This window comes from Sarcophilus harrisii, chromosome 4 (genome assembly GCF_902635505.1).
Source record: "Sarcophilus harrisii chromosome 4, mSarHar1.11, whole genome shotgun sequence".
Taxonomy (NCBI): Eukaryota; Metazoa; Chordata; class Mammalia; order Dasyuromorphia; family Dasyuridae; genus Sarcophilus; species Sarcophilus harrisii.
The window spans coordinates 20,847,636-20,919,724 of NC_045429.1; positions in this window are offsets into that span (position 1 = coordinate 20,847,636).

Genomic DNA, 72,089 nt, shown 5'->3' on the forward strand with positions numbered 1-72,089 from the left:
GGGCAAAAGATCACACAACTAATAAGTGTCTGAGGCCAGATTTGAACTCAGGAAGATGAGCTTTCCTGAATCAGAGGGCTCTAATCTCACTGCCCTAATGATATTAATGCATCCACAGATCACTTGGGAAGAGTGGATTCTGATCCCTGCGGGGATCCAGAATGACCTTTATAGAAAGTTAAGCCTTGGAGAAGGGTAGGGATCCATAACTCGGTCCATTCCCGTGCCTGTTTTGGGGTCCCGTGCCCCCCAGTAGGGGGGAAGCTTTTTGAGTGCAGGGATGGTGTTGTTTTAAAGGGCTTCCTGCAGCTCATTGAACTAAAAGGGGTGTGAGGAGGAGGTGATGGAAGATGCTCCATTGAGACAAACCCAGTGTATACCAGTCGGGAGCATTTCCACATGACCTGCGAAAGGGCGAGGGACTGAGCTGGACCCGGGAGGAGGCTCCTGACTCGGGGCAGAACATTCCATGCAAAGTGGTTGGAATGGAACAAGGTCCAGAGGCCAGAAAGCACGAGGCCTTTTTGGGGGGAGTGTGCATGCTCCACTTGGCTGGCTTTAAGGCTGAGGTCAGATGAACCATCATTCAGCAGAGGGCCTGCTTCTAAAACCCCAGTGGCTTACATCTCATTGCACACACTTTAAAACCCACAAGTGCATCCCCAGTCCAAAATCATCAGATTCTTTACCTCGGAGTCAGGAAACATTTTTAAAAATAAATTTTTGGTAAAAGGAATTCTAAATCCTTCCTCTCTTTCACTGACTACATTTTCAAAGCAAATTAGGGCCACTCTTCCTCCATCTAAGAGGGTATTTCAATAAATATAATAAGTAGAAGGCAAATTAGGGCCACTCTACCTCCATCTAAGAGGTTATTTCAATAAATATATAACAAGTAGAAACAAAGGTTCATGTTCTTGGTGAGTGGAAGATCCCTTCTTGGAAAAGGTTCTTAAAAGTCCAGGGGCTAGAGGAGCGACATTACACAAAAGGGAAAAAAAGAGGTTCTAGGGATTGCTTGGGGAATAAGGACGGAATTCTGGTTCCAGAAGCTTTGGGTTCATCTGTGCATCTGAGACGTTCCATTATCCTTAGCTGGGGTCAAATGTCATTCTTAACCGCTTTTCCAAACCTCCCGAGCTGAACCACAGAGCCTTGGCAGGCCCGGCCTCTTATCTAAATTGGATCTTTTCGGAAGATCCAGGGTGGCTTCTGCATCGCAGCCAGTGTCTAGACCAAACACGGATGGCGGGCAGTTTTACTCACTTTGGCAGCAATTTGCTTCAAGAGCTCATTGCCATGTGAGTAGACGGGAACTGTGTTTGTCTAGCTCCCATCTCAGCGTCTCAATATTTGGATGGGTTCATGGCATATCTGGGTGGGCAGACTCCATGACAGTGGAAAGAACGGTGAATCTGGGGTGACTTTAGACCAGGGGTCTGAATTCTGATTCTCTTACCTCGGTATCTGTGTACCCTGACAACTATTCAGATTTTCTAGGCTTCACTGAAATAGAATGAAGCAGGGGAAAAATAGAATAAATCATATTAGATATTATATACTTATGTATTATAGGCCATACATTATCACATATTTGAAAGGCTTAAGAACTAACCACACAATGACCAGCCACAATTCTAGAGGACCAGCGATAAAGTAGACTGCCCTCCTCCTGACAGAGATGGATTCAGGGAAGAGATGTATATTTTTTGTCATGTAATATGAGGATTTATTCCGCTAGACTTTATACATTTCTATAAGGCATTTTCCCTGTCATTTTACTTTCAATACCATGAGCAACTGAGGATAAATGCTTGTGAATTGGATTTTTTAAAATAATTTGAAAAAAAACCCTTTTCTAGGTCTCATCCCCCATTAATAAAATGATAGAAAGAACGAGATGACTAAGATTCTACCCAATTCTAAAGAACTATAAAGGATGAGCAGAATTTGATTATCCTGGATTTTCATAGATTTAAGAGGAGAATGGAGGTTACAGGTCATTTGTAAGATCTTTTCTCCACCCTACTTTATAGGGGAGCATAGCAAGATCCAGAGAAGCTCAGCAATTGGTAAGGTCAGAACAGAAGTATTTGAATTCAGGTGCTCTTATTCCAAATACAGTTTGTTTATTTGTCTTTCGCCTTGTGCCACTTGGATTATACTTAGATGAAAAATCCTTCTTCCCCTTCTCCAGAGACACTTCAAGTTTGAAGAAAGTTTATTAGAGATCTAGATTAGAAAAGAAATGTGCAATCTCACGTTCCCCAAATGTGAAGTGGTTGGATTTAAGATAGAGAATTCTTCCTTTAACCCCCTCTTGCCCTGTCCAAGGTATTCCCTGAGAGATATTCTTGAAGACATTCTGTGGGTGATGGTATATTGGAAGGATAATGATTCTGACACTCTAGGCATTGTACAGAAAATTTCTTTTTTTTATTGAAGTTCTTTATTTTCAAAACATACGTAGGGTAATTTTTCAACATAGAAAGCTTCTTAAGGTATTCTCTAACAAAATATGAAATATTACATAATAAAATTATAAAGTTGTGCTTTGAAGGGAGCCTCTCGATGTTTTAAGTGGTTAGAGACTACTTTAAATAAAAAGAATTACTAGGAGCACATTGTTTTCATGATTAAAATAAAAGTTTCCCAGGGTCAGAGAATTAGATAAATAATGTGTTCATATACATACACACACATATGTATCCCTAAGCACCATGTTTTGCACATAAGTTATATAATAAATGCTGCTTAGATTGATTTGACTTGTAAAGCTGATCCTGGATTCTTGAGGTCTAGGCTAAAGGAAAGCCATCTCGGGAAAGTCCAAAGAAGCTGCTGAAGACTTAAATAGGAGCTGATGAGGGAGTTTGTTGGACATCTGCAAACCAGCCTGGCTAAGTCCAAAGAGAACAACATCAGTCAGATGATCAAGAATTTCAAGAACAAAACATCTAATCAGATAGGGAGGTAACGCACTTGGGAGGAGGAACAAAGCAGCAACTCAAAACTTAATGAGGAAGAATTGCAGGATTACAAAAGCACCCCATATCCAGCAACTCGCTGGATTCTCACAATGACCTTGACCCTGCATCTGTTGGTACAATCACCAACACACCCCTTTTTACCAATGAAGGAATGATGGCTAAGGAGGGGTTTACCCAAGGATATAGAACTTTTAGTGCTCAGTTGAAAGAAGATCTGAATCAAATTTCTGAGTTCAAGGGCTCTTTTCTCCTAAGTTTCTGGAGAGGGAGAAGAGGCTGAATTAAATGAATTCTTATTTCACCAGAGAGACTCAGACTCCTTGTTTTTAATAAGAGAAATTAGGGGAAATGAGAAAATGGATTCTGACATGGACTGAGGACTCATTACAGCCCTAGAAATGGAATTTAGGACCATGTACTCTAACACTTCTTCCAAACTATTTGGTGGTGGTCGTATCTTTCAGAAAAAAAAAATCAGTAAGTTTTGAGACACTGGTGATGTAACTTTCTAGTCATATTCTAGTGGGGGGGGTCGTTCCGAGACCCCACCAATATACTTCTGCCCAACCAAGTGATATGGCACAGGAATTCTAAAGTAAAGTGTTTAATTAAAATAGTTAAAAAGAAATAAACATTGACATAGTGCCTACTATGTGCCAGGTACATACTAAACCCTTTTCCCCCTTGCAAATATATTATTTGTTATATCACAAAGAGATCTTAAAGGAGAGAAAGGTGCAGAAAAGTTTGTGGCAGCCCTTTTTGTAGTGGCAAGGAACTGGAAACTGAGTGGATGCCCATCAGTGGAGAATGGAATCAATGAGTTATAGTATATGAATGTTATGAGATATATTTACAGTTACTATCTGTATTCCCTCCTCTACCTTATCCAAGTAAACCCCCTTCTGGTAGCTATTATGAAATCTGGGGGGGTATTTTAGGAAAATGGTAGAGGTCAGAAATTTCTGGGCCCTAATGTCATTCTCAATTTGGACCTAAATTACTGTGAAACTGGCCCAAGTCAGGCTTGATCTACATCATCTTAAAAGACTTTCTAATTCTAATGAAAATTCTACAGAACTCAAACACAGGCTTCTGTGAGATACAGTGCTGAAAAAAGTCTCTCCAATGGATGAGGTTGTCTTTGGCCCCACGGTCCCACAAAGTTTGGGACCGTTCTTCACTCCTTTGTCAAGAAAACGGATGAAATTTTACTGTAAAGGAAAGCTGTTCTCCATAGTAGAACAAGTCATGGACCGCGAGTCCATGACAGCCTCATGATTGGGGGTCTCCTAACCATGTTGGGCATGTCTGTTTCCCTCTCTGGATCTTTCCTTCTCTGCTTTGTCATTTTTAAGATTAAAGAGTCAGACTAAATGATCTCCAAAGTTCATTTAAGTGCTAATATTCTGTGAGTCTATACCTCCAAGCACATTCTCATTATTCACAAATATCGCTGCCAACACTCAACCACATGTGCTGGCCCTGTAGTGGTGTTTATTATTGATGGAACACCATTAATATGAAGTCAAGCCAGAGCATATTTGATTTTTGGCTAAAAGTCCTTAAAATGTGGCCAATACGTTGCATGCAGTGATTAGGATTTGAGAAAATGGTGGATTTAATTAATCCATTGACCCCTATGGGCTCATTTATCATTATTACAGGGCACCTTGCATCTGGAGAAGACACAGCAAGGTTAAGCAATTTGAAATAAGACACATGGCAATCCTTAGTTCTCTAGAGCTTATCATGAGAGCGTTTTGCTCTAACCACAGCAAAGTGCAACAGCACCATCTTGAAAATCCCAGGGAAAAAAATAGCTTTTACTGCTGTATTTAATAACCCCAGCATCAGATTCTACAAATTGGAAAGGACCTTAGAGAACTTATAGTCAAATCTATACCTTAACAATTCTCTCAAAAAAAAAAAAACTTACTTGATAAGAACTCTACAAGTCTTTGTTCAAATACATCCATTCAGGGGGAATTCACTTGAGGCAATCCATTTCATTTCATTAGGACATTTAAAAAAAAAAAAAACACCTCTTTGCTTCATTTATCCATTGTTCCCTCTGGGACCAAACAAAATAAAATTTATTCTTCTTTTGCATAACTGTCTTCCAGATGTTTGAAGATAACTATCATGTCTCCCTACCCCACTGCAAGTTTCACTTCTCTAGGCTAATCATGTCCATTTCCTTCAATTGATCTACATGTGACAGACTCAAGGTCTGTCATTCTGGTTGCCCTTCTCTCGACACTCTCCAGCTTATCAACATCCTTCCTGAAATAAGGTACCCAAAGTGAATACTTTATTCTGACCAGGACTGAATATAGAGGCTCTGTTACCTCCCTTTTCCTGAAAAGGATGGCTCTCAATGCAGTTTAACTTTTTGTTTGCCAAATCCTAACATTGACTAAACCCCACCCATTTTATCGTAGGTCAACACTCAACAAGCATTTGTTAAATATCTACTATGTGCCAGGTACTGTGCTAAGTACTTGGCATACCAATATAAGGAAGAGAAACAGCTCCTGCCTTTATGGAGCTCACATTTTAATAAGGAAAGATAATAAAGAAATAACAAAATCAAAGGCAGAAGGGGGATAAGGGCCAGTGGCAAAGTTCAGAGTCAAAAGTAGAGCCAGAAGAGAAAGGAAGGATGGGTAGGCTGGGGCCTTTTTTCAAAATGAAGGATATGAGAAGAACTTGCTAATGGAAGACAGGGGCACAAGGCTATTCCCTTTCCCTCTTGTGAATTCAAAAAATTGAACTTACATCAGATACATGTGATTTTTACCTTTGAGGTTGATATAAAACCAATCATGGAAACTCTTCTGATCTGCTATTTAAACATTTTAAAATCCTCCAAATTTTATTGACTTAGCTCACCTCCATCTTTTCCATAAGAAAAGCATAAGACTTTGTAATGTACTTTGTTAAAGTCTATTTATTTCATAATTCTATCCAAAAAAGTGCAATTATTGAATCATTAACCACTTCCCCCCTTTTAATAGTCTTTTTAATTATACATAAAGAAACTAACTTTCATTTCCTTAAAATTTTTGAATTCTTGAGCCCACAGGGCTGTAAACCTGTGTAAACCCTTCAATCCAGCAATATCACTTCTGGGTCTGTATCCCAAAGAGATGATAAAAAAGGCGAAAGGACCCACATATGCAAAAATGTTTGTAGCAGCTCTTTTTGTAGTGGTAGAGAACTGGAAATTGAATGGATGCCCATCAGTTGGGGAATGGCTGAATAAGTTATGGTATCTGAAAGTAATGAAATGCTCTTGTTCTATAAGAAATAAGAAGCTGATTTCAGAAAATCCTGAAGACTTATATGAACTGATGCTGAGTGAAGTGAGCAGAACCAAGAGAACATTGTACAGAGCAACAGAAAAATTGTGTGATGATCAGTTATGATAGATCTAGCTCTTCTCAATAATACGCTGACAACTGTAAAATGGGAACACCACTATCCATCTCACAGGATCATTGTGAGGATCAAATGAGATGTGTCAAGTGTTGAGCACTGGAAGTCTTCGCATAGACAAATTCAATTTAAAATTATCTAGGAATTACTCTTTTCCCTATCTCCCCCACCTCCCCCCCACTGTCTTTCCCATGCATTTTATTACAAAGAATGACATGACTTTTCTGGAAGTTTTTTTTTTTTTTTTTGACTCGTGATTGTTGAAATTAAAGATTTAATGAAATATTAATTTTATTATTTTATTTATTTTCATCAAGTATATTTTTTCCTGTAAATTATATTTTCTGCAAAAAAGATTTTTCCCACTAGTCATTTTTTCCTCCTTTCTCCTTTCTTACTAGAAAACATGATTGCTACACAGCACTTGCCCAATCAAGTTCACTTTTGATTATACTGGCCTTCCTTTCTGGTCATCTGTGATATTATCCTACTATGAGACAGGTTGCTTGGGACTTTTCTAGATTAGGGTATCAAAGTCTGGGAGAGGAAGCACCCAGAGATCTAGGAGTCATGAGCTTTACAGAATCTGGCATAGTCTCCAACTTTGCCTCTTGGAGTGATCTCTTCTGTTCTTAAGTGGAGTTTCCAACTAGGCTGCAAAGGAGAAATTCCTATGGGGGAAGGTGGGGGACCCAGGGCCTCTTCCAATCCCAAAGTTTACAGCATGTCTTGCGCATCAGAATCAGTCAGATGGAAAAAAGCCATGAGTTGCTCTTGTGGAAATTTGGCAACTGAGTAATAACTAAAGGAGAACCAATCAGAAAGGCAACTTTTCATCAGAGAACAGTTAATAAGAGGCGGTCAGCAATCTTGTTCATGCTCTGCTTTGGGGAGCAGGTTCCCTCTATCACAGTTCATGACTTTCTGCAAGTTTACTCTCCAACTTCTTCCATATGGGCTGACAACAGGCAAAGTATATACTGGAAACGGGTGTCTTCAATTTTTTCCTTTACATTAAAGAAAAATCCATTTATTCCTCTATTTTTAGTAATTTATATTGTCTGCATTTCTTGATAAAATAACATGATTATTAATAATCAATATGATATGTGTTTATACTATTATATAAACTATGCAGCATAGTATAACATCAGGAAAGTGGGCCTTGGAGGAAGGAAGTCCCAGTAAGTTTTGCCTCCAATATACATTGGCCATTTGTCTCAAGTCACATAATTTCTTAGGGCCCTAGGAAAGTCTAAGATTATTGCGAAGGTGCTCATCTGTTTTGATTGAAGTTTCATACATTGTGATGACATCACAAGTTCCTCTAAAAAAAAAAAAACAGTACATATAGAAAAAAAAGTCATTGTGTCTAGGTTGGATTTAATAAGGGCAGGTAGCTAAGCACAGCACAAGGTTTGGATTTAGGAAGACTCGGGTTCAAATCTCACCAAATTTCCAAGATACTGCGGCAGTTTGCCATTTCCTTCTCCAACTTAGTTTCATCATCTGTAAAATAAGACAAACAGGGTTAAATGATTTGCAGAGGGTCATACATCACCTGTGATAACCAAGTTAGATTAACTTCCATCAGACCCATTTTACACATCTGTAAAATGGGCTTAATGGTAGTGGTATAATCAAATTCGGTGACATATAGAAAGCACTTTGTAAATATTTAAATGAAGTACCACCACCTACCACTACCACCAATGTTGATCAGATGACCTTTGGAATATTAATGGAAACACAAAATATTAGCAATCGGCTTGTTTCTCTCTTATTTGCCCAAAAAATAATTAGGAAGATTTTTATGGACTTTCCTATATAACATAGAAATTGTGATTTGTTAGGCATAATTTTATACTAGGTTCATTGCTTGAGATCTTTCTTAAATTTTTCCCCATTTTCATGTTACTTCATAAAAGTAATCAGTCAACCCTATGGGTCCCACAAGGAAAACTGATCTTCTAACAGCTCTAGGTCATCAAAGCCTTGGCAGCTATCATTCATAATCTCCTTGACTCTCCCCCCTTTTTGCTCATTCCATTATAGATATCTGCAGCCATTCTTGGATGATCTACCTTCATTGTAACCCATCTTACACAAAGCTTTAAGCAGTGAAGTTAAAACTTGAATAGAGATGTCATTGTTTAATCACTGCAGTTGGAATTCTTCATGAGACCATTTGGGGTTTTCCTGGAAAGATATTGGTTTGCCATTTTCTTCAACACATTTTACAGATGGAGAAACTGAGGGTCACATAGCTATAGTGTGAGGCTCAGGTCTTCCTCATTCTAGGTCTGGTGGTATATCTACTGTATTTCCTAACTACCCTGAAGAGAAAAGGAGCCCATTGAATTATACATAAGGATCCCTGAAGGCTGTATTTTTACTTAAAACCTATATAGTATTAATATGTAGTTTCCTATTTTATTTGTTATGTTGTTTAACATTTCCCATTTACTCCCAAGTATGCCATAATACAGATTAAAATGTATTGTGGGCCATAGATTTTGACCCCTCTAGGGTATGCAATAATGACAGTTTTAAATATATTGATATTTAATTATTATACTACCCCACCTCTAGCTTCATGAAATATCGGTCATCACCAATAGACCCAAACAAGAAACAAAATAGCTCTTTTCTCGCTTTTTGGTTACATAGACCCAACCGTAGTTTAGCATTCTTGAAAAGATGGTGTGCAGTCTGCTTCTAAAATGGCAAATTCAGCACAGGTTTTTCATCTGGAAAGACAGATCACCAGCAGGGTATGGAGGCAAATTATGTGGCTATCATCAGCGGTATTAACTTCCCAATGTCTGTGTGGTTCTGAAAACTGATAGGTTGGTATATCTCAAAGAGAGGTTGAAATTAAGCTAAAATGTTGATGTTTGCCATTTTGGTCTAACAAGTTCCAATTTCTCCCCACAGTAACCCCCTTCAGTAAGCATTCTTTCAATTCCAACTCTGGATCTTATTTCTTAGTGTAAAATTGAATATTGAGCCATTCAGGGTTGAAAATGAAGTGCAGAGAGCCAAGTTTGACTCCTCTCTCCCAGATACTGATTAGCTGGGCTATCACCTAATCTTTCAGTTTCAATAGATTACATAGAAATACAATAAATAAATAAATACTTATAGAAATAAACAAACTACAATAAAAACAAAATTTATCTATCATACTCTTTACATTCACAGAAGGCTTTGGGTGTAGAAACCTACTGGGGCTGTGATTTTTTTTTCTTTTCAGCATACTTATGCACATAAAACAAAATTTAAAGCCATTGAAATTCTTATAAAGTGGAGGATTTTTTTTTAAAGTGGTACCAAAGTTAACTATGTGCTTCTAACCGCCACCCCCATTCTCAGTCTCTGCTACATCCTTTGGTTTGAGGATTTCTATTCTAAAATAGATTTTATCGGAGTCCGCCAGTATCATGACCACCATTCACTTTAATCCCTTTTCATCCAAGGAGATATCTTCCTGATCACAGAATAGGACCAAAATACCACATAACTAGACATTGTGAATGGGTCACTCGTGTCTTGGTTCTAGAAACTGAAAGCTTCCAACCCTTATCAACTTAACTGTGCCTCTGGTTATGTCAGTTTCAGAAAACCTACTTCTGGTATTAATTTGCCTTGATTCATTAACTTTTATTTAAGTTTCTCATATTGAAAAATAATGACTCAATTCTATTTCAATTTCTAATACTTATTAAGCACTCAAAAAATAAATATATTGATTCTGGCTCATGTGTAATTGAAAAAATTTAATACAAGAGGGACTATAATATGATAATAACAACACCCATTGAAAAGTCATTAACAAATGTACTCCATTTTAAGCCAATAGTCTCCAAGACGTTATCAGCTGGAGTTCCTGCACAGCTGTTCCTCGTACTGCAGCCTGGCTCTCTCTAGAGGTACAATCAGTTTTGAATTGGTTGCTATTCAGGGTCAATCACCACATAAATCAGTGAACACAAACTAAACCGCTTTACATTCTGACTAGAGGAATATCCTGTTTCAAATTCCATTTTAGACATTAGCTCTAGAAAGGAAAGAGGGGAGAAAGGGATTTTTAAGAAATAGGCACAATGGTAAGTGCTTTACAGATATCATTTGATCCTGGAGATAAGTACTTTTATTGTCCCCATTTCATAGTTGAGGAAACTGAGGCACACAGTTAGTAGCCATGAGAGCCTAAATAAGTTACTCTGAAGACAAAGTTTGAATTTAAGTGTCCCTTACTTACTCTATTTCTTAGGCAGTACACCAAGTGGTTTTGATAACTTGCTTTATAATATAGTTTTAGGTCTGCTACAGGTAGGTCATCTTCATTTGCATTTTTCATTAATTCCCTTAAAATTCTTGATCTTTTCTTCCAGATGAACTTTATTCAGTGCCATACCAGTCAAAATCCCCCAAAAAAATTTTTAGAGCTAGAAAAAAATAAATTTAGATATTGTCATTTTTAATATATTTACTTGGCCTAACCATGAGCACTTGATATTTTCCCAATTGATTAGATCTGACTGTTTGTATGGAAAGTGTTTTGTACTTGTGTTCATTTAGTTCCTGACTTTGCCTTAGCAGGTGAACACCCCCAATTTTTATATTATCAACAGTTATTTTAAATGGAATTTCTCTTTGCATCTCTTGCTGCTAGACTTTGTTGGTAATATATAAAAATGCTGATTTATGTGGATTTATTTTGTATCCTGCAACTTTGCTAAAGTTGTGGATTGTTTCTAGTAATCTTTTAGTTAATTTTTTAGGGTTCTTTAAGTATACCATCACATCATCTGCAAAGAGTGATGATTTGGTTTCCTCGTTACCTACTCTAATTGCTTTAATTTCTTTTTCTTCCTTTATTGCCAAAGCTAACACTTCTAATACCATATTGAATAATGATAGTGATAGTGGGCAATCTTGTTTCACCCCCTGATCTTATTGGAAATGACTCTGGTTTATCACTATTACATAAGTTGCTTTGTTGGTTTTAAATAGATGCTACTACTGATCGTTTTATAGAAAAATCCATTTATTCCTATACTCTAATGTTTTTAATAGGAATAGATGTTGGATTTTATCAATTTTTTTTCTGCATCTATTGAGATAATTTGGTTATTGATAGTCAACTATGCTAACAAATCATATAATTAACAGTTTTCCTACTATTGAAAACCAGGCCTGCATTCCTGGTATAAATCCTATTTGGTCATGGTGTTATTATCCTCAGGATGACTTTCTGTAATCTTTGTTAAATTAAGATTTTTACATCAATATTCATTAGAGACATTGGTCTATAGTTTTCTGTTTTCATCCTACCTGGTTTGGGTATGAGCACCATATCTGTGTTATAAAAGGAATTTGTAAGATTCTTTCTTCTATTTTTCACAATAGTTTGCATAGGTTTGAAATTGTCCTTTAAATGTTTGGTAGTATTCACTTGTAAATCCATGTGGTCCTGGAGATTCTTAAAGATTAAAGAAACCATTAATCACTCTCTTTCTAAAATGAAACTAAGTAATTTATTTCCTCTTCTGTTATTTTTGTAATTATTCTCCATTTCACTTACATTATCAGATTTATTGAGAATTTGGCAAAATAACTTCTAATATTGCTCTAATTTATTCTTCATTGGTGGAAAGTCCTCCCTTTTCATTTTTTACTAATAATTTTATTTTCTTCTTTCCTCTTTCTGACCAAATTAAAAGTTTATCTATTTTGTTCTTTTCCATAAAACCAACTTTTACTTTTATTTATTCAGTTTTCTTTCTTTCAGTTTTATTAATCTCCCTTTTATTTTCAGAATTTCAAATTTGGTACTTAATTAGGGGGTTTTAATTTGTTCTTTTTCTAACTTTCTTAGTTGCATAAAATAGAGAAAGAGGATCAATGAATTGGGCATGTAAGTAAGCAAAGCTTCCCTTATGAACTGCTTTGGCTGCATCCCATAATTTTTGGTATGCTCCCATTATTGCCATTCTCTTGGATGAAATTTATCAATTGTGTTTATGATGTTTTACCCACTCATTCTTTAGGATTAGATTATTTAGTTTCCAATTAATTTTTTTTGTCTATTTTTCCCTGGCCTTTTATTGCATGTAACTTTTATTGCATCATTATCTTTAAAAATGCATTTACTATTTCTGCCTTTCTGCATTTGATTTTGGGGGATTGTACCCCGATACATGGTCAATTTTTGTATAGATTCCATGTACTGCCAAGGAAAAAAGTATATTCTTTTGTGTCTCTATTTAGTTCTCTCTGAAGGTCTATCATCCCTAACTCTAAGATTTTATTTACCTTCTTAACTTTTCCTATTTATTTTCCAGTTCAATTTATCTAGTTCTGAAAGAGCAAGGTTGAGATCCTCCACTAATATAGTTTTAGTGTCTAATTGTTCTTGCAGTTCTCAACTTCTCTAGGAATTTGGATGCTATACTACTTTGGGTACATTTGTGTTCAGTATTGATATTACTTCATTATCTATGACTCCCTTTAGCAAGATGTAGTTTCCTTATCTCTTAATCAGATCTAGTTTTGCTTTATCTGAGATTAGGATCACTAATTCCCGCTTTTTTTTTTTTTTTTTTTTTAACTTCAGCTGAAGCATAATAGATTCTGTTCTAACCTTGTAACTATCCTATAAAATGGAAGTTCATAGACTAAATTAAAAGCCAGAAATCTACAATATTGTTTATGAGAAACATTTAAAGCAGATAATTTAGAATTCATCTTATTTCACAGTTAAAATTACCAACTCCATATTTCCTGCCATCTTGTTTTCCCTAAATTATATTTCTCATTCCTTTCCCTCTTTCCCTCCTCCCTAGTAATTTCCTTCTGACTATCACCTCCCTAAAACAGGCTTCCTGTTTTACAACTCTTCCTCCTTTCTTATCTCTTTCCCCTTCTACTTCAGTTTTCCAATCTATTAGCCTCCTTTCTTTTACCCTTTTCCCTCCTGCTTTCCTCTACAGGAGGAGAAAAATTTCTCTGTGAAGCTAAATATCTTTGATATTCTCTCTGAGCCAAACCTGATGAGAGTAAGATTTATACTATGCTGCTCACTCTCCCTCCCTTCTTTTCCTCAATTGTAATACATCTTTTTTGCTTCTTCATGCGATGTAGTTTATCCCATTTTGATTCTATTTTCCTCCTCTTCCAGTAGAATACCTTTTCTTCCTCTATTATGATGATATAAAAAAAGAAACTAAAGTCAAATTATACCTGCACTAAGTCTATATTATCCATAACAGTGATATAGATCAAGAATTAAATATCTTCCCATATAGAGATATAAGCTTTAACTTTTAAAGTTATTTTTTTTTAACCTTTTTATGCTTCTTTTGAGATCTGTCTGAAAATCAGATTTTCCATTCAGCTCTGGTCTTTTCATCAGAAATAAAATGACATTCACCTATTTCATTGAATGTCCACCTTTTTCCTTGAAAGACAATATTCAATTTTGCTAAATAGTTGATTTGACTGCAATCAAATTTCCTTTACTTTTTGGAATATCAGATTCCATGTCCTTCGATTCTTTAAAGTGGAAGCTGCTTGGTCCTGAGTAATCCTGATTGTGGCCTCGATATTTAAATTGTTTCCTTCTGCTGCTCGTAATATTTTTTCCTTGATCTGAAAATTCTACAGTTTAGCTATAATGTTCATTCGAATCTTCATTTGGGCCTCTTTCAGGAGGAGATAGGGGGATTTTTTTTTTTATTGAAGCTTTTTATATTCAAAATATATGCATGGATAATTTTTCAACATTAACCTTTGCAAAATCTTGTGTTCCAATTCCCCCCTTGCACAAGCACCTCCCCTAGATGGTAAGTAATCCAACATATGTTAAATATTCTAAAAAAATGTTAAATCCAATATATGCATATATATTTATACCATTATCTTGACAAGAAAAATCAAATCAAAAAGGGAAAAAAAATGGGAGAAAAAAATCCAAGCAACAACAAAGTGAAAATGCTATGTTGTGATCCACACTCAGTTCCCACAGTCCTGGGTGTAGATGGTTCTGTTCATCACAACATCATTGGAACTAGCCTCAATCATTTCATTATTGAAAAGGGCCATGTCCAACAGAATTGATCTTTGTACATAGCAACAGCAAGATTATACAATGATTTCCTGGTTCTGTTCATTTCACTTAGCATCAGTTCATGTAAGTCTCTCCAGGCCTCTCTGAAATCATCCTGCTGATCACATCTCATAGAACAATAATTTCATAACATTCATATACCAAAACTTATTCAGCCATTCTCCAACTGATGGACATCCAGTTTCCAATTCCTTGCTACTACAAAGAGGGCTGCTACAATCATTTTTGCATATGTGGGTCCTTTCCTTCCTCTGAAATCTTTGACACAGATCCAGTGATTGCTGGATCAAAGCGTATGCACATTTTGATAGCATTTTGGGCATAGATCCAAATTTCTCTCCAGAATGGTTAGATCAATTTGCAACTGCACCAACGATGGTGCACCCCAGTTCTCCCACATCCCTTTCAATATTCGTCATCTTTTCCTGTCATCTTAGAAATCTGAAGGATGTGTAGTGGCACTTCAATTGTCTCTGGATCAATAATGATTTAGAGCTCTGAAATCTTTCAATGGCTATTTTATCTTCTGGTCCTAGGACTTCAGGACAGTTTTCCTTGATTTACTGAAAGATGTCTAGGCTTTTTTTCATCATGGTTTCCTGTGAGTTCAATAATTCTTAAATTGTCTCTCCTACATCTATTTTCCAGGTCAGTTTTTCCAATGAGAAATTTTACATCATCTATTTTCATTTGGGGAGGGAGGTTGTTTGATTCTTCAAGTCTGAGTTATTTACTTTCATTTGTTCAATTCTAATTTTTAGTCAATTATTTTTTTTCATCTCCTTTTGCATTTGGCCAATTAAACTTTTAAATTACATCTTCAATTGGATTTTTCCCATCTCACAAACTGTTTTTCAACAAATTGGTTTCTTTTTCAAATCTGTTTTGTAAGTAGTTATATGCTTTTTTCATTTTGCTAAGTCTATTTTAAGGAGTTTTCTTCAGATAATTTCTGTGTTTCCTTTTCCAAACTTCTGTAACACTTTCTTTTTTTCCTCCCCATTTTTCTTCTCTCTTAAGATCCTTTTTGAATTCTCCTGTGAGAACCTTGTGAGATGGAAATTAACTCATCACCCTTGGAAGCTTAATCTAGAGATGATTTGTCTTTGGGATGCTCAGGTGTGAGGTCTCTTCCACCATAAAATGGTCAGTTATTTTTGCTTTTTGCCCATTTTTAATGGTTGTTTATTCTTAGCAGCACTGGTCAGGGCTCGACAATCTCCTTGTCCTGACTTCCTTCTGGTGCTGGGTGGGTGTGACCCAGTTCCATGTTATTCTGGGATTCAGGGGCTCACTGTTGGCCTTTTTTATTTGTGTTAGCTGTCCCACAGCTAATCTCCTGATCCACTGGCTTCTAAGCAGGACAGAGTAGCCAACACTGCTATGTTTTGGCTAAGAGCCTCAGAGTTGAGATTCCCAGTATTTGGACACCATGCCACCCTGGGTCCCTGCACTGCACCTGTGCTTGACCGCCTTCCCATGATGGAATAAAATAAAACTTTTCTGAAGATCTTCCAAAATATCTTCTGCTGAGAATTTGTTACACTCCAAATATTTGTGGGTTTGTTGCTCCAAAAACAGTTCAGAGGCTTGATCTGAAGAGCTCAGATAAAGATCTGTACTTTCTGCCATCTTGGCTCCACCCCAATTATGATCATAATGGAATACAATTGTGTAATTATAAAAATGATAAACAAGTTGATTTTAGGAAAATAAACCAGGAAAGACTTCCATGAATCAATGCTGAGTGAAGTGAGCAGAACCAGAACATTGTACAGTCATAGCAACACTGTACAATGGTCAACTATGAATGATTTAGCTCTTCTCAACCATACAGTAGTCCAAGACAGTTATAAGATTCATGATGGAAAATGCTGTCCACATACAGAGGAAGAACTATGGAAGTTTGAATGCAGGTAGAAGGATACTAGTTTTACATTGTGTGGGGGGGTAATTTTCCCCTTTTATTTTCTTTCACATGGCTAATGTGGAAATAGGTTTCTATGACTGTAAATGTAAAACCTAAATCAGCTGGAAGTCTTGGAGAAGGCTTTGGGAGAGGAAAAATATAATACTTAAAAATCTCATTTTTTAAAAAATGATTTAATATATTAGATTACTTCTTGTTTAGGGGAGGGTTGAGGAGAAGGGAGGAAGGAAAATTTGGAATGCAACGTTCTGCTTAAGTGAATGTTGAAAATTCTTTTCATATATTTTGAAAACAAAAAGCTATTATGAAAATTTTTAAAATGAATGCTAAGCAATATTTACATGTAATTGGAAAAAGTAAAATAATATTCACCAAAAGAGAAAAAGAAAAGAAAAAAAATAACCAGCTGAATGGGCAATTCCAAAACTGTTAGAATTCTTAGTTTTCTATTCAAACTTGTTAGATTGTATTCAAATAAAAGTTTGACCCCTAGGCTACTTGTTCTGCCCTTGGGGATTAAAGTCGAAAGCATTATGGGGAAGGAAAATAAAGAAGCCGAGTCAGGTAGTGAATGTTGGACCTGGCTCAGAAATCCTGCCACTGACATATTGTCTGAGTGCAGAGTCCTTAAAACAGGCTCGTAGATCAGTAATGATCAATGAGAATTTTCAGAATTCCCCATGAAGAATCTTTAGGATTATCCGCAAGTGGATACCTTAGGACATGGGAGACAAGATAGAAGTCACCCAAGATAAAGTTAAGGATAGTCCGATATCTGTCCTGGTGAAAGGCAAACTCCTTTAGGATCTCAGATCCATTTAAATATCAAAGAAATTGCCTACACACCAGCTTCTTAAACTGTGGCTCATAACCCTATATGGGGTCTCAACTGAATGTGGGGATCACAAAATTATTTTTTACCAGCAAATGGTTGATTTGTATATATTTTTTTTATACTTTTTTATCTTGACCCCTTTTCTCCCAAGAAATTTTTATGTGACAAGTGGAAAGAGTTTAAGAAGCCCTAACCTTATAGGATCTACTCTCCCAGAGCTAGTAGAAAAAAGTGCTGTAAGAACTTAAGTATTACTTAAAATGTGGATCAGCATCAGATTGAAGGCCTTTTGTTCATACAGCAAAAATAATGATAGTATCAGCATAGGGTTAGAAAGACACATGAGATGAGACAGAAGAAAAGGAAGGTCCTGAAAGAAGATGATCTAGGGGGAGGAAAAGATTATTTCTTCCCTGTTAGAAACTGCATGAAAATTGTGATTATCTGGCCTACTTGGGTTCAAGTCCTTCCTCTGCTTTCCTGGCTGTGTGACCCTGGGCCGATTCCTTAACCTCTCAAATATTCTAGGCCAGTACAAGGCTAAACATTAAAGCAGGTGCCCATGTGCACTGGGAGAGGGACTGCCACCATTACTAATAAAAGCACAGGAGGTACAGTTGATTGTTATAACAAAAATAATAAATTATAAATAAAACTTGCCATTTTTAGCTTTAAAATCATTATATATGTATAATCTTATTTGAACTTTTCACCAGTCTCAAAGTAGATAATGGAGATGCTCATGTCTTAACACTAGATGCTGAAACAAATTTCTTTTTAGAAACTCTAAGGTTTTCAAAATGCAGATAATCTCAATTGATAGGAACAATTCTGAGTTGAGTTCTCTGATTATACCTTTTTGATGGAGGAGAAAACAGGCTTCAGAGGCAGAAAAGTAAGGCAGTGCCGGTGATACATCTAGGGTCACAGAACTCACGAGAGTCAAGGGCAGGTTTTCCTGCCCCCAAATCTAATGCTCTTCCACACCTAGTTGCTTTTCACAAGGAACCAATCCTCCCAGCATAATCAGGCCAGGTTCCTAATGCTTTGCTTAGGAGGGTATTGACTGGTTCCATCATGTCTTTGATCAGAGCTATTCTCAATTATAGGTTTTTGTTTATCCTTCATTTTGAAAAACTAATATCACGGGATGATATTGACTTGTGGGTGAATTAGATTTTGGAAGAAAGTGAGTCTAACGACTGAACAATTTACTTAAATCTAAGTCCAGTGGCAAGACAAAAGTGAGAAACACTGGTATTGGCCCAAGATACAGGGCATGACCTTGGAGGATTGAATGTCTGAGCAAGCTATATCACCTGTGCCAGCCACTGTCGTGGCCACTGGAGCACATTGTTTTCTGCCCAATCAGCAGGGGAAGAGTCCACAGGCTTGGGGTACCCAGCTAACTCATTGACAGGTGTGGAAACCTTCACCCCTCAACCTGGCTTAGCACCTCTGCCAATATAGTGCCATATAAGCTACAGCTTCTTGGAGCTGCAGGTATAGCTGAAGGTAGATGCCCGAAGTGGGCGATCAGTCCTCTAAAGAGCTCAGAAAGCCCCCTACTACAAGAGGTACCCCCCCTTCAACATCCTCAATACAGGCTGCTTATTTCTAGACTGGTTGCAATCATGAGATGGGTACACATGATAGCTCTGCATGAAATTTACAATTTCTAGCTAGCTAGTCTACCCGATTTCCCCCCAAATCTTTTTATTATGACTTATGTATTTGCATTATCCAATTTTTTGTCACAGGATACAAGCTTTTTGAGGGCAGAGACTGCTTTCTATTGGTCTTCCCTGTACCCAGATTCCACCAAGGTATCTTGAATGTAGACACTTAATCAACACTTACTAAACAATCATCCCAATGCACTCAAGGGACTTTGAATCCGATCTTGTAATTTCCTTGTGAAGAGATGCTCCATGATGCAAGTTTTGGCTCCATTTCACCGCAAGTGTGAACCTCATAGAATGTCTCCCAGGGCTGAGCACTCAAGCCAGTTCCTCCGAACTGTCCCTGTGATTTGACTCAGTATACCACCACTCAAAAACAGGCATTTACTATGGACCTACTACAATCACAATCTGGAGTTCCCAGCCTTACCTTAGAGAAGCAACCCTGAATTCTGGAAAATAAGAGCTTGCAGCCAACCCTGCTTGTTGTTCAGGTTCTAGTATTTCACTTTCCCAACACGTTCAGGGTTTGCTGAAAGGATGCTGGAAGATGGCTGGAGGGTTGTAACCTCTAAAGTATCTGGTTCCAATTAAGAGCCTTGCCTATAGGATTAGAAGTCATTTAATGAACACCTTCATTCTGCCCAGCTCCAGCTGGAATTTCCCATAGGATCTTTCCTACTCTTTCTTCCTTCCTTCATTTCTGGAACTTCATTTTTACTGTCAAAGCCCTGGATCCTTAATGGAAGTTGTACAGAACTCTCCTTTATATATCTTTAGAGAAGACATCAAACATTTTCCCCCAGGAGAGCTCCAGGATGCTCCTCATTTAGTCTCATACATTTGAAGACCATAGAGCAATGCTCAAGTCACTACATGGATTCTAGGGGCACTAAGACATAAAATCCAAGTTTAAGAATAGCATTCTTATCCCTTTCTTTCAGGAACACAACTTATTCCAAGAGGAAGGATGATGACTGATCCCAATCAATTGGGATTTAACAACAAAAAGACAAAACCCCAAGATTGCCCAGCTGAAAAGCAAGCTTTCCAATAGTTCCAGGCTTCAGAAACTTAGAAACACTCTTCCAGACCACCCAGATTCCAATTTAATCAAAATAGGCAGAATGTGAATCCATGACAAGTCTACTAAACTAGCACCGGTAATCCTGGGCTTGCCATTTCTATCCTCATCCAAAGAGATAAGCCACTGGTTTCTCCCCATCTGGTCCTTGGTTTTCTGATTGACTACTCTGGTAGAATCTAGTTCATTAGTTGGGTGGTCCACCTATTGGCTTTCATCCCGATATCAGCAAAATGCTAAAACTGTTTTTAAAGGGGTGGAAAAAAAGAAAAGGAATAGTAGGCACTGGGGAAATAATAGGATCTGAGCTTCAGAGACAAAAGTCAGAAAAAAACCACTAATGAGGTCCTGGGAATACAGACCAAGAAGCACAAGGAGAGAAGGTAAGCCAAGTTCCCAAGATGAGCCAGTCCTTGCAAACACCAGCCAAGTGGCTAAAGAGCCTGCCCTTCCTTCTGTGTTTTTTGCACTTTCAGGCAGACCCCAGATTGCTAAGTCATTGCTTTAGCAAGCAGGATATTTTCTTACTGCATTCTGAGGACTTGGAAAAATATTTTCCTTTGGAAGACTGCTTCTGGGGCCCATTCTCAAATAGAGGGTTAGGCATTCTGGGCGAGGACAGCCTCTGATTTTTGAGATGCTGCTTGGGAGCTTGGCCCACTGCCTCCCAGGAGAGGGGCCAGCATCTGCTCGACTCAACCAGGGTACAAGGATGACTTCTCACTAAAAATAAAACCGCTTTCAGCAAATTCCAGGAGCAGTTTGGTTTTGTCTGAAAAACCCTGCCCACCTACCCCCCCCCCTTCAAATTATCTGATCAGTTCAATTTAAGAAGTCAGAGATGACCACCTACAACAGGGATGATCAGGGGAGTATGAAGAAAGCCCCCCCAAATCCTTTCCTCCCCTCCACAAAAGCAATATAGAAATCTAAGAACTTAAGTAATATTTTAAAAAGAACCCTTGGTCTAATATCATTAAATAGTTCCAATATAGAAAATGTTAATTTCTAGAAAATTTTAACATCGATATAAAATCCTTTTCTGAATCAACATGTTATAAAAAAAAAAACAAATACAAAAAAGAGGTTAAAAAAGTATGCTTCAGTCTAAGTTCAGAGGCCATCAGTTCTCTCTGGAAGCAAATAGTCTAAAATAATCCCAAAACAATTGATGAAAAATGCTACTTTATTAATCAGAGTAGTCAAATCTTTCATAGTGGATATCCTTGTAGCATTGCTGCAATTATATAAAATGTTCTGGTTCTGCTCACTTCATTTTACATAAATTCATACGAGCTTTTTTCTCAAACCATCCCACTTATCCTTTCTTATAAACGCAATAGTATTCTATCCCAATCAAATGAGTAAAGTTGTTTATTCTCTCATTGATGGCCATCCCCTGATTTCCAATTCTTTGTCACCACAAGAACAACAGCTATAAGTATTTTTGTACAAATACATCATTTTCCATTTTTTAAAACTCTGGAGTACAGATGCATTTGTGTTGCTGGGTCAAAAGATAAGCACAGTTTTTTTTAGCTATTTGGATAGGATTTCAAATTGTTCTACAGAATGGTTAGACAAATTCACAATTCCACCAACAATGCAGTAGTGTCCAGGCCAATATTTCTTAACATGGGGTCCATGAACTATTTTGAGAACATGGGGACAACTACTTAATAGATTCTTTATAATACTAAGTATTTGATGCTTTTAAAAATATGACTAGACAACCTGCCATCTGGGGTTAGGGGTAGGGGGAAGGAGGGGAAAAAGTTGGAACAAAAGGATTTGCAATTGTCAATGCTGCAAAGTTACCTATGCATATATTTTGTAAATAAAGATATAATAAAAAAAAAATGAACAGATTTTCAAAAGGGCTCTGAAAAAAGTTAAAGAATCCCCATTTTAGGTCAGTGGCCTCCAATTATATTGTTTCAAGAATAAGAGGGACCCTGTCTTGGAGCCATAGATCCCAGATCTGGTATTTATCAACTGTATAATCTTGACCAATTTACTTTACTTCTAAAAGAATCAGTATCCTCACCAGAAATGAGTCAATGGAATGGAAAATGCCATCTATCTCCAGAGAGAAATTTAGGGACAAGGGCCAAAATATGCTATTTTTACCCTTTTTTGTTTTATTTTCTCTTTGTGGTCTTTCTTTTTTGTTTTGATTTTTCTTTCACAACATGACTATTATGGAAATATGCTTAAAGTGATTGTGTATATATATATATATATATATATATATATATATATATATATATATATATATCAGATTTGTTTCTTGGGGAGGGGAAGTAAGGGAGGGGAGGGGGAGAAAATTAGAACTCAAAAGTTTACAGAAGTAAATGTTGCTCATGCATAATTGGAAAAATGAAATATTAAGGAAAAAAAAGAAATGAGTCCAGATCAAATCCATATATTCCACACCTAAGCAGAATGTTCTATTGGAATGCTTCTAATGAAACTTGAAAACTTTTCACAAGTTCCATGGGCAATTTAGTGACCATGACTAGGTTCCATATATATCATTTTCTTTGTCCTGGACATCTTCTTGCAAGTATTGTTAAGGAGTCTATGAAGTCATAGATTTGTTAATCTAGAGCTAGAAGAGACTCTAAAGGTCATGTAGTTCCATGCTTTCACATTTTATAATTGAAAAAACAGGTTTAGAGAGCGAGCAAAGGCGATACAGATAAATGAAAGAATTTAAATTCAAACTCAAAATCCAGCACTCTTCCTGTTTGTTGTACCAGGAATCTCTTCCTCCCTTTGAAGATGTCTTAAGTTCATCAACTTTTACGTCTTCTAGTATATATCAGCCTTTTGGAGACAGATCATGAAGTCAAAATTGAACACAAGACCAAAAAGAGTATTACTTTTTTCTTTCAATTGATTATGTCCAATGAACATAGGGGATAGAATGAAGGCTGGATCAAAGATGAACTAGAGAAGGGTTGAAAAAAAAAGCCTAGTATTTGAATAGCTCCCTGTACTAAGACTTTTGCCCGCTGTAATTCACAGGTCTGATGGCTAAACTGTTCAACTTCCAGAGACTGAGAAAGATGGTATAATACTTTAAATACTGATCCCTCTCTCTCCCTTTGAGACAGTTTATTTTTGAGTTTCTTTATTCTTCGATTCTATTCCCGATTTGTATAGTCCTTTAAAATTGACTCATTTTATACAGTCTGATTTTACTGCCTTGGATGTAAGGATATACTTAAGTGTGAACAGAAAAGCTACAAGAAAAAAAAAAAAAAAAAGATTAACTGAATTACTTGTGGCACCCAGGGATCATAAGTGTGAAGAGACTTATCAAGCCTCAGTTCAAAGTCTAGGCTTTCTCCTGGCTAGAGATGGAAACAAATGAGAGAATCTTGAAAATGTGATTTAAAAACAATTCTCAAGAAGCAAAACTACAATAGCTAATTGAATTTTTTTCTTTTTACTGAAATAAAAAGAGCCAGGGCATTATTTTATTATTTGGGACACTGCTGGAGTGTCTATTTCCATTTTTTCATTCCATGTACAGAAAACATTCTCTTCAAGAGAGGAGTTGGTTGTTACTAAGAAGTAGAAATTACTCAATAGGAGAAGAAAATGACATATTCCAAAGCTGGGGGCTAGAGAAGGGAACAGTACATCTTTTACTGCCATTGAAGGGACATGAAGGTCCATTCTTCCCATTGTCTATTTAACAAGACACATTGAAGTTCTTTATTCAAGGAAATGAGGCTTGGGCACCTCAAGACCCATCAAGCCCCTTATCTCCTTCCCCCTTCCTCTACCTTCCCCTCATCACCTGACCAATCCCCCAAGACCCTTGCATATGCCTTTATGGAAGTATGGGAGGTGGGGGGGAAGTCAGGTTCTGATCAAAGCATCCAAAAACTACCTGCAACACTCGGATTTGTCACCTTAAGGAAGAGGAGTGGAAAAAAACCTTCAGCTCAACTATATAAGACTCAAAGGACAAAATAATAATGGCTGTAAACAGCCTCTCGGAACAGTGCCATTATTCCAGGCTTGCCCTCTATGAATACACATCTCTGAATACTAAGACAAGCTATTTATAGTGACCCATAGTATTTGTTAACATTTCAATTGCCTCAGACTTGGTCTCTGTAAAAGCTAATCCTGTTTGAGAATTCAGAACTCATTTTGGTCATGTTCTAGGAAAAATAAAGGTAAACTGAGTCACAAAAATATGCTGCTATTCATATTCAGACTCCTCTTCCTTAAATGAATACAAACGAGATAGATACAAAACCTGGAATGCAGCTTCAGAAGGAAAGCCATTTAACAAAAAGAAAAAAAACAAAACCAAACCAAAACAGAAAAAGCTTTCTGGAAGAAATGGTGCTTGAGCTAAGTCACAGGAAGCCATGGTTGCCAAGTCAGTGAGGAGAGAGAAAACTCCAGATTTGCCAGTGAAAAGGCTACATTTCATTTTTTAAAAGGTTTTATTTCAAGAAAAAACCTTACATTGTTCGTGAAAATAGAAGCCTCTGATACTACATTTCTATAGCCCCCCAAAATTCCTAAGGGCATTTAAAGCTAAAAACATGAATATGGAGATTCATCCTTTCCTGTACAGTGCCATTAAAATATCAGGAACACACTTTTTGGAAGGAAAATAAAATTGGGATTCCTAAAGTAGCAATGTTCTTTTCTATAGAAAATTCAATACATGCAATTCATTGTGTTAAGGGGACAAGTGTTTATAAGATACCTGTTATACATCAGGCACTGTTACAAGCTTTACAAATAGTGCTTCCTCTGATCCAGAATGTGTTATGGGTCAGAACTTGAAACAAGGTGTTAAGTACATAAAGCATTGTTTCTATCAATTCTAGTGAGTTAAGTTTACACCTTTGAGAGTTCACACATTGGCTTCTGAATCTCCCGGACTTGTGAACTGTGATGTGTGAGCTAGAGCTCAAAGCTCTCAGAAACAAAACTACAGAAGGCCTCTAAGAAAGCTAACTGGGCCACAGGAAAAAGACAAAGGATTTGTACTTCGGCTCCAGGCTTCCCCAAATGCAGCCAGGTATTAGAGGGAATGGGATCCGGGAGCCTTGCACCTCTCCTCAGGAGATTGTGAAGTTCAAGGACGTGGCTGCGAACTTCACCGGGGAGAAGTGGGGGCTCTTGGACCCTTCTCAGAAGGGGTTGTACAAGGAGGTCATGATGGAGAATGCCCAGAATCTGCTCTCCTGGGGCTTCCAGTTCCCAGAAAAAAGGTAACCTCATGTTGAGCAAAGAGAAGCACTTTGGATGCTGGACCAAGAAGAGGCCTCAGGATCTGCTCTCCAGAGAAGAGCACTACATTTTGGCACCTGAACCAGGACAGACACAATCCAAATCTCAGTGGAAAGTCTCCTCAACCAGAAATTAGGGTGAGTACAACAAAGAAACTTTGTCCCATTTCAGCTGGATTTCTATTTCAGTTCTTTAACAAGTAATTCGAAAACAGACTTCTGTTCCTCTTCAAGGAAAATGTTTAGAGAGCATTGTCAAGGTTATGAAAAGCCAAGGTTTGATTATAATTTTGGAGCAGATCACTGAACTTTTAGAAACTAAAGTACACATCTCCTTGGTTCTCTATGGAAAAAAAAATTGGATCTAGATGAGTGGAAATTAGGAGAGAGCAACTTTGTCAATCCTACAATAAAAATGGACCCAGTTCAATTTCCAAAGACACATTTAATACATATAATTTACTAGAACTGGCTTTAGGAAATTATATAAGTGTTAGAATAAGGAAAAAAAAAGAAAGAGCAGGAAGGGGAGGTGCCAACTAAACTAGGCGGAAAAAGATGAAGAATCAGATACAAATTCTCTCTCAACAGGTGAAATTAGATCATTCCACATCTCTTGACCCTCCCCCCCCCCTCAATTGACCCTTCATGGGTGGAGGGAGAAGGAGGAAGAGAGGCAGTAATGGAATCAGAACCACCTATTAAGGAGCCTGTGACAAGATTACAAGAGGCATTAGAATTAAGGCAAAAGATAAAGGACAGGATGTATCTGATTTTGTAAATGCTTACCCTGTGATTGAAAAGATTGACTCTTTAGGTCAAAAAAGGAGAAGATACACTCCTTTTAATTTGGGAAAAAATTAAATATTTGAAAAAGGGTTGCGCTCTTTATGGGGCTACATCCTCTTATGTTAAACTAGTTTGTCTTATGAAATCTTAACTCCAAGTTATTGGAAATCCATAGCTAGGACATGTTTAGAACCTGCTCAAAATTTGTTGTGGCTTTTGGAGTATCATGAACTATGTAGTATTCAAGCCAGATGCAATAGGCAAACAGGAGTTAATGTACAAATAGCTTTTGACCAACTAGCTGGTGAAGGTCAGTATGGAGAGAAATCAAAACAGAAATTTGCTCATACACTGTTATGGGATAATCAATCTAAGGCTGCAATAAAAACTTGGGGTTCTCTCCCTGGACAGAAAGATGAAGGTAAAGCCTTCACAAAAATAGAGCAAGGTCCCAATGAACCCTTTGCGGATTTTGTGGGAAGTTTGCAGACAACTTAACAAGAACCATTGGGGAAAATGCAGCTACAGAAATAATGACCAGACATCTGGCTAAGGAAAAAGCCAATGAGGTTTGCAAAAGAATTATATGGTGACTACACAAAGATACTCCTTTAGAGGAGATCATAAGATGCTGTGCCACAGTGGGCACAAATGCTTATTATGCCCAGACTATGATGAACATGGGAAGACGGGATCCCTCTTGGCAAGGGACTTCTAGAGGAACTCAATGTTTTCAGTGTGGAAAAATAGGACATCCGAGAGAGCTCAGTGTAGGTACAGAGATCGAATGAGAGAAAACCCCAAACGCCATGTCCAAAATGCAACTGAGGCTTCCACTGCGCCTTGGAATGTAGATTGACTAGGGGAACTGAGAGGCAGGGGCCCAGCCCCAAGATATCATACAAAAGACAGATGGGGCATGATGGCAGCTGAGGTTACACCCAGAGAGTCTTTAGAAGATCAGGACTCTGATGTGATCAGCCTAAAACTAATCATACGGCAGAAAGGGATTATAACTGGGAAGAATACAGACTTTTTTACCCAACAGGGCAGTGTCTAGTGCAAACAGCTCCAATGTAATTGCCAGATGATGAGAAATACCAAAAGTGGTAAATAGAAAGGAATTAGATAGGTTAATTGCCTGGGAGAGAGGATTTGGTGAATTCCTACAGATGGAGACGGAAACAGATGGATGGCAACTAGCACTTGGAGACAAAAGGAGAAAAACCTCAAAACAAAGGAGATCTCTTAAACATGACACTGAAAGAACATAGCTGATAATGTGACTGTTTGCAGGACTTGAAAACCATCAGGAAACAAAGGATTCCTTGAGATGAAAAATTGTTGAGACTATTGCAGGATTTCAAAGCTTTCAGAAATTATCGGATTCCTGGCACATGAAGTAATGGACAATAGATTCCTTTTGAACTATTTCTAGGACTTAGACATGTGTAAATTCTCATGTTGATTCATGTTGTTACATCACTTCTAGCCTGTGTTATATTGCTATGTGCTTATGTAACTTATGTAATTATGTGTAATACCTCCCATATTGATGGATTTATGTATACCTATTTCAAGTGAGCCCTTTCAGAAACCTGCTAATCTGATTTGATTTCCCATTTCCTTTGGTGTTTTTATCTCCCCTTCCTGAGAAGTCAGGGAGGGTGTGACCACCTCCCTTTTATGGTGTTTTCACTTCTTTTTTGAGCAGTCAGGGAAGGCATGATCACCTTTTTTGGGGTTCTCAACTTCCTTGAGGAGTCAGGAAGGTCATGACCACCTTATGTTCTAAATCAAAAGAAAGCAGGAGATGTTATAAGTCCAGAACTTGAAACAGTGTTACTCACTGGAATTGATAGAAACAATGCTTATATACTTATGTTTACACCTTTGAGAGTTCAGACATTAGCTCATACATTAGAGTTCACAAGTCTGGGATATTCACAAGTCAGGAACCCACAATCCCACTCTTGGAGGAGTCAACCTTTGAGTTCACCTCTAAAAGAGCATATAAAAAGGACGAGCCTCAGCAAGAAGAGTGTCAGTTGAGGAGACGGAAAAAGTAGGAGTCAGTGGAGGAGACTGAGAATGAAGGATTCCGAAGAGGAGAGGCTGAAGCTGGCAAAGGCAAAAGACTATCAACGAGAGCTCTCGGAACCAAAGAAAGCTAACTGGGCTATTTTGGAAGAGACAGTAAAAGGACTGGACTTTAGCTCCTGGCTGCATTTGAGGTGATTATTACTGTGAACTGAAACTAAAGGCTGCCTCCAGGAGCTCCCCAAGAAATCTGCTCCCAGAGAACCATTATATTTTTGAAAAGTACTTTTGAAATACATTGGAAAAGAGAACATTACAGACTGGAAGGAAGACACCCTTATCCCCATCATTCTAAACCATGAAGAGATTTTCCCGGAGTAATTTGTACTCTCTCAACTAAAGAAAAGGGTTGGGGGAAGTCTCCTTTTCCATCTGATTTTTTTGTTTTCCTGTTGGCAAATGTGACTTGAAGCCAAGTCTTCTCAATTCAGATAGAAGTTATAGTCAAGTTCTTAGATCAATTGTACAAAGTCCCACTTCTATTTACGGGGTGCAAAAGTCACTCAGAATTTAACCAGGAAGGAAATATTTTCCCCTCCCCCCCCAAAAAAAAATCACAATGAGAAAAGTCCAAAGGATCCTACTTTCAAGGTCTTCCTGTCAGCCTCTGTTATAGACTTTCCACCTGTATTAGCACAGGGACTGCACTCCCCTTAGAATGGGGACAGACAATATACCTATATTCAAATAATCATACCTGAAATCATAACTTAGAATAATACCCAATTATAGTCCCATGATATTTCATCGCAAATAGCAAATTTCACTAAAGACAGTTCATGGCAACACCGTAAGAGAAGAGAGAACTTAGCCCTAAAGTTTGCCAGGATTCTTTTATTTTGTTTTTGTTTTTTTAAAGTTTAAACTTATCCTGCTACCAAAATAGTCACTAGAAATCAAGAAAATTACATTCTCTATTAAAAATGTGATCATTCACTGAAATCCCTCGAAAAAAACACAACTAATTGCTGTAAACCTCTAGACTAATCCATATATCTAACAGTATTTCTCCTTAAAGCAAAATAAAGCTTTGAGTAAAGAGTTTTAGACTAAGTTGGTTTATGATATACATAACTCATTTTGTACATCAAGTATTTGTACCTCATTTACTTAATATGGAATTCCTATTAAGCAATATATATTAAACTTACACACACACCCACCCACCATAAGCAAGCCCTTGTACAAGAAATTTAGGACCAGATGATGGCCCTAAGAAAACTTTCAAGTTTACAAAGGAGATTTTACAAAGTTTATTTTTGGGACCTTTTTCCACATAGTAATCAATGATCAATTTTCCCTTTTAAAATATCTTTGTCACATGAAAATTGTTGAATTGTTTGCTATTGTCATTAAAACTTATCAAGTATTTACAGTCACATAACTTATACTATAAACCTCCAGATTGGCCTTTACTTATGAGGTTTCAGCTAGACTTGCATTCAGTACTTTGAAAATAATTTTTAATTGGCCCTTCTGGCCACATTTTGTAAAATTTTAAACATTTTTTCTACATTCTCTTAACAGTACAACTTATAATACAATGATATCTAGATTAAGGGGCAAAGTTGCTTTTCCTAATAGTATATCTGATATAATAGCTTAGAAAATTTAGAAATATAATACCATGAACAATATTGTGTATTTGAAAGTTGAAACTAAACCCATTATTAGGTGAATTTGATTCAATTGAATGCATTTCCAAATTAACTCATATGGAAAATTCTTCATCTCATTACCATTTTTACTGTATACTATTTACATCTTAAATCCCACGTAGAGTTATCAAGTATGAAGCAATTATATCTAAGTAAAAATAATAATAATGGTTAAATAGCTATGTTACTTTTCCTATTCCAAGCAATGTATTAAGTATTTTACAGTTATGGGATCCCTCAACAACTGGTGGGGTGCTATTATCTTCTTACAGATTAATAAAAAGAAGTAAACAGACATGAGCTAACTTGCTTAGGATCATATAGCTAATAGATTTCTTAATTTCAAATAGCAAACAGCTTATATTAGGTTCTGATTCACCATAATTATCCTGATTGGAGAACACAGACCACATTCTGATTGCTTTCAGAACAAATTTCAAACCAAATCAAATCCAGATTTATAATCACTAATGGTAATCTTTATATCTCAATTCATCCAAGGCCCATCTGCTATTAGCACTTCAAAAGAGTACATTATCCATAAACCACTTTTTAAAAAGTTATGTTATTTAACATTATTGGACTACCTGCCATCTGGGATAGGAGGTGAGGGGTGTGGGTAAAGAGGGGAAAATTTCAAACGGAAGATTTTTGTAAGGGTCAATGTTGAAAAATTACCCACATATGTTTTGCAAAATAAAAAGCTTTAATAAAAAAAAAAAAAAAAAAAAGCTATGTTGTAGTTCCCAGCTCCCTATAACTTTTCCTCTTGTTTTTTCAAAGGTCTGAATTAGTTCTTAGTTCCCAACCTCTTATCAATCTTTGAGGTTGTCATGGCAACTTGAAGAAATGTAGAAGACCCTCCCACAATTAGAATGAAGCGAGAAAGCTTTCAAAAGGAAAAAAAAAAAAACCTTCCTTTCAATAAATGGCCAGCCAGCCAGGAGAATCCTTCATTTGGGATTTCACCTTAATTAATGAGGCAAAACCCAAAACAAAGAATTAAAAGGAATTAATTGTTAGCATGTCCATGTAGTGACACAGTAGAGGACTGATCACTGGAAATTGGTAATGGCTTCGAGGTGGGGATGGGTTTTAAATAGATAATTTTAAGACAATCCAGATAGGACTTCAGCAAAAAAGGATGAACCCTTGCATTTCAGATGTTTGAATTCTTACAAGGTGCTAAGTCACTGGAATTGAGACAATAATTATCTAATTTAGCATGGTACTTAACAGTTCTCTAGTTTACTAATGAACTTAGTTAGTACTTATTAGAGTTCACACCTTTAAGAGAGCATATATAAGCTAGGAGCCTCAACCAGGATAGACTCGGGGAGATGACTGACAAATTGGGGAGATGATTGACAAAACAGAAGCCCACAATCTCACTCTTGGAGGTGGAATCAGATTCATTCCAACTTCCACCTTCGTGCTGGCTGGGGGCTTTGGATTCAGAGGGATGAGAGGCTGAAGCTGGAAGAGACAAAGGACTAGCAGCAGCAAGAGCTCTCAGAACCAAGGAGAGAGATAGGCCTCTAAGAAAGCTAACCAGGCTATTTTGAAGGAGATAATAAAGGACTTGGCTTTAATTCTTGGCTACACTCGGGGCGATTATACTGAACTGAAACCAAGGCTGCCTCCAGAAGCCCCCAAGAAACCTGCTCCTAGAGAGCCTTGTATTTTTGAGAAGAGATTACACTCAGATCCTTTCCACAACAGCAAAAAGTGTGACGATTTGCGAGTAGATGCACATGACAGAGCAGATAAAACCTGCAGGCATCTTGGTCCCCTTCTTCACCAGAACCTCCTATAACACTGATGAGCAGGACTAGGAACAAGGGACATCGTGTATCTAGCACATAGAATATTGGCTCAACGTTTATCTGCAGCTAACAACATAATACCTGGCATGTTATAAGCACTTAATGCCTGTGTCTTAAGTTTTAGAAATAATCAATTTCATGCTTGGTAGTTTTTTTTTTTTTTTTTTCTAATTCCCATTGTTGGAAAAGTTTAAGAATCTTTGTTTTGGAAAATGGCTCTCCCTTTAAAAGCTTGTTCCTATGAAAACCATTGACAATCTTGACTGATGAATTTTATCTTTTTTTCTGTGGTTTTTATTCAAATAAAAATTGTCTGAATTGCTTTACTACTTTACTATTTAAGGTTGTTTATAGGACTAATTTCTACCCTCAAATCCACTCTTTGCCCATTTCTGTTGAAGATACTACCATATGCACACTAGAGGGGGAAAGTTGAAATCATGAATCACTTTCCTCCCAGATTGTAGCTTCAATTGCCAAGGCATGTGAATTCTAATTCCAGTCTCTCTTCACTTTCTCTCTTGTTTTAAGGCTGCCTACTTGCTAGTTCAGGCCCTCAGGATATTCCTGCCTCAGACCCCTGTCTTCTGTGTTCACAATAGCACCATTGGGCCCAGCTATCTTCTCTAGACATGAAGTTATAAGAACATAGAGAAAGCCTTTAGTTTTTCATTTAGCACCAATCCCATGAGTCCCACACAACCTGTCATTTTGAAACAGAAATCCCTTAGCATGTCCAAAACAGAACTCTTTCAAATGCACTTCTACTTTAGATGCATATCTTTTTCCTGAAGGTACCATCATCCTTTCAAAAGGATTCACATCTTTAAATGTGATTGAAAACAGGAAACAATGGTGGCCCTAAAGAGTAAAGTCAATAACTCAGACCAGTTGCAAATCTTGTAAAATTTTCTTCTACAACATTTGATATACACCATTCAGGAACTTTTCACTTATGTTCTTTTAAGATAAAAGCCCCCAAAAATGCATCTTCCAACTAATATGAACCTTCTACACTTCGTACTCAAACTAGATACAGAAGCAGCTGAATCCCCAGATCACAACTGACTGAAATTGGCAAAATAAAAATAAAAATAAATAAAAAAGAATCTTGTAAGATGCTCACTCTACTATCTATATGATCTTTTCAATCTGGATTCTAGATTCAATCACTTACTCTATGGTCTTGCATCTAACTTAATTGTTGTTCCCATTTCCCACATTTTTGTTTTTACATAGCCCGACTTCCATACCTGGAATTCAGTCTTTTCCTCTTTCATTTGTTCTTATCCTCATTTCAAAGGTTAAATCAAGTCCCTCTTATATGAAGACTCTCACCCCCACACACTTAACATTTTTGACCACATGTAAAAATAATTTATTAATATTCATTTGTGTAAGATTATGAGTTCCAAATTTTCTCCCCCCCTCCTTTCCCTCTTCCTCAAGAGAGCAAGCAATCTAACAGATCATACATATACAATCTTGGTAAACATTTCATCATTAGTTATGTGAAAGATGAATTTTTTTTGTTTCACATGTCTTTTTAAAGTGAAAATAGTATGCTTTTATCTGGATTCAATCTTCATAGAAAATTTCTACATCCAGAGAAAACCTATCATGAGTCTTTTGGAATTGTCTTGGATCACTGTATTGCTGAGAAGAGCTAAGCAGCATAGTAACTATGAGATTGAAGGAAATAACGTTCTGAAAGAATATTGAAAAACAAAACATGTTCAGTTATTTCACAAACTTATGACTACTTTCCATGCACATGCTTCTATATTTATCCTCCTCACTTTTGTATTGGCTATCCCCCTTCACCCATTCACATCTAGGATAGAATGCATTGCTCATTTTGAGCTCTATGACATGGCTCAATTTAGGACTCACATCTTAAAAGAATCCCATCTTGATGATTCCTTGGGCATTAATTTATCCTTCTTTGTATTCTTTTGAGGACAGGAACCATTTCATCTTGTGTACCAGGGGTTTGGGAAAACAATGAACAAGTATTGAACAAATATTTGTTCAATTTATGAAGGTAAATGGGTTGGGAAAAATGTCTAGTGGATTTGTTGATGTTGCGAAGGGGAACCCCAAAAGTTTGGGGTTCCAGACCGGTGTCATGAGGTGCCTCAAAAGAATTTACATTTTGTAAATTAAAAGCTTTAATAAAAATAAAATAAGATTTTTTTTAAAAGAATTTACAGGCTGGAATACATCTATAGTCAAGAAGTAAAGCCATTACAGAGTAGACTTGAATTCTAAGGAAATTCAGCAGAGAAGCAGAAGCCAGGAGATATTTATCCAGCTTTCAATCATAGATGTGATCATTCCATGGCTCCTAGGGAGGAAGGAGTGGTCTCCAGAGTTGGGTTCTCTTGACCAGATTATTCCTAACCAGATTCCCAGTCAGCAATGACTTGAGGAATGGTCCTGTTCACTGTTGTCTCAGGAGTTTGATCTGTGGGAGTTTCCTGAGGGCAGAAGCTAAGCAGGGGTCAGAATTTGGTATGGGGGTTTCCTGAGGCAGATTCCAAAGCTACAAGATTTAGGATTAATAACTTATTGTGAGAACAGAACCCCCCCTAAGTTCAGGGGACCCCAAAATCATGTTATGTCATTTCCCCTCAAGCAGTTTGTCCATTTGTCCCAAATGAATTTGGGGTACAAAGATCTCATCTTATGAGGTTGATTCATGCTGATAAAGGGTGAAGAGCTGTCTCTGCCCAGTGGGGTCCAGGCAAGATGGCATCAGCAGCAGAGAGGTGCTGGGTATCAGAATCAGCCCATGTTATTCAGGGTGAATAGTTGGAAGTTCATAGCTTGGAGCCTGAAGGAAACTAATCTTAAAAGTGGGTTAAAAATTCAGAGGCAAAAATAATCATAGTGAAGTTAATAGGGACAATAGCCAGCAACCCCATCCAGAGGAAGGTTGGGGCAGGGGGAGATGAGCTATCATGAATGCTTCTCATCCAAACAGCTTCTCCTAGGATAAATACCAAAGAAAATTTTCTCCAAAATTCCTACTTTTGTCTCCTTTAAGGGGAGGGGGGCAGTGTCTGAAGCAACAGAGCATACATAGTGAAAGGAGCCCTTTGATGGTCTGGGGTGCAAGAACCATCATGTTTAAGAAGATGTTAAGCACTGGGTAAGAGAGGATGACTCAGAGAATTCCCCTGGGGGTATCTATAGTACAAATGGGGTGACATCCAAGGAGTGGATGGTGACATTTAGGAATGGTCTGGAAGTTAGGGGTTTGTGTGGCTACAAATCAAGAGACCATCTAACCCATCCTGGCCACTTGCATTGGTGGGGGGTTGTGTTCCCCTGGATTTTCCCCTTCAAGGGCAAAAATAAATTGTGAGTCTTCATGCAATGGTATGCAAAAAAGTATCTTTGAGATCTAGATTAGAGAACCATTGTGTCCCCGGGATACTTGTACCGGTTCATGGCTTCTACTGATCATTTGCTCTGATTATAGAAATTTGCTGTAAGAGGAAGAAAGCAGGGATGTGATAACAGCATCAAAACAGTCCTTCAGGCTTGGACCTGAGATTACAGGAGAAGGCATCCTTAGTTGGATCTACAGTAATAACTCCACCTCGTAGCCAGACTCGGGAATAATCAGGTGGGAAACAAGGAAACAGAACTGGGAAACTGAGTCAGGAGGATCCCACCTTAAGCAGAGGCTAAAGTTGTCCTCCCAGCTTTTGCCCAGATAAGTCATCCACCTAGACATTTCAAGAAGGTATTCTCTGAGGAATCGATGGCATTTCTCTGAAAGGGTGGGCTACTACTGACAATGATCGGGTGATCCAATTCAGAAGTCAAGAGAATATCAGTTACAGTCCCAAGAGGTTTTTTTTCTCTTATAGCAAATTCTACTAATCGCAGCTTAGGGCTAGATACATTATTTTAAAAGTTTATCAGGACTTAAACCCATAAGAAATTTTGTTCAACATTTTTTATATGTTTAAACTTATCCTGGTGCAAAAGATGATATGGCTCAGATGCTTAGTAAAGGCATTCATTGTTTAGAAACTATAAATCCTGGACAGGCTCAGTTCTCAGGGCTGATGACCTTGCTTATCCCGATGATGGTTCCAGGAAAACTGGTAGCTTATAAGTTAAGGCAGTTGACAGAGACCCCAAGGGAAGGGGCCAAGCTGTTGCCCATCCCCACTATTCTTAGTGCTTTCCTGGGCTGAGATGTTTGATACCTTCCCCCCACTCTGTGAAGGGGGAAAGGAGTTCACACCTCATCCCTGGAGGTAACTGATAAGACTTAACATGATGGCAACAACTCCAACTCAACAATTTTAGAATTTTCCTAATAGACAAATAGTCTTAGCTGTAAGTTTGTATTCCAAAGCTTCCCCGCTTTTATTTTAGGGGAAAATGAAGATAATTCTTAAAATTGAGATAAGAGGTTTTAAAAGTGACTTAGCCAAATTGAAATTGTTTGTCTAGGCTCATTAACTAAAGTTATTTTCCAATCTACGCAAATCATTTCTTTTGTGAGCCAGGAAAAGATGTCAGTTTTTACTGACAGAGCCCTCAGAAGTTTGACTCTCCATTAAGAAGAGAAAAGCAGTTTCCCATTACTTTAAAAACCTCTTTATCTAAAGTTCCAAAACTCTTCAGTTAACACTATCAGTGCAAATAGACGCCTTTAGTGAACTTTCCTTTATAAAATTGCCTTTACTATCAAATCTCAAATTTCTATATTACTTTACACACACACACACACACACACACACACACACAAATCCATTTATCTGTTGGTCACATTAAAAAACCCTATAAAGTTATCAAATAAGGGAACAATTATATCCAATAAAGCAGTTAACATTTATAGAGCATATTTTTTGATAAGCATTTCAAAATAATATTATTTCTCTTGACAAATCAGCAAACTAGGTAGAGATAAAATAATTTGCCATAAATTACATAAGCTAATGCATATCTATCATTGACACAGAATGGTGTTTTTAAATGCAGAGGCTGACTAGCTTTCTGGATGCTGTGGAGGGGACCAGAATTTTTCCCAGGCAGTTCCCAGACAGAACCTGCTGAAAGCTGGGGTGACTGTAGAAAAACCTTTTGGTGGGAGTTTCAGGTGCCAGGGGCTCAGGGAATGCAGACCATGGAGCCCGAGGCAACTCCATCCCTATTCCCCCAAGCTGGGTTGGGGGGCTATTTAGGCAAAGTTATGTGTGACCCCCATGGTTTACTTCCCTATTTCTGCAGGTGAGGCAGAATTTGAATTTCCCTACAGTTCTGAGATAAGAGTTACCAAACAGAGGGACTTGAACTATATTGATCTCGCTCACTAGCCCCACAACCAAGATGTTTTTTTCTTTGTGCACATTTTGCCTCATTTGTCCCGTGATCTACATTAAAATTGCAAGAGATTCAGACAAACAAGAGCATCTTTGCTACAGGAAAATTTAGCAAAATTTTACAGCTTTTTTGGCCATCTTGCATGTCATTCTGTCTTCTCTGGTGTCCCAGAGAAGGTGAAAAGGTGGCAAAGGTTCCCTGGGAACTTTGCCTAAAGTTGCAAGAATTTCCCAATTCAGGAAAACTCATGATGACCCACATAAGCCTTCTCCCAGTGGCTTGAGGCGTCCTGATATAGGATTGTGAGAAAAAGAAATTGACTTACCATGATAAGGAGGGAATCAAGCTGGGGAGGTCAGACTCTCCCCATACTGAGCCACCAAATGTTGAGGTTGGGAAGGGCTGCCACAAACATTCGTGCACATACAGGTCCCCTTTCCCTTCTTTATAATCTCTTTGGGATATAATCCCAGTAGTAACACTGCTTGATCAAAGGGTATGCACAGTTTGATAACTTTGAGCATAGTTCCAAACTACTCTCCAAAATGGTTGGATTCATTCACAACTCCACCAACAATGCATCAATGTCCCAGTTTTCCCGCATCCCCTCCAACAATCATCATTATTTTTTCCTGTCACCTTAGCCAATCTGACAGGTGTGTAGTGGTATCTTAGAGTTGTCTTAAATTGCATTTCTCTGATTAATAATGACTTGGAGCATCTTTTCATATGACTAGAAATAGTTTCAATTTCTTCATCTGAGAATTGTCTGTTCATATCCTTTGACCAAAAAGGGGAATTCAGAAAGAGCAAATCTTTCTTCCCCCCCCCCCCCAAACCTATACTCTATGGACTAGAGCTTGTACAATAGGGAAGAAATGATAGTACTTTAGGGACAGTACAAAGTTTCTAGTATGAAACACCAAGATTATAAGCAGTTTTTCAGAAGAAAAAAAAAGGCAATTACCATGGGTCTGCAAGCTGCCTGCATCATCAAGGTCATCATGTCAGATCATTTTCCAACTATTGTTTTGATCAACAAAAGGAAAAGTTTACAAATCTATTTGGATTCTTCTTTCTTTGGAGAATAGTCAAAATTATATACCTTTGTCCTTTCCTCAAATTCTAGTTCCTTAGCTATCGGTCAAGACTAAGTGGTAAATTCCAGAGGGATCAAAGAGTCTTGAAGAAACTGAGGCAATATATTGATCCAGCTATAAAAATGAGAACCAGATGTGAAGTGATTTCTTTTTAGTACCCCTCCCCTTCTACTACACCATGCTGCTTTCAAGAAGTAGCAAACTACAATAATGCTGCCTTTTTTACTTTTTAAAAATTGCAAAGATCAAGCCTCTAGTATATCCTCTAAGTGACCTGAGTGGATTTGTTAAGTGTTTTAAGCGCAGGACCACATCATCTATAATATGGTTGACCCTGCAATGGTCAAACCAGCATAATATCTATACCCACATCACATTGTAAATTTGTCTGTTGTAGGAGTTCTAGTCTTATTTCTTTCCAGCTACCTTTAGTCTGGTGTCCAGCTTTCTGTAGGAATAGGAGCAGTATCATCCCATCACGACGGTCTTGTCACCACAGGGGAGAAACACCGTTCCATCAAGTTTCCAGACTAATCTACTTGTAGTAAAGGAATGACAACTCTTCTGCTCCAAGTCCTTGCTCCCTCAGTTGAACCAAGTAATGCTCTTAAAGAATTCTACCCCGAGAATTGATATTGAAAATCCTTTAAGATTATTTCCTCAATGATTAACAAATTTGCAGTGACCCTGTAAGGCCATTGATTCAAACAGAACCAATTCAGTTTTTGCAGGATGTAGCCTTCCTTCCCTATACAAATGAATGCTCTCTCCCTTTAGGGCATAACATTATCCTGTTTATAAGGAAAATTGCCTTAGTCACTTTGGGAATTAATTTCTCATTGAGACTTTTTATCTTAATTAGGACATTTGATTTTATGGAATTTTTTGGCCGTTTTCAGAAGATAAAACTACCTTCAGATGATCATTTGGACTTTTGTCTTCTAAATGTAAGGGAGCAAGCTGGTAAAAAAAAAAATAAGATGTGAAAATAGCAGATATTAGATTGCCTTTTTGAATCATTCCAACCAATTTATTTTTTAGATGAAGAGTTTCAGAAACAGCTAAGCACCGAATAGCATGAAGTATGAAGACTGATCTGAATATCAAACATCACATTTTTATTTCACAGGACCAACTAAGATAGAGCAGTTGGGATCTTATACTAAAAGCACGGATACCAACTCTGGACACTGGCTCTTGTCCTGCTTCCTTTCCCAAGTGTCCTTGTCACCAGTGGCTCTGCTCCACTTTCTCTTCCTTCTTGCTCTCATTCTGACCAGCTTTCCTGGCTTCCTTCACATGCTACCTTCTGTATTAGGACTTCCTGGGATCCTTCCATCACCAGGATCTTCCTGCTGAGTTAAGTTTCTTTCCATCAACTGTAAGTAACAAAATTCACATCGAGAAGTTTCCCCAAGTTATTTACAAATCTCACTACTACACTTATTTCATGGTCTTTCCTGCACTACTTGAGGGCACTGTTTTAACTCATATCTCAGTGCCAAGTACATTGTCTGGACATATAAACACTTAATACCTTTTGATTGACTGTCTCCATCCTCACCAGTAATTTTGTACCAATATCTCCCTGCCCTATGATATTATCCATTTTTTTTTCCTTATCCCCTTCTATCATGCTGAGAACCTGCTTCCACAGAATGAAGTAGATATTTCAGGGATAGATAATCTCAAACCATTCCAGGCTGCAGTTCTCTTTTTCCAAAAATTCAACAATCACCTCTTTAATAACACTAAGTACAACTTCTTTACAAAAAAAGAAATTAAACTTTTGGGACCCTAATCGGCAGATTCTTCCCCTCCCCCCGTTTTATTGGCAATTCAAGATAACATTTGTTTCTCATCCAGTCTTGTGGCACTTTCCCCATTTTGTATGACCATTCAATCACCACCAACAGTGGTTCCATCCATCTTCCAATTCTTTCTATATCCAAGCATTGAGTTCACCTTAACTTGATAACTTGAATTCATTAGGGAATTTGTGTTCTATAACTGATCTTGGGCCCATTAATCATCATTTGTACCTCAGCCCTTCTCTTGGTAAAGAGTCCAAATAAGCACTGAAGTTTTCTCCTTTTTAGATCAAGGAATCAGCTTATCTACCTCCAAAGACTCTATTCCTTCTTTTTTCCAATTTCCTAAGGAAACCGCCTAGAACAAAGCCAATCTGGGCAAGGCTTCATGATAGAATGACTAAATCCAAATGTCATTATATCTTAAGTTCAGTCCACAATTATTCAAGGTTTCATCTGAAGATACTTTTAAAGAAAAAAGCTCATTTATGTGTGTGGATAGAGTCAGATCACCTGGAAAATAGAAAAAAATTAGCCACTTTGAAACTATCAAACTGTTCATCTGAGGGCAGAGAAGATAAAAATGTTATATTAGAAAAATACGCACCTAGAAAAGAAAGTTCGCAAATGCAAAATCAATTTGAAAATCATTTTGAAAGCTTGAGAATAAGACATTGTACCTCAGCTCAATTATGCTTATTAATGAGGACTTGATTTCATAGGGTAAATTTGGTCAATGAAAAGTGACCCAGTGACTCACTAAGTAGTGAGAGGCTTTCACTTAAGCTATAGTCAGCTGGGATAAGACCCAAATATAAGGTAGGGCCTAAGAATATGTAGTGAATATTGAATTTACAAGAGGGAGTAGAAAAGTTGAGTTGGAGTGAAGGCAGTTTGAAGCAAAAGCAATTAAATGTTCATTTAAATTAAAGAATTTCGTTTCCTTTGCCCAAAATATCACTGGCAGTTGTTGCCCATTAAAGCAAACCAAAACGAGAGGTGAAAGCCATCTTCCCCTCTGCTTTTCCCTCACAATGGGTTTTGTGCTTGCTTTGTATCCTGGTGTGCTACTTCTGGCTTGAATTTAGCATCAAGAGTAATGAATATTTCTTCTCCAAAAAGACCACCCCCTAGCCAGTCAGCCAGAGGAGGGCCACATCAAATGCTAAAGCACACCCAAGACTACCTATGACCATTAAATCTAAGATCCAGATTCCTATCTGGAAAGACTAATTCCATAAGGGTGATCTCTTCAAAGCTGACTGAAAGGGATCTTACATCTTTACTTGGATTTGGGAGGGAGATAAATGGCAAGCCGATTGGCCCTATAGATCATATAATGGACATAACCTCCAAGACAAAAAAAAAAAAAAGTCAAAGCAGGATTCACTATAAACATTCTAATAAACTTCTGTAATAACATATTCCCCTCAGTCAACCTCTACTCCTTTGGGTGAGCCCAACCTATCAGCTCGGAGCTTGGATATCTCCAGCTATGAGATAGGACTTAAGAGTCATGTTATTTAAGACAAAGAAGTCTGTTCATCTCAGACGCTACTTTAGAAGAACTGCAGTTAGCTGGTACCAAATGCAAATACATTTTAATAAGAATTCCAGTGAGTGGGATCTCAAAAATAAGAAGTTTTTAATCCTATTTTGACCAACCTACAAAGGCTGGGAATTGGGAAGGACTAAAAACAGTGTTTATTGCCCTGGTGAACTTCTTGGAAATGTTTGGAGTCCCTATCACTGTACGCAGGGCTTTCTAGAAACTTGAGAGGAGTTGACCTCTCAAGAGTCAGTGGAGAGTCACGGAAACAAAAACCGTCCCCTACTGTGTACACTAGACGATCTATCTCCTTTGGTAGAAGGACTTGGAGAATAAGAAAGCAGTTTAAATGAGTTGTCTTGTGGACAACCAAGAAAACTGCAAAATCCTGAGTTTTGCTCTCTTGATAACTGTGTTCTGTATAGCTAACCTCTAACCTTGACTAAGCAACAACCTTCACTTGGTAGCCATTCTTTCAAGTCTAGACTAAACCCACCATTCATCTGGGATCTATCCTATTTAAGAAGAATATTTGGAAAGGTACTTTGATGGGTTTTGTCCAATTGTGTGCCATATATACTATCCCAAGATGTTTCTGCTGCGATTTATCAAAACCAGCTCAATGTTGCTAAGGATTTACTTTAAAAAAAAAAATTGTGAGGAAATGCACCTTATACCTTATCAGTAAGAAATGCCCCTTGCTTCTTACAAGCTATTTCTACCATCATCATCACGCTCTCACCCACCTATATTTATTTAGTTGCCAGAGCCTTCCTAACTCCTTTTTACCTTCTTAATATGTGTCTCATTCTCTAACAGTCAATACCACCCTGCTGTCAGCCCCTTACACCACATGCCTGGACTATTGCAATAACTTGTTGGTTGGTCTCAGTCAATCCTTACACTCTGGAACCTAAGTACCAGCCACTTAAAGCTTGGAAGACCTTAAGTAGAAGGACCTAAAATAGCCAGGGCAAAAATAACATTTCCAGGGTTTCTTTCCCAGCATCCTACTTCTCATCCTCAGGAGATCCATTGAATCAGTGGGGAGACCAATAACAAAGGAAACATGCATTGCTTTCAAGAGGACTCCAGAATTCAGTCTTAAGATTCTTGCAATGGATAATACCTCAAGGATAGAGCTTCATTCAAAGAGTTCTTCTTAAATCTTGGTAAGATTCTCAAGCATATCCTGCTCATCCCTCAAACCATCCCTGTTCAATTGTAGGGTTTCAAGGAGGATTTTGTGATCCTTTGAACATCAAAAATTGAGCTCAAGGTTGGGGGGGGGGAAAACTTACAAAAGGTCAGGCAGACTAATATTAAAGACTTTGAAGGAACAAACCTGTTGCAACATCAGTCACTTCTCTTATGAGGTATTTAATTATTAACTTCAATCAATTTACAGTCAACTACATACAATTGACCAACAGTAGTTGGGTGAAGTCATTTTCTGATCATGGCCATCTTGTTAAATAATTCTGAGCTCCCTTTTGAATTAACCTTATAGGCCTAACAAAATGAACATTGTAAGCCTTCTAAAGAAAGTCTGTTTTGACCTTATTTGAAATTTGGAGGGGGACAATAAGGAGATTACGCCATCATTTTCCCCCCAAGGCAATTGGGGTTAAGTGACTTACCCAGGGTCACAGCCAGGAAATGTTAAATGTCTGAGAGACCAGATTTTAACTCAGATCCTCCTGACTTCAGGGCTCCTGCTCTATCCACTGCAACACCTAGCTGCCCCTATCATTCCTTTTGAAGAGAAGCAATGATCATGTAATTTGGATTGTGCTCAACACCTTTTATCTTTAGTCTGAAGAGATTCAATTCATCAAGACTAAATATCCCTCATCATCACTAACTACACTGCACTGCCAGGAGTAAATCATAAATAGTCATGATTAAGGGACAAAAATGGGTCTATATTAAAAAAAAAAAAAAGACCAAAAAGGGAAACGGGTCTATTTCTGCAAAATATTTATAGCAGCTCTTTTTGTGGTGACTAAGAACTAGAAATCAAAGGAAAGCTCATTAATTGGAAAATGACTAATTAAGCTGTGGAATATGATTACTGGAACTATTAGTAATGATAAGTTGTTTCTTTCCAGGTTTTTCTGAAAGCATGAACTGATGCATAGTGAAGTGAAACAGAAGGAAGAGAATGCTCTACAAAGTAAGTGACATTGTTTGATGAATAACCATGGACTTAGCTATTCTCAGAAATACAATGATCCAAGATGGTCCCAAAGGACTCAATGAATCATCCTATCTACTTCCAGAAAGAGAACTTATATTGATTGAATAGACTGAAACACACTAATTTTTCCACTTTCATTTTTTTCCTTTTATTCGATTCATCTTGTATAAAATGACTAATAGGGAAAAGTTTACATAATTACACATGTATAAACTATCTTATTGCTTACTATCACAGGAAAAGGGAAGGGAAGAAAAGAGAATTTAGAAGTCAAAACTAAGTGAAAATGTTTTTGAAAATTAAGGAAAAGGGACCATAGTAGGAAATAAGATTGTAAGGGGAACCTGGAAGTCAAGTACAAAGTGCCCCACAAATCCAAGGATCAAAATTTACAAATTAATTGAATACATTACCAGAATGATTTTGGGTTCATGCATAATAGAGGAAAATATCTAGATTCTGCTGCCAAAATTCTTGAACCTATAATAAATCTCAGAAGTTCCAGACATCTCAATTATTTGAGTGTGGATAATGTAAACTTGTAATTTTAAAGTTCTACTAAAAACTTTGAGATACACTTTGTTTATAGAGTTACGGTCTAACCAAGGTGTTAGAGAAAAGTCTGTTCCATCCTCCTCAACTCCCGCCCAAAAATTGTTAAAATGAGATCACTTCAAGAAGCATCTTCCATATCCTTATCCACTGTTAAAATTAAGTGTTAAATTGGAAAAAGCGACCGGTACTGGGGGCTCAGGCAAATAGGTCAGTGTGGGAGGACTGCATCAAGGCATTTCTCTGGTGAAATGTCTGTAAGAACTATGGCCTTCTGAAGGTTTCCTGAGTTTTTTCGATTGCTTTAGCTTGCTCATCCCTTCTCTGGTCACAATTCTTAGACTGTATATGGCATCTAAACTCAGTTATTAAATTCCTGTGTTTGGGAAAAACCCTTAGGAAGTTGAAAACATGGCTCACTATGGCCCCAGGACCATTTTGTCATTGTGGGAGTAATAAATCAATAGACCCTAGAAAGTTATTTATCATAGAACTATTTCATCTTGGTGAAGTCATTGCCTTCAATGCCTCTGATCCCTAGAAGACTTTCCCTTCTGGTTCCAGTGGTTCCACAGTATCCTGGGAGTTGTGATCAAAGATTTTAGCGGCAAACATCAGTCTCTCATTTGATGCCTTTCTAGGGAGGGGCTTTCAGCATCACCCTAAAGTGTGGACAATCAAGCCCAGAGAATCTTCACACATTAAGAATCAAACTAATAAAAAAAAACCTATAGCTATTGCAAAAAATTTTAATTTTTCCATGATATATTTTGTCATTACTCCAAAGATCTGGTCTATTCACGAAAGCCAGACTGATCCCTATTATTCTCTCCCTTCAGTCAAGATCTAGTGTCAAAGAGTAATCTAGTCATACAACCTGGTCTAGATTTCTTCCTATCAACAAGTGTATTTCCAGGTCCAGCTATCTGCCATTCAAAACAGGATGAAGCATCCTTGAATGTGGTTTTCCCCTCTGATCCCCCCAAACAGACCAAAAGAATTTTAGCATAACCATGATCATTGGTACGAGTTTGAAATAAGCCCGAGAAGAATGTGTACTTTCCTCCAGCGTATAATATTTCAGCAAATTTTTACTGACTAGAAGGGGATGGGGAGGTGATTGGGGGAACCAGAACAAGATTTTTTAAAACAATCCACCCTTTGGTCCTCCAACCACTATTGTACACTATACCATGTGTACAGAGTAATCTAAGCAAAATTCTTAAGCACAACTTGCACAATAACCTCAAGGAATCCTTAACAGAATCCCACACATTTTGCCTGAAAAATTCAGGAGAAAAGATCAATGGAAACACTCCTATGCTCTGGAGAAATATTCTTGATGTTAGTTATAATGGTATCAACAGTCTTAGTTTTTTATAGCTCTGTGATGAGACTTCCTTCCAAGAGGTAATTAATTCCCCATGCAACAGAAGGAGTTTACAGAACCATTAATCCCTCCCTGGTTGGCTAACAGGTAGTCCAAGAGCATTTAGTGCTCCATCACTAACTCCCAAAGCTTACTGTTCTTGAGCTAATTTGGTCAAGTCCTCTGGAACTGTCACCTCCATTTCATTCTTAAATTGCTTTGCAATCATTTGTGCAGCTTCCATCTTCCTTTGAACTTCTTCCCTGCAACTCCACAGGTTTCAAGTTCAGTAAGGACTCCTGGGCCTAACTGGCTAGGTCCCACTGTATTTGATGAGCTTCTGAGTTCCCTTCAGTAAAGAAGGGCATTTTTCTAATGCTAAGAAAAGTAATCTAAGAAATGATCTAAAAAGATATGCAAGAATCACACCTAAGGTAATGAGTTTTCTCTCTAATTACATGAGGAAAGTTCCTACCTCTTAATTTCTATAGGTAGCATCCAATAAACTCATCCAGAAATGCAATAAGGAACATTCTACGTAATAAGTTGAATTTGGGGCTTTGGCAGAAAGCCCTAAGTGGCTATATTCTACACCTTGTTTATTTCAAAAATGCTATGATCCTCAAAACACTTCTTTCAGGGTACAACTTTTAGAGCTTTTCCTTTTCAAAATACATATACGGATAATGTTCAACATTCAACCTTACAAAATCTTGTGTTCTAATTTTTGCCCTCCCTTCTCCCCACCTTCTCTCCATTAGATGGCAAGGGATCCAATATATTAAAAAAAAAATTAGTTTCTATATGTAACAAAGAATTACACATGTTCAAGTAGAAGAAATGACTGAAGTCTTTTACCATCATTTAAGTCCCAGTTAAAGTCTCACCTTCAAGAAGCCTCTCAATCACGCTTAACTAGGTTTCTCTGTGGAAATGATCAACAGATCTTTCTGTTCTGTCCATAAGCTTCGTTTATATGTAGAGTTCATGTGTTGTCTCCCTCACTATATCTTGAGTTTCTTGAGAAAAAAGGACTCTTGTACCTTGTTTGGTTTCCTGGCACTTAGAACATGCCATCAGTAGTTATAATTCTGGATCCTATTTGACAATTCATGGGGTTAGATTCATGGGGTTAGGTTCAATAGGTTCAAAACAGCTGTCCTTTTTGTAGGGGCATTAAAAAAATCAAATATGATCCACAGAAGCTCTTGCTGAATACCTAAATGGCAAGGGAATTGTGATATTTAAGGGTACAATCTTGTGAAGTTGATTGACCTTCCTGTTGAGCCTCTCATGAGATAGCAAAAATTAAATCTGATGAGAGGGCAACCAATGAGAATATAGTCCTGTGGCTCAATTGTTTCCCATCAGTTCCTGCAGGTGCAAAATCATTGCTGAAACAACTTTTCACAGCTTTACAAGCAGCAGCTGGTAGACAAACTTGCCAATTGGCATTTTGTTCAGAGCCAAAATTCCCCAAATCCCTTTAAAAGATACAAGGATTTGTCTCAGGGGGAAATGCTATATTCTACGGAAAGAGAAACGGAGCAAAATGCTCTCCACCTCCCTACGTTGTCTTTGAAAGGTATGGTGCATTTTAACTAGACTACTAAATGGCGAGATTGCCAAAACTAAGTTTGGGGCACACTGGAAGTTTCTTGGACTAGATCAGACATTTGGGCAAATCTTTGTAATTTTAGATCCCAAGAGCCCAACAGCCAGTTATTGACATGACTGTTCCTTTTGAGAACTGATACTCTGCATTTGCAACTGCAAGAACTGGCAAAATGTCAGTCGGGTTCTGTGTTCCCAGCATCTGGCTTATGAAGGGTACAGAGTGTACAGGAATGTGCTGATGATGCACCCAACCAACGAATGCGAGCTAAATCCTGGGGAGAAAGGACTGTCGACTTCTGCACAAACTAACGTTATGGCATGCTATCAGGTGGGATGGGGAGTCACATGGCAAGCATATTGCCATTGTGAAACATCATTGAATATGATTACAAATTATAACTATTCCTTGTCAGAGGGCAAGACTTAGTTACTCTTGGGGCTTATCTTACTTTCAAGGAAGCATGCAACAAAAGCATATTGTTGGACAAATTATATCAGTTATACAATTAAGAATATTTTCTTGTATTCTATGTTTATGAATATTGTGTTATGTTTATGAATAAAAATATATTTGTACCTACAACTGGCTTGTACTTTTGCTAGAAAAATTAAATTCATGGCAAGACAAAAGTTGCGAGTCAGTTTTTTGACAAATGTTAATCGAATAAAGGCATTTTTTTTAGTAGGTAGACTACTAAGTATTATATCCTGCTTTCTTATAAGGCCATTTTGAGGCTGTTCTTTTTCTGATGTGTGCTGCAGCTTTTACAGTGGAAGGGAAATGGGGGAAGGGAGAGGAAGTAAATGAACCTTACTCTCATCAGAATTAGCTCAAAGAGGAAATAACACACTCAATATGGATATAGAAATCTCTTACCCTGCAGGAAAATAGGAGGGGAATAGGATATGAGAGAAAAGGCGAGGGTGATAGAGAGGGTGTATTAGGGGAAGGGAAGGTCAATAACAACACTTGGGAAATTATTCTAATCTTTCTCCTTTCACCCTGTAAACAGGGGTAATAGTTAGCAATATTAATTAGGAAAAGAATGTGGAAGTAAGTTTCTGATGAAAGTAATTTCTTAAATGAAGAGAACCAAGTCAAAAATAAAAAAAAAAAAATGAGCCATTCCCCAAATTAATAAGTCACCAAAAGCTATGATCTGTGCCCAAAGGGCTATAAAATCATGCATATCCTTTAACCCCAAAATAGTACTATGGGGTATGTATTCCAAAAAAGTTTTTTTTTAAATAGGGAAAGGAATTACCTGTACAAAAAATATTAATAGCAGCTCTTTTCTGAGGACAAAGCATTAGACATTGAGGGGATGCCCATCATTTGCGAATTGAATAAATTGTGGTACGTGATTATGATAGGATACTACTCTAAGAATTTCTAGAAGAAATGAGAAGGATGCTTTCAGCACAAGCTGGGAAGTACTCCATGAGAGCTCATGCAAAGTGCAATGTACTGTGGAATGATCAACTGTTGAACGATAGTGTTCAACACAATCTTTCAAAACTATTCTGAAGGACTTATGATGAAAAATGCTATCCATACCCAGAAAGAGCTTATGTCTGAATACAGACTAAAGCATTTTTCTTATTTTATTCTTCCAGAGCATTTTTTTGGGGAAGGAAAGATCTGTTTTCTTTCAGAAGACTTATGGAAATGTTATGCCTAAACTTCCTATGTACTTTTCTCAAGGAGAGAGAGGGCTGAGGAACAGGAGAGGAAAGCAAGAAGTTGGAACTCAGTATTTTATTTTTACCTGTTACATGCAAAACATTTAACATTTGGTTTGTTTTTTTTTTTTAAACTTTGAGTTAAAGTACATACAATGGCTCCTTTGTTTTTGTTTTTTTTTTTTAAATAATGCTACATATAAACTAGTTCCTAGTTTTAGGCATTTTAGTTTTGTCTGTCATTTCATTTTCCCCAGGTAAAAGCAAAGTTTTTTTTTTTTTTTTTTTAATATATAAACATCCCCATCTTTGAATTCCTCTTTACAATTTTTCGTAAAAAAGGATCCCTTTCCTGATGTATACATAATGGTTAAGGAGCAATTACTGCCTTTTAAGACACTAAATTTATTAAACATATGTTAAGACAAGCACCCTATTCAATAAAGGCTACAAAGTGACCTGTTGTGATTGTTTTACATTTTTTCATCCTGCCTGAAAACGTGCATTTACATGCACATTTAGTTGCACTTAATTCCAGCTCCAGTTTTAGTAGTTGGCTGGAGGCTAAAGAAAGCAGAGACAGAAGCAAGGGGCAAAGCTGCAAAAGCTCTTGGAACCAAGGGGAGAGAGAGGCCTCTAAGAAAACTAACCGGTCTATATTAGAGGAAGCAATAAAAGATCAGAACTTAGCACCTGGCTGCATTTGGGTGATTATTACTTGTAGCTGAAACTAAGGCTACCCTCCAGAAAACCTCCCCGAGAAACCTGCTCCCAGAGAGAACTATTATCATTTTAAAGAAAAAACACCACAGTATTAAAGATCATAGAATGCAAGTTAAGATACCTCAATAGCCATATAGTCCATGTTATAAATGAATGAAAGGAATTCTCACTACTATACATCAAACAACTTATGACAAAGTCATTGAGTTAAAAAATGGACACTTCCACTGGAATTTTAACAAATTTTTTTGTCTGGGAAACCCAAACCAGAAGTTTACATATAACATACTAAGGTGTTATGGGAGCCACCAGCTAGTGCCTACTGGGGATCCAATTCTGACCAGCAGAATAGATCATGTCACGTGAAAGGACAATAATGAAGCAAGGAGACAGAGGCAATCGTATTCTCCTACTTCTAACCTCTTATCTCTGATTTATTTCATTCCCTTTTCAGAAAAAATTTATATATAATATGTATTAAGCACAGAAAGGTTATTATTGTTTAAAGAAAAACATTCATTCTTTCGCAACATCTGCGTCACTAGGTTTTATGACCTCCAGACAGATCTCTAATTTCTCTAGGTTATGTCAGTCTTTCCCTGAACCTGTCAGTTCTACTCAAAAAGTAGGATAAAGATTGTAATAAAAATTCCTTTAGTTTCTCTAGTGTGCTCCAATCCACAGCTGTTAGGGCTGGGCGCTTTAGAAAACCAAACCACCCTTATGGTGCAGTCTCCTTTATACAGACTTTCTGGTTCCACCCACAACCATGTTAAGCATGGTCCTCAATACTAAGGCTGAGAAATTTTTATTAAACTATCATTTACAATAACCTTTGTCATTTGTCAGTACCTGACAATGTTTCAGCTACCCAACAGTCCATTGTGACCATGGAAGGAAAAGTAGAGTTAAAGAACAAGTCATCAAAAATGGTGAACAACCCAATGGCTGAAGCATCCTGAGAAACTCAATGAAAATCTGCTGAAAAAGACGTATGAGGACAGCTGACGAGCTTGAAATAAAAGAAACCTGAGGGTATGAACTTTCAAGAGTGAGATACAGCAAAAAGAACAAGAAGAAATGTCATGGATAGTTCTGTCCCTCTAACAGAAAAAAAGGCATTCTTTAGATCTTTAGAGATAATTACATACCCAAGTTAATATCTCAATAAGTCAAAGATCTGTAGACAGAAACATTTCTCCTCAATATCTCCTCCCTCCCCCCCAATCAATACTAATAAAGAGAGGTTGGGATGTAGGTCTGTCAGTATACATTGTGTGTGGTAAGCAAAGAAGGGTCCTCCTGAATAAAGTCTAATCAAGAGAATACGTGTTACTAGTACATGGAATAGTGGAAAGACCATCAGGCACAAGGAGCAGAACTGTATTTTTTATGCTCCAGAACTGCCAAAGCCATTCTGGTAAGATTTCTACAAAACCCAGGTAATTCAGGCTCAAGTAGACATACATTCTTGCTGCCATGGTAAACTATTACAAAAAAAGCATGTTTGGGAAGAAAGGATAAGATCAATTCCATGTGTGGGTAATTCAAAGGACTTTTAAAAATAATGATAATATTTAAATGGCCTTTAAGGTTTACAAAGTATTTTACAAACATTATCTCAATTTGTCCCAACAACCCTGAGAGGTAAGTGCTATTATTCCCCTTTTCAAATAATGGGACTGAAGCAGAGACTTTACCAGAATCACAACTAGCAAGTGTCTAGGACAGGATTTGCCCTGACTCCAGGTCCAGCTCTTTCCATTCCCCAGTCATCTCTCTGCTCAAAGCTATGTGTAAGAACTTATATGAACAAGTAGGATGTCAAGACTAAATGGAGATTCCCACTCTCAGACTGTCCAACTGATCCTTTCACTTTGGACCTGGCTTTCCTACTAACCCCCTTTTTCCCCTCTTAGGCAAAGAGAAAAGGGTCCAACTAAAGCATGACTCAATAATTGATAGCCTTAACCATATTCAAGTGAACAAGCTAGAAGTGTAATGTGACTTGAATCATTGGCTATCAACTTCTGTTTGCTTATATTAACTCTTCTGCTCTCCCAGCTGTGCAAAGATGTCCCAAAAGAACTATATTCCTTGCTCTCTAATAAAGGAAAAGTTCAGTCATTACTATGAATCTTTCCTTGGTGAATAGGAAAATAACAGTTAGCCTTTCTTTAATTTAAGACAGCAATCTTGACATATGTTTGTTTTGAGACCATAGCCCATGTGATGAGGGGGATCTATACCATGAATTGTTACCCAAGAGCAAGAAATATTATGTTTTCTCAAGAAGTCAGGTGCAATGTTTGGATCATTTGGACAAAGGACTAAAAAAGTTTAAGAACTTTGGCAGAATGCCTGATATTGCAAGGAAACTTACTGTGAAATCTTATGAATTTCTTTGCCTGGGGGAGTTTTAAGTTGTTTTTACTACTTTGTGGATTGCCTCTTAACTGGAAGTTGTTGAATTTTATTAAAGATTGAGCCTTGAGGTTGCAAGTCTTCCCACTGTACCAAACATAGAACCACAATAGCATCATGATCAATTGTCAGTCAACAGAATGGTAAACAAGATAAGGGGCTCCATGTCAGCCAACTGCCTTTCTGTACCCAGAAGAGCATTTAGTAGCCCTGAGGTGGAAGGGGCTGTATCCGATATGCTGCTTTATCCTTAAAGATATGTTCTTCCCAGTATGAATCAATTATGCAATTCATCCTATGGACATGCTACAAAATAAGCCCAGAAACATAACACTAGGAATCCAGGGTTTAGAAAACGTTCAATTTGTTTTGTTCCTCTCAAGTAAGAACCTGAGAAAAGCATCCTATATGGTGACAAATGATAATTATTAGCTACTCTCAAACCCAACTGGGATGTTGAAAAGCCAAGGTAGACTTTACCAGGGATTAGAACCTGAGAAACTTGAGAAAAACAATGGTTTGAAGCTGAAGAAAAACCTTAATTGAGAAGGTGCATTAGGTATTTCAGATGAGTCTAGAACCCCCATGGTTACAAATTTTCATCCCTCTTCATTATTCTAGGAGTCTAAAAATTCAAAGGTATGTCTTCATGACACTTCTTAGATCCAAGACCAACTAGGATTCTAAAATATCTACTCCCCCCCACGTTGGCCACTCAACTGTCCACTTCTATTCTACTATTAATTACTCTAAAGAGTAAAAAAGCACAAAAGTGAGAATTTAGTAAAAGGTAGCTGAGTAGAATTGGGGGAAAAAAGCCCCTTGACATATCCCTCAATCTAAGATACCCATGAAATTTCACTATATTATCATTACTTTCATAACATTGGTAGAAGTTGAGGGCAACAGCCATTTAGGGTTTCCACATGTCAGAGGAATAGATGAGGCACTTGGGTCAGATCCCAACTAATCTTTCCAAGACCATTCAAACAATTGGTTTGACTGGACAATGTCCAGGATGTCAGATGCATTTGTGTAGGGAAAGAATTAGAGATACCTATGTTCTCCTACATGGAATGGGCCTCCCAAAAGTATTGTTCCTGCTTAGCCTGCTACATATATTATGAAAGAACTCAAGTCAGATCTTCATGAGACTTTGTGTAAAGTATTTTGAACTGTTTTAGAAAATTTACCCAAGGAATGTGGACTTAGAACAGCCCAAGAGACAACAGTTTGAGTCACTGGTTCATGTTTTTCACTAAGAAGAAATGGGAGGGACATTCAATCTTTAAGACCAAAGCTATAAAATACTATCCCAGGCATGATCTATAGTGCCTAAAAGGAAATTTGTTCCTATAGTATATCTATGTGTTGACTAGCTGAGGTAGAATTATAACAATAAAACATTAAGCCACTAAGCTTGAAAATAGTAAAGAATAGGAGCCTTCCCACTAAGGGTGTCAAGGATCAGATGGAGCAATCCCAGAGGGCAAAGCCATGGCCTCTTTCAGAAATGAGGATAAGAAGAGGGATTGGGACTTACCTTTCTTATCCATAAGAACCTATAGCTAATGTATTTAAGTAAAGCAAGCAACCCTGATCCTAAAAGCAGACTGGCCACCATCTACTCAAATAGATTCCACCACTGTAGTTCTTTTAATTATAGTTCACAATTGATCTAATGCTTTGATCCATTCACCACTGAAATTCATTGTGTTAAGTGGCACATAACAAACGTTTTGTTTTCACATTCAGTAACTAAGTGGATAGGGCCACAGATAGTAGGGGAACTCTGGGTAAGGTGGGTGAACACCCTTCCCTTACTGAAGATTAATTCACTTCTTTATTGTTCCCTTCTTTTCCTATGGAGAGAAGTAGTGAAACATGCAAGTTCTTAAATATTTAAGGCTTTATAATATAAAGAAATCAGTATCTTTTTGAAGTACTTAGGCTAATTGCTTTTATCATCTGGGAAACCAATGTGGCTGCTGTCTTTTTGTGACAACAGTTTTTGCACCAATGAAATCTGAAGAAATGGAATAAGGCTTAAAGGCTACAAAATCATTTTTGCTTCCTCAACAGAACCTGAACTCTGCACTTGATCATCGTTTTAGTTTATCATCCACAACCACTGAAAGTTTAGCATAGTCTCACCTCCCTGATGTTCAGAGGATTATGCACCAAGTCTCACAAACCATTAATAGGAAACAATGTACTTGCAGATGATCAGTTCACTCTAAACCCAGAGAAAGAAGCTAAAAAAAGGGATATTTAGGGGAACCAAATCTTTAGAGCTTGTCACAAGCCATGGAACCAAAGGTGAGTGAACTTCTCCTCTATGTAAACTTAAATGAGGACACTTTCATGGCCATCATGGATCCTCTGACCACCTTCCAGATTTCAAGAGGTGCATCATAGGCCAGAGTGAGTTATGACATCAGAAATTAATGGAGAAATTCCAGCTATACCCAGAGGTTTGGGGCACAGGGGAGCCAGCCAGCTGTCCAAGTGCCCTCTTAGAAAAGTTACTGAAACAATGCCCAGGCTAGCTTTCTGGAGGTCCTTCAGATGGGCTAAGAAAGGTCAGGAATAGAGTCAAGAGTCTTATTCTGGCCCAGCCTTGATCTTAGTGCTGGAGGCAGGAGAGCCACCAAGAGGAAGGTCCAAGATGGAATGTCTCATTTACAGTCCTCTCAGCCCTTAAATACTTCATTGCAATTACATCATTACAGCACACTGAGTATGTGTGAACTAGAGAACCATAACATAACCACGCTAAGCATACATGGGAACTAGAGAACCATCAATCCCACCAAGCTAATACCTTGTTGTAAGTCTCCTTGTTTCAAGTAGACTTCTCCAGATTTCCAGCCCTCTGCAATGGAAGGTTTATTTTTTTTAATTTATTTTTGTTGCGTACACCAATATAGCCACTTTGCTCCTGAGGAACTGGACTAGGTGAGAAGGGGAGACGAGACGATCTCATTGTTTCTTGTATCCCCACCCAGTACCTAGAACATGTATTTAATTCATACTTGTTGATTAAAGGATCCTGGTGTCTGTCTTCTCTATCATAATACAGACACTGCATTAGCTAAATTTGCTATAAGCCAAGTTGGCCAAGAATCAGTGCCATGAATGTGTTTAACTACCACGTGCCAGTAAATCCTTCCCCCATCCTTCCTTCTCATCTACCTGAGAAGAGCCATAGGGAAACTAATGTCCTATTATAGATTGAAAACAAGAAATTGTCATTAAAAGGGGTCTCATCTATCAGACTGAAGCAACAATGTTTTTAATGTCTAACCTCCCCGAAGAGGAAAGCTTCAGAAGAAATGAGTTTGGAAAGGAATATTGTACTTTCTAGTTGAACAGAGCTCTGGTCTTTGGGACCAATAAATAACAAATTAATATTGTGATACACAGTGCTGAGCACTTTCTCTCATGTAATCTTTCCAAAACCTTAAGGATACCCATTTTATAGTTGAGGGAACTGAGGAAGACATCTAAGCTGTGTGGTGATGAATAAGACCAGATTAGAATTTAGGGCCTTCCCGATTCCATTCACGGCAGTATCCATTACAAGAAATATCCTTTGTAAGTTGAATAAAACATTCTGCATTATATACACAGGAGGTAAAAGAAAGGGACTGACAAACTTTTGGGGTCTGAAAATAGATGTTGCTGTGTTTGGTGGTTCTTAAAAAATGGGTGATAATTACTCACCTGTTACCTGGGGGCCCCTTCCAGTCAACCTCAACCAGTTGACTGATTATTCACCCAAACCAAGTGAACTGAAATCCATCTTTCCTTGTTCTTTTGGATCCCAAAGTAATTAAGGACTAGCCGTCATAGGAAGCAGGTACAAGTATATTTTACAATGATTTATATGGAAAATAAGCCTCACAGATGACATTTAGAGGGTATGGAAAAATCAAGCCAAGTGGCCCAATAATTTCAAGATTATGTGTTTCACCTTCTGGAAAAGCATCATTTGCCAAATTTGTGCATTATACCCAAGGTCATCTTTCATAAGATGAAGGAGCTTGAGGGGAAATGGTCCTCTATGATGAAGTCTTAATAGAAGAGAAATTGAGAAAGATATTAAACAAAAATCAAATGAAATTTAGTTCTCAGCTGTTCAAAAACAAGATATTACTTCTATGCAGTGTGAGCCAAGAGATCATGTTAAGAATGTGGTTAACTAAGTTTTCCAGAGTTGAAAAGCCATGAGTAGGAATTTGTTGCCCAACCCACAGATACTCCTCCCCCTCCAGAAAAAAAGCTCCATTTGGCCAAAGATTTCTTCTACCTCTTCATCCTTCAAGGGTCAGTGCTGGAACTCAATTCTTTGTGGCAATAAGAAAAAACAACCACACTTTGGAATACCAGGGAATCTCACTGGTACAGTGGATAAAGCACCAGACTTGAAGTCAGGAATATTCATAGTCCTAGGTTCAAATGTGCCTTCAGACACTTCCTAGCTGTGTGACCTTGGGCTGATCATGAGGAACATCTCCAGTATCTTTGTGGCCCACGTGGGGTTTTCTTGACAGACAACTAAACAACTCAACAAAAATATTTTGAAACTGCTCTTTTCAAGAAAGATCATTTCGAGGCAATTCCAATTGACGTGACAGAGTATCCACATCCAGAGAAAGAACTACAGAAATTGAATGTGGATAAACAGCATTTTTGCCTTTTTTTTGTTGGTGGTTTGCTTGTTTTTCCCCTTTTGATCTGATTTCTTGTGTAGCATGACAAATATGGAAATATTTAGAAGAATTGCATTTAACATATTCAAGCAATCCATTGCTTGCTGTCTAAGAAAAGGGTGATTTGGGCAGGAAGAGAAAAAACATTTGCAGCACAAGATTTTACAAGGGTGAAGGGTTGAACTGTCTTTGCTCTTTGAAAAATAAAAGCTTTTTTAAAAATTCTCGAAATATATGTTCATATTGGGGGAAATTGCCCTGAAGAGTTCTAGAACAAGTAGAAAGCGAAAGACTCCACTGATCACTAGCTACAAGATTGCAGGAATGTCAGGGCCAAGTTGCAAAATTCCCAGGTTAAAGAGGAAATATTACAAGCCCAGAGGGAAAAAAAGATTTAAATGCTGGGGGAAAACACTCAAGATTTCATTACATATTGCTTTTCTTTGAAATAGAGTACAAGCAGCTAAGGAGCTGAGGGTGCATCTAAGAATAATTTATCCAGCAAAGTTGAATGTAGTACTGAATAGGAGAAAAAAAAAAATGGATGTTTGAATTGAACTTTTAGGTATTTGTAACAAAATTAGAATAGAAAATTCTATATAGAAAATCCAGAAGAAAAATAAGGAAGTTATTATTAAATACTGATGAGGAACTGAAAGGTTTATTTATAATATAAAAATAAAATCAGAAGTTTTAAACTGATACCATTACTAAAGTAATCTGAAAGGTTGTGGCAGAATTATGATGGAGTGATTGTAAAATATAAAACTGTAAGAGAATAAGGAGGAATTATTCCATAAAAAGGGGGTGCAAAATAGAGGAAATAAGTAAAAGTGAAAGGCTGGTAATGTTGGCATTTTACTTTCATCTGAGTTGAAGAAATAAAGTATATTTTTGAAAAGGTTTAGAAGTTTTATTAATTTCTGGAAGTGAAAAAAACTAAGAAAAGGTGTGGGAAAGACTTAATAGAATGTATAGAATAAGATTAAGAGATTGGGGAAATATAAGGTAACAAGGATAGAGTAAAGAGGTAAAAAGGAAGAGTAAAAATATGATGGAGGGAAACTTACAAATAGTAACTAGAACTTCGTCAAGTCTATAAGAATAGAAGTCATTCCCCAATTGATAAATGGGGAAAGGATATGAACAGGCAATTTGCCAATGAAGAAATCAAAACTTGTAGTATGAAAAATTTTCCAAATTATTAAATACAGATTAGATCAACCTTCAGGTATCATTTTACAGCTACTAAATTGACTAAAAGCATAGAAAGAAAGTGATAAAGGTTGGAGGATGTGGGGAAAATTGGGACAGTAATTTATCATTTGTGGAATTGTAAAATGATCCAACCATTTAGAAAGTAATCTGCAATTATGCCTGAAGAGTTATTAAACTACCTATACCCTTTAACTCAGCAATTTGGTCTTTTTCCAAAGATGATTTGGGAGGGGGAAGGAAAAGTTATGTTCTACAGTGTTTATAGCAGATCTTTGTAGTAGCAAAAAGCTGGAAATTGGCGGGATTTCCATTAATTGGGGAATAACTGAAGTTGTGATATAATCAAGATGAATACTACACAAGGCTATAAAAAATGACAAACTCAATGACTTTAGAAAAACAGATTTGAACAAAACAGTAAAATGAGCAAAACCAAGACAACATTGTATACAATAACATTATTGTATTAAAGAAACATTGAGCAAATGATTTGGGTATTCATAATGGACAAAAAAAGATTCTGCCTCCAAAGAAAAAACAGATGTATAGAATAATTTTATATAGATGTGTATATATGTATGTGCATACATATGTGTACATGCATGTATATATGCATACACTTGTGTCTAATAGATATCTCTAGGGCAGGGGGAAGGGAAAAATATATGCATGACAATTGTATGTATGAAAAAATTAGTTATGCACAGTAGATTTACATTTATATATATTTTTTGTAGTACTATGTTATAGAAATGCTTATTTTATTCCATAATTTTAAAAGAAAATTAAAGAATATGTATGTACCAACAAGAAATTAGTCTGGCAGATTGTTTTGATTGTTTTTTTTTAAAAAATTCCCCAAGTGTTTCTGTTGCTCTATTGACATCCACACAATGTCAGAAGGAACTCCAGGAATGATGCCAAATTAAGTGGCGACAAGGACATCAATCACTCTGGAAAGGCAGAGGAGTCACATTGGCCAAAGGAAACACTGATTCTATTACTTTTAGAATTAAGGCAATATTTTTTTTTTCCTCCCCAAGCAACACTAAAGTCCTTCTTTGCTTAATTACAAGGGACTCAGGTGTTGTGATTGTTCCCTTTATCTAGGGCACTCTCAGAAACTACAGGACTTTAAAGCCTATTTTTAGACCAAGCCCAGCTACAGGCCACTGTGCTCCTTTCTAATCAGCCTTTATCCCAACCGTTTTATCCCGAAGTTCTCACTGGTGACAGGAAGTACCATTGTCCCCCCCCCTCCAACAAGGTGAGGATCAGGTAGAAAGGGCAAGTACAGACTTGGCTAGTAAGCAGTTGAGCCCAAAATGGAGCCCTCATTGCTAGGTCAGGATTCTCTTGTCCCCCACTTCAGATAAAGTCATGCCCATGTAAGCAACTCATAGAAATCACCAACTGAATAGAAATGAGAGCCTGGGGAGATCAGGCAATGACCGAGTGAGAAAACTCCCTTTGTCTTCCCTCCATCACCCCAAACACTCAGGGAATCCACTGGAGAGAGCCACAAACATCCAGTTGAGTGGCGACTGTCAAATTTTTATTGGAAGGATTTTAAAGCATTAAGAATTGTGCTTTGAAAGGCTGCCATCTCACAGGACAAGTTCATCTAGGTCATGGCCAGAGATAAGTTACATTCCTGCTTTCATGTTGGTAGTGATTAGGAACACAAAAATCCCCGTGTCAGATAAGAGGGCCTGGGAGCCGATAGAGAAAGCATCCAGTGCCCTGGTCAGTCCTATAAGCCCAGGGACTCACTCCCAGGCCAAGATCAAAGACTTACTGGCCATTGTCAATGTGAGCACAACATAAGTCAGTGGCAAAAAATACGTAACAAATAGAAGAAAGGAAGAGACATGACCTAACTGGGCAAGACCAAACCCAGAAAGACTTGCCAATTTGGGCCAAAGTCACAATTGGCAGGAAGAGAGAGAGAGAGACTTAACAGTAAAGAGTCAACCCAAGAAATATAGACTACAGTGAAAAGAGGGTTCCTCCTTAAAGATCTTCAAGCAGAGACTGCTTGCCCATTGGTCAGACGTTGTAGAAGGGCATCTTTGTCCAGTTAGGAGTTGTAAAGTCTAACAGATCCATATTGGCAACTATTCCGCAACTTAACCCTCCAGTGGTCTGGGAAGTCTTAAAAATATATTTATTTAAAACTTAAATACAAAATAAAAAGTAAACACTCGTGTTCAGAGAACATAAGGATTCAAAATATCTAACAATTTCCATCTCGAGAAAGCCATGCATATAGAACACAATTATTAAGAATTGTTCATCTTTTGTTTGCTTCTTTGTAGGTTCTCTTTTGTTCTGAATATTTACTTTAATTACTCATCTGCCCCAAATCTTGATTGCTTTTTGCCCACTATGTTCACCTAATTTGAACTTTTGTCTTCTTTGTAAGAGAAATCTGGAGGAGTTTGAATTTTGCAAGCTAAGCCATCTTCTCAATCTCCCCGGGAAATTTTCTAAGTGACTTTTAGTCATACCTCATGTGTTTGAAGCAGGACTCAACTCAGCTTCTCTTCCGACAATGGGCTTTTAACAAGTTTCATGAATTTTAATTTTAAAAGGCAATTCCATTGGAATCTGTTTTGAGAATTAAATTTAGTTTTAGTTTAGAATTTTCATTCTAAAAAGGAATACATGAGAAGAGACTGAGTACTATATCATGTTGCTTCTTCACCTCATTTTTGCAGATTGGTTAACATGGAAAAAAATCGTTTTAACCCACATTTAAGTACTTACTGTATGGTTAACAGGAGGAAAATTTAAGTTTAGCTAAGACTCACTCACTTCCCTGAATTCACAAGTTTTAATAAATGTTTCCTTCCACAATCAATTGCAACTTCCATGAGACTCTGCCTTTTATACTTCTTTATTGCTATCCTCATTTTTTTTTCTATGTTCTCAATCAAATATTGGCATTTCTTGAGAGAAAAGTACTCATTCCTCAAGGAACTTAATTTAAAAAAAAAAAAGGAAGAAACTATCTCTTGTTGAAGGCCCAACATCAATAAATGAGTTACTACTTTATTTGAGAGTAGGGTAACAAGCAGAGTTGGCCATGATCTTGTCCCTGTGAAACTTCTATTTGAACTTTTAATATACTTAAGAATAATCAATAAGAGAGGAAGGTCTTTCTTGAAGTATCACTTAAGAATAATTTAAGGTGATGGGCAGAATGGCCACAAAATTTAAGATGGCACCCACATGAAATGCCTAAGACCACAGAATTCTAGTTAGGGACCTATAGGATGACCTATATTTCAACTCTCCATTTTACTTGTAAGTTTTTTGGTCATACATGTACATTCATTTTTATATATACATTTCTTTGTAAGTCATGTCAAAAATCAGAACAAAAGGGAAAAACCGAGAGAGGGAAAAAAACTGAAGAAAAGGGAAAAGTGAATGGAATGTGTGTTGATTTATAGTCAGTCTTCATAGTCTCTTTCTGGACGCAGATTGCCTTGGGTCACTGAACTGCTAAGAACCACCAAATCTCAGTTACACACAGTAACAGCAAGATTGTACTATGATCAGTGTGTTTCTGGTTCTACTTTCAGCATCATTTATTGTATATCTTTCCAGGCCTTTCTAAAAATCAGTATATTTTAAAGAAAAATATTCCTTTACTTTCATATCCTGGACATTCTCCAATTGCTGGACATCTACCCATTTTCTGTTTTGTTATCACAAAAAAGCCTATGCAAACATTTTGCACATGTGAGGTCCCCTTTCCCTCCTTTATGATTTCTTTGGCATATAGACCCTGTTCAGCTCTTTATTTTTTGGAAAAATTTGAGACCGAGTATTAAGATCACAAAAGTAGTAAATAGAAACCTTAAGATTGGAACCCAAATGATCCAATATGTCAAATTTCCCACAACAGCCCACCACCCTTCAAGCTTGTAAATAGCAGAAGCAATTTTCCTATTCCAGTTCTTCTCACTCCAAATGAGGCTATCCTCTGTTCTGTGGTCCTAGGGGGAGGAGTGAACACACACTTTCCTTCCTTCAGTCCAGCCCCATTCTTCTCTGGGTCCTTTCTCCTGGTAGTAGAAAGTGGATTCTTATCCTTCTTTCCATCTGTGTACATCTGGCTTGGAGAAAGACCAGGGGTGTTGGACTTTAACACATCTTACCTGACTGGTGAATGAGGAGGTAAGGGAACTTAGTCAGCACGGCATTGTGACCCGCACCTTCTCAGGCATTGAAACTGGACTCTTCCTGGGCCCATCGCTTCCCTGCCTTGATGGGCCCTGAGAGAATGGGATGGGAAACAGGTTCTGAAATTCTAGCCACTCATTTCCTGCCAAGGTGCTACAACGCTTGGAGCTTTTCCTGTGATCTCATTCCAGGGAACGTTCGGACAACTGCATAGATCATGTAGAAATCCCTGAAGAGGGTTCCAAGAACCGTGATTACGACATGTCTGTAAGTGTGGCTGATGAGGGCTTTCTCCACCAAATACACGTGGACAGCATCAGCCCTTGGCCAAGTCAACCTGCAGCAACTCTTCAGTGACTGCTGCCTATCTTAACTCTGTCTGCAGGGACGAAGTGCTTAATAACTAAGATTTGAAGTTTAGCTGATGTACTCCCTGACTTCATGGATCTGAAAGGCTGGTATATGACCGTAATTATACAAATTTACATAAATTTATATAATTATAATCACATATTCTAATCAGTGGTTTATAGAAAAAAAATTTCTATGGGCATAAAAACAGGAGGTTTCTCTCATCATACAGAGAAGAAATTTTATAGAATTTTCTATTTCCCAATGACTACATTTCCTTCTTTAGTATCTTTAATGAAGCCTTTCTGGGTCATCCCACTCCTACTTACTTACTCCCTTTGTCTTTCCTGTGTAACCTCTCTCCCTCAATACCCAAAGTGGATCCAAATCTAACTGACTAACAACATCTCAGATTCAGTATATAAATAAGCTTAGCACTATTGTTTATACTCTTTCCAATATCAGTTCCTGGCCATGGTATAGCCCAGTTAGATACTAAAGTTTAGAATTAGCTATGGATACAAGAGGAGAGAGAAATGAATAGTTACCAAGTCCTCCAACATACAACGTACCAAGTATTAGGGTCATACTGTATGTGCAAAATATTGTTCAAGCATTGAGGAAATGGGAAATAAGCATCTAGTTCATGCCCATCAACCTCTCACCTCTACTCTGGTATAAGCAGGTAACCTTTGGAAATGGTCTATAGGGGAAGCAGACCTGGGCAATCTATAATCCATTGTGCTCTTTGAGCAGAGCAATGCATGATGGAGGTCTGCCACATAACTGCTCGTAAACCATCAGTGTCTCCATTGCTCTTTACACAGTCCCACTTCTCTCTCCATTGTGGCCAAGAAGGCCTTTCCTGACCTTGTCTCCCCAGTGCTTGGGCATCGTCAATGGTGAAAGGATCCGTTTAACCTTATAGTTCCACTTTGCTGCGTCCAGTCAAGAAATCCAAGTTATGTCAAAAATTAAGGTTAAATTTCCCCTAGATAATCTGTGCCTCATGTCTCTGCTCAATTCCTCCCAGGGTTAAAATGCACCAAAGCCCTTTGCCATGTGGCATTTCCTCTCCCAGTCCTCCCCCCATGGCCCATTGTCTTCTCCTTATAGCAAAATTTGGGGTACCAAACTCCTCTATGGATTTAGTCTGCCAGCTACGGGCATGGTCCCCCCATCTTTACTAGGAATTTGTCTTTTCCATTATTCCATCCATTAACTGTTAAACCACCTTTCCTTGCTAACTACATGCTCTCCCAAATCTATTTTGTTTTAAGCACTTCTAGTGTCTATTGTATTTCTGTCATTTTGTATAGTACCTTTTAACAAAGAATGGCCTTTAAACTCTGCACACAACTGAAACCCAACATTCAGTGCCCCAACCTCAGTCTAACTAGTGATTGCTCTCCTAAAATTGCATTTAATACAACCACATCATCATTGTCATTTTGTGGCTAAAAACAAGCCAGAAGACTATACATAGTAGGTGCTTGTGTTTGCCATCATAAGCTGACAGACACCCAACTACTGAAGTCTATACTTAGTTTTTTCCAACCAGTTTGGTTGGAAGTGTCAAGAGGCTTGCCTTTGGAAGCCACAGCTTTCTGCAACTCAGATCCTGGACAGCTGGCCATAAGCAGAGAGCTGGATGTTTTTGCAAGCACCCGAGCTTGGGTCATAACCATTGTCATCAAGACTTGAAAGCTTGAGCCTTTAAGCATCCTCTGTCTCATACATTCTCAATCTCAATGAATACGTATAAGCTAGTTGGCACATTCCACTTGGCCAAAGAGAAGAACCAAGAGAACATCAAGAATTTCTTTCCACAAGATTTTTTTAAAGTTTGGAGTTTCCAAACAAAATATTTAATTCAAAGGAATTCTGATAAATATATATTCAAATCCATGGATGGAAATATAATATAGGGGTAAGTGAAAAAACCAATATGGGAATATGCAACACAGATTTGGGTTTCTTGAGGACACAGACTAATGCTTTTATCTTATTTTTCCTTTGTCTGGCACATAAATGGCCAGTGAATAATTTCTTTTTCCCCTTCACAGGTTGATCTTATGTAAGTTCTGTGTAATATCATGAAAAATAGCCAAGTATATAAGGGGCAAGTACCCTAGATATGGATGACAGGAGTATCCCCCAGAGATCACACATCTACACAATGGGCAGATTAAGGGCTAAGAGATTAAAGTTAGTTTCAACTTGGATATTTCTAAAGGTTCACCTGTGCTAACAAGGTATTGTATCTAAGGGCGATTGTCCCGTTTATCCAAGACGTAGCTCACAGAAAAGACGTGGAAAAAGCACCCTTGGTTCCTGCTCCAATCTAGCAGAAAGCTGAAAAGGTTTGTGCAAGTCACAGTGCTAGCCAGAGACTTACCCCTGGAAAATACTCTTAAGTTAGGGACTCAAAAGCATTTGTCAGACAAATGTACAAGATTCACTTAAGTCCTAATGGCCCAAAACAAACTCAACCAATTTTAGGTGAGAGGGAAATATTGGGTGGAACTAGACAATAGAAAGCAAACACTGTTCTACTGCCTTTAAAACCTGATACAGTAAGGAGGCTAAGTGACTTCCATGGTCCATTTCAGGTCAAGTCTATAACTTAACAGACCCAAGAAATGGCCCAGTATGAAGGGTGCCCAGTACCAGATAGGAGCCAACAGGTGAATTAGAATCAAGGGAACTAAAATTCAGAATAATGGACCACATTCCATATTAGTACAATATTTAATAATTAAGTCTTTAGAATTTGTGAAAAGTCTAATTTTAATTATTTATTCCTAATTTCACTCCTCTTAGACAAAGCTTTATTATACATATTTATTTTGAGTCCTTTTTCCAAGTCCTCTGTATTCATATTAAAGCACTAACAAAAATCATCCATCAAAAGACATTGACATAAGTGGAAGAAACTATAGCAACGTGGATCTTAACCTATCAGATATAATGTTCCAAGGTCTGTACTACAGGAAACAATTGCCTAAACATAGGCTGGAGAGCACAAGACAAAAGTTCATGTTAAAAGATCAAAAAGTTCCACTGGAAAATGGCAAGCTCCATTAGTTGGTGGTTGTGGTTACCATAAGTTGTGATCTGAATCTTTACTAATAGACCTGCAGACTCAGAATGAGTGCAAATGGGTTACAGGATGTCCGGAGACCTAGTCAGTTGTTTACACCCCAAAATGATGCTAGTTTGAATAGACTGCTGTCTTCCTTAATAAAGAGCCAAATTTTAATGGAATTGTCAAAAACAAAATTGAAAAAGAAATATTCAGGTCTTCCTATAACCTTCAGTAAAAATAATCCTAGATGAAAGTAAAATAAATGAAGCAAATACCTTGGAGCTACTAAAAATTAAAAAAAAAATTCTGCCCCTAAATGATGACCAGAGGCAGCTGGTACAGTGCCAGGCTTGGAGGCAAGAAGCCAAATTCAAGTCCACTATTAATGGACACATTTGTTCCTACTTTAAAGTTAAAGAAACTGAGACAAATGTTGTTCTCAGGGTTATGAGGATATCAAATAAGATAATTCCGAAGTACTTAGCACAGTGCTCCTGGCAAATGTAGGTATTAAATGTTTATTTCCTTTCTTCCTTGTTCCCGAAGCCCAGTGTTTAAATCTGATTAAACGAAAGTAAATGACTTCTGTTTTGTGGGTAGCAAGCTAGCACTGACAGACCAAGGAAGCCAAAGGTAAGAGCTCTTTTCTCATCAGTTCAAGCCTCCAAATCCTGAAATCATGAAGTCTACAGGGCTTCTCTGCTGGAGAGAGGGTATTATTTAAGAGTTGCTGTCTTCTGAACTGCTTTTGGGGGAGAGGGGAATACAAAGGCAATTCCAAAGCTTGTTGCCCACCACAGGATACTCAAGAATAAAATAACTTGATAATACAAAGTTTGTCATTGTAGTCAATGCTTTTTAACTCAAGTACCTGACACCATGTCAACCATATTGAATAAAAGTAATGGTATTTCCTATTAACAAGACATCTTCAATATTTAGATTATATCTAGGCAGAGACAGTAAGTAAGATTATATATGGATTCAGTAACTTTCTTTGCTATTGAAAGGGCTCCCTCCTCTTTTCCCCACCTCCCAAATCTCATAATTAAAGCTATGAGCATAACTAATTATCACTAAACTAAGTTATTAGAACAATTAGACCAACCAAAAACCAATGAAGAGTCCCTTCCTACTGGAAGCAAACAAACAAAACTCAATCAATTCCTCAATGATATGGTAGATTATGAAGAAACCTTTGTTTTGGTTAAAAAAAAAAAAATCAGAAACACCACTCTGTGCTAGAGTAAAAATACCATTAAACTGCCCAAACTGATGAGAGCAAAACTCTGTATGATCTGAGTAAGCCCAGTAAAATTACGTAAAATCACCCCCCCAAGATGTCTCCTTTGATCTACAGACTCAAATGGTTTTGCATCCTCTCGGAGGATGATACGCTTTCTTGGGGGAAGTTACAACTTTGGGCAAGATTTCACATTTACTTGAGAACCCTTAGACTCATGAATCCATGACACATAAATCAATCAATATGGGAGGCATTACAAATAGTTACAAGCACATAGCAACAGTCTAGTAGCAATGTAACAAACATGGATTAACATGAGAATTTACACATTTACACATTGTCCATTAGTTTATATGTGCCAGCAATCCAATGATTCCTGTAAGCTTTGAGGTAAACAATTTTTCATAACATGAAACATTCAACATTATACATGTCCACAAGTCCTAAAAATAATCCTAAAGAAATCCATTGTGTCCATTAGTTAATGTGCCAAGAATCCAATAATAGACTTTAAAGTTACTTTAACAGTCTCATTGTTAGCCATGCTCTTTCAAGTATCAGATGTTTCTTAAATTTTTGTGCTGGAGAGACTCATGAATAAAATGTGTCCTCAGAAAATGACCCTTTGCAGCAGATCACTTCTCTTGAGAAAAATATGCCCACCAAGAGAATCCCTCCTGGTGTTTCTTTAACACTAAAGCTTTTTTACCCTAGCCTTTGGGTTTATCGATTCCTGAACTGTGCCTTGGAGAATGGAACTCCCCCATTCCTTCATCAAAACCATTCGGCTTATTAACACCACTACTAGGCAAATGAACTGAAGAGGCTGAATATAGCAAAATCCCATAAGTACAAAAATTTTTCAAGGAGAAAAACGAAAGAAGATACCCATTGTTTGGGGAATAGATGAATGGTGTGTAAGCACAAAGGAATATTGCTGTGAAAGTGAAAGAATTCAGGACCATTTGGGAAGACAGGCTATATAACTGAAGGGATTGAGAGCAAGAGGGAAAGTGTCAGAAAATTGGAGCTTAAAGGGCAAGAGTGCAGCACAGCGTATTTGGGTCAACAATATACTAGAGATCAAGTACACTTTGGAAATAACAGGATAATAACTAGATGGCTGTGAACACTAGACAAAGGACTAATCATCATTGAATAGGTAACAGGAAGCCATGGAAGTATACCCTAAAGACAAGCTAGTCAAATAAAGATGGTCCTTTTTAAATCCAGCCACCCTTAATCTCCTATCTCCTATTATCTAGGATGAATCCATGGTGTTATACTTTGGAATGAGCCACTTAACACTTAATAGTTCCACTTCTTAAATGTCATGTTCTCCTCAAGGACAAAGGAAGTGAGATTATTCTACAGCTCAGGATTCACTCACACTGCTTCCCTCCTCTGGAGAACAATCTCCCTTTCTCCCCATTCACATACCAGCACATTTTTAAGAAAAGTTGACTGTACTCAAATCTTGAAGGATTTTCCCTTTAACCACACAGTATTTAAAGCCAAAAGGAGTTAACTACTTGTCATTACCTAGACCAAAAGAAACAAAGAAAAACGACATAAGTAGACTTGTTTCTCCTAGTATTTGTTGATTTTTTTATCTCTAGTTCTCCCCCTCCACTTTCCTTATATCTGTAGGCAGGGTGACTTTGGGGCCAGAACATAAGCTCTGATGTGGTCAGGAAGTTTGATTTCTGAGAAGTATGCTTCTCTTCAAGGCTCAGATGGCTCTTTGATCCATTCCCTAGGCAGTAACGAAACCCAAGGCATCAACATTAGACCTTCCAACAACTGGATAGTAAGGTCTTGCCCATGGAGAATACACCTTAAGTTGGCAGCTAGGGATGAAAGTTAAAATAAATAGATTTTAAGAAAGATGCTAATTCAGCGATTAAAAATAGAATGGACAAAAGAGTGTTCCTTGCGACAAAGGAGAGTAAGCAATAGGAATAAAAGATAGCAAGGCAAATCCGATTACATTACCTATTAATAAATTCATGATCATAGTTCACTTCAAGTGGAAGGTTATGAGTCTAGAAGTGGAGAGCAAATCCCTTGATTTCCAAGTTGACTATTTCTTTCTCTAAAATTAACATAATAATTACCCATGACTTTTGAAGGTAGGAATTTGCCATACTAATCAATAGAACTCTTTGCTCCCCACAATGTCTCTTATGGAACATTCCAAGATCTTTAACATAAGTAAGGATCCTTCTCTTGTTGAAATCACTCACCTACTCTAGAGTAAAAAACCCTTGCATCATACCATTACCTCTAGGACCACAAATTAGTTCTTTATTTTGCTGCCGAGTTGCAGCATGTGGACAAAAATCATTTTAAGTTTGTTCTCATTTATAGAGAGATGAGGGGGGGAAAGGTAAAGCAAGTCATAGTAGAAAAGATGAAAAATCTGTACATTATGATGAATGAGAAATTCATGCAAGCACAGAAAGACTTTTAACATAATAGAAGCAAATACTCAGCAAAAAATATCTACAGTGACTATCATGATACCCATCTAAAGGTAAAACAACTAAATTTTAAGTTAATGGAAAAAATTTGGCCAAGAAACATAAGGAAATAAGTCATCTTCCATTTCCTCTGGGGGATTAGAAGGCAGAACGGGTACTACCTATGAACACAAATTGCTGTGGGTGACGACATGTCATTGCTCCATTCACTAGTCTCTCTCAACTGTTTCTTTTGTTAGAGGTAATAGTTGCTAATAGTAATAAGTAGATATTCTACATATTCTCATTCTATCTTCAGAGAAATAATCAGATCAATGGTATTCCCATTTTTCCACTGAGGAAACTGACACAAAGTCAATTGTCCACTGTCACTCAAGTTGGTAAATATCTGCATAAATGAAGGGCTCGACCTGGCTTCAAAGACTTGAGTACAAATCTAACCTCGATCATTTATTACTTTTGCAAGTACTCCAACACAGATCTTCAATGAAGAAGACTTAATTTAAAATACAATACAAAGGGAAAAATATTATAACCAAGATAGAGGTATTAGTACCAGGGGCAAAGGTTCAGTTTCCCTAATTCCTTCAGCAGGAAATAAGTCACTAGTTTAGCATCTAGTTAAGAAAAACCATTAGTTAAGAGGAAGTAATCAGAAGCTACAATGGACTCATTCATGTTCTTCCCCCTAGAAATCTGGGGTTATAGTCCCTTCCTTTCCAAGTCAGTATCCTAGAAATACAGCTTCTACAAGACCCTTCAACATCTATACCTTCAAGCTAGCTCACCCCTCAAGAGTTTTGGGGTATGTGTTTAAGTTAATTAGGAAAATGTTTTATATAATCTGTCTAGGGCATCTAGGTTTCAGGGTACAATTCTAAAGATGAGTCCTTGATACATACAAAATCAAGTCATTTGACAGCATACAAATTGCTTTATAACCCTTAACAAGATGTATGTAAATGTAGCTACCATATGTTCCTCCCCAATCCCTATACATTTAAGGACCCCTTTCACAGTGAAGGACTTTGACCTTCAAGGACATTTTTAAAAGCTGATCATGCTGCCCCTCCTGAGGCCCTAGAAACGTGGCATAAAGTCACTTCTCTGTATCACAGTTCTTCTCTACAAGTTTCCAGAGACTGAGATTTGAGCACAACTTCAATCTAAATAATCAGCAAGGAATAAACGTGATCTGTGATCGTTATTTGAGAAGAAAATGATATTGTGAAGGTGGTTCCATCTAATATATAAACACACCATTAGCCAATTTTCACGCTTCAGCACCTTGGTTAGATTACCTAAGTCTCTAAAAGGTAAAAATATATTAAACATTATTAATGATTAATTGCACTTCAGCTTTCCAGTGTGACATCAAAAGGGTCTTTAATAGAGGTGGGTTTCACTGCCCCCAGACATATTGACAGAACTTTCCAATTATTAAAGCATAATGCCCCCAAGCTAATACAGTTAAAGGCAAACTTCCACCTAAGGCCAAATTCCTTTCCGGCAGCTTCATCAATAATTCACTATGTCATGGGGTGTGTTTCTGCGATGGGGTATGAAATAACAGCCATGACAGTTTTGGCTGACATTCTAAGTTCATATTGACAAATGGATGGGACTGGTCCTTGCCAACCTAATACCTACACTAGGTAATTCCCAAACGGGAGTCTAGAGATTTCCTGCTCCACAGAAAACCTGCCTTATAGCATTAGAAGTTTAACATTCTAATGTTGGGTGGGTCCTTGGAATAATAAGTCAGAACTTTATAACTTGTACAATGTTGGCATTAACACCAATGTTAGAACAGGGAACGTGCATTATATTAGAATGTGAGCTATAAAGTGTTAGAGATCAAAAACTTCAGAATATCAGTTTGGAGAAACCATTCCCATTTTGCATAGTCTGGAAAGGTATGTTTTTAGCCTCGATGTAAGAATTCCAAAACAAATCCCATCCATCCTTTCCTCTTTACCTCAAAATGGAGCCATCTTTCATAGACATGATCCATCTTTTAATCCACCAATGACTTTCTTGATGGAATCTCATTTAAATAGACACTTATCTTACACTCAAATCATTCTTCAGCCATTTTGTTGAGACAAATCTCCATTTTCAGCACAATATTCTAACAAAGCTATTTCCCAATTACTCCAAATCTATTTTCATTCAGCCTATCTAGATCCAAATCTAGTTCCTTATTTATATGAAAAAATTAAACACTCAAAACTTCATCTGATTCCTCTTAAGAGCAACTGGCTTCATTATAATTGGATAACTAATTTAATAAACATTTAATTAAGCTCTTTGGGTAAGTGGAAGCAGCAAGAGTAGCTCTATTTTATATGTAGCTGTGAAGAGAATGGTTCTCTCTCCCCTAGTCTATCCTGCTAAATTTTCCAACTTATTCCATGGACTGGGATTCATACCCAGGACTTTTGCTCAGTCTAATGCAGAGGCAATTCCCTTCCTTAGATACAAGTTCCCTCACTTAAAAGCATCCTTGCCTATAAAAATAGGGGGGGAGGGGGGGGGTTAAACTTCTTGCAGGTTGGCAACTCTCCTAGTCTATCCCCTAGTTATCCAGAAGGCAGAAAATGCAAACCTTCATCTGACCTGGAGATTTCTGCTCTCCACCTATTCAATTTTTACACTCCACAGGAGTCTTCCAGGAA